The sequence below is a fragment of the Ambystoma mexicanum genome, chromosome 2q (genome assembly GCF_040938575.1).
Source record: "Ambystoma mexicanum isolate Mex_15411 chromosome 2q, UKY_AmexF1_1, whole genome shotgun sequence".
Classification (NCBI taxonomy): Eukaryota; Metazoa; Chordata; class Amphibia; order Caudata; family Ambystomatidae; genus Ambystoma; species Ambystoma mexicanum.
Genome location: NC_090924.1, coordinates 1,207,078,995 through 1,207,151,083, shown reverse-complemented (window position 1 = coordinate 1,207,151,083; position 72,089 = coordinate 1,207,078,995).

The following is a 72,089-nucleotide window of genomic DNA, read 5'->3' as shown; positions in this document are numbered from 1 at the left end:
ACCCACGCAGGTCAGGTTCCATTACCTGGGCTTGCATAGCCTCCTATGCCGCAGCCATATCCACCAGTTCAAGAGGTGCTTCCAGGTGCAGTGCCACTTGCCCCGCCCAAACGCTTTACCGGTGACCCCAATAAGTATGCTATATTCATGAACCAATGTCGCCTCCAATTTTGTGCCGGCCTGGGGCTTTTCTTAACGATAGTGCAAGAGTCACCTTTGTTCTTTCATATTTAGGAGGCAGCGCAGCGGACTGGTCATTACCACTAATAAACAAGGATGATCCTCTACTCCAAAACTTTGGGGAATTCCAACGGGAGATGGAAAAATTGTTTGCTAGACACACCCAAGGATCCTCCTGAAGGTTGTGTGGAATACATCAATCTGACGGTGCAGCTTGACCACAGGTTGCAGAATCAAAAAACAGATTGCACAAGGAATGAAGGCAGGTCGGTCTATATGCAACCCCGTGACAACCAAACTAAAACCCACAAACAAACCAAGCCTATGCAGATCAGGGGATTATGGGCTCCTATCTCCAAGGCTGTGAGAGAAAAGAGAAGGCAACAACAACTCTGCTTATACTGTGGCAGACCAGGACATTTCCTCTGGGAATGCCCGGTAAAACCCTCCAAGAAGATAGTTGGTGCACTGGACAACGGCAACGATGTAAAGGAACAAAACCCGGAAAACTTGAATGCCCGACAAGTGTAGGGGTCCACTTGTCGAGTGAAAAGAATGAATCTGTACAGACCTCACATCTGGTCATTCCGTTACTTTTGGTCAACCACGAACAACCATCAAAGGTACATGCCTTGGAGGCATATATTGATAGCGGAGCGGTGGGAAATTATATTGATCAAAATCTGGCTGCACGATTAGGCCTTCCTCTCCAGCAAAAGTTAAAATTGGAAAACGTCACAGCAGTGGATGGTTCTCAGTTGTCATCCGGCCCAGTAGTGGAACATACCAAAAAAGTCATGCTGATGTGTCAGGATGGTCATCGGGAAGACATCTCTTTCGATCTTATTGGAGTTCCCCAGTTCCAGATGATTTTAGGAATGCCTTGGCTGGAAACCCACAACCCTAGGATCGACTGGTGAAAATGAATGCTGACCTTCCCTCAAGAATGGGCTAACATCTGCTACCACAAAAGGGTGAAGAGTCGGGAACTCAAGACAAAATTTATCCTGGGGCTCTCTGGTTCCATACCCCCTGAATATTTGGATTACCAGGATGTGTTCCAGAAGGAGCAAGCGAACACCCTGCCTCCACACAGACCGTACGACTGCCAGATCAACCTGGTGTCCGGAGTACAAATTCCCTGCAGTCGAATTTACGCTCTAACGGAGCAAGAAAACCAGCATCTGAAATCTTACCTGGATCAGTACCTAGCTAATGGCTTCATCCGCCCATTTAAGTCCCCTGCCTCCTCAGCCCTCTTTTTTGTACCAAAGAACGAGGGCGACTTAAGAACTTGTTTAGATTATAGAGCAATGAACCAAATCACGGTAAAGAACAGATACGCCCTGCCGCTCATTCCGAAGCTTCTAGATCAGGTGAAGAATGCTCAAATTAACACAAAACTGGACCTACGAGGAGTCTATCACCTTGTGAGAGTTAAAAAGGGAGACAAGTGGAAGACAGCATTCCGAACCAAATATGGGCTTTTCGAGTATCAGGTCATGCCTTTTGGATTATGTAACGCCCCAGCAGCGTTCCAATTCTTTATGAACGATGTGCTTCATAAATTATTGGACGTTTGCAGACTCGTTTACATAGACGACATTCTTATTTACTCAACGTCCAAGGAGGATCATGTCGGCCATGTAAGAGTAGTTCTGGAAAAGCTTTGACAGCATCGGCTGTTTGCCAAATTAGAAAAGTGTTTTTTCCATGTTATGCAAGTTGAATTTGTGGGTTTCATGCTCACACCACGCAGAGTACACATGGACACACGGAAAGTGGATGCTATCCTTCAATGGCCATCACCAACATCCACAAAAGGAGTACAGCGTGTGCTCGGATTTGCCAATTTTTATGATCGGTTTATTCCAAAATGTTCACAAGTAGTTCATCCAATTACCTCCTTACTGAGAAAAAAATAAGAAATTCTTCTGGTCCCCCCAGCAGAAAACGCCTTCCAGGAGCTGAAACTTGCCTTCACCAGTTTTTTTACACCCTCGACCGGACCTGCCATTTGTGGTCGATACAGACGCCTCCAACGTAGCCATGGGAGCAGTATTATCGCAAAGGAGCCGGATACGGGGCAATTACATCCCATAGCATTTTGGTCCCATAGGTTTTCTGCACCAGAATTGAACTATGCAATCACTGACAAGGAACTGCTAGCGATCAATGAGCCTTCAAAACATGGAGACACTATCTTTTGGGAGTAAGACACACGGTCACAGTTATCACAGATCACCATAATCTACAATACTTGAAGAATGCCAGGGCTCAATCCTCACGCCAGCTTCGCTGGGCTCTCTTCTTTGCAGAATTCGATGTTGTCATTAGTTACAGACCAGGACGCGCAATGGGAAAGCAGACGCTCTGTTACGCATGGGTGAGGACAAAGAAGCTTTCACCACATCTGACCCTGTGGCCATCATTCCCGAAGAGCGGTTCCAAAACCAAATCGCTGCAACTGCCTGTTTGGAAGACTTGAAAACCGATCTCCGATCTCGGATGAACCAAACAGCACAACATGAGTGGCTAGCTAGAGGAGACCGATACACCATTGAAAATGATCTACCCTATTTTCAAGGGAGATTATATATTCAGGACAAGAAATTACAAGCCCAGATAATAGCAAACTACCATGAATCATTAGGGGAAGGACACCCAGGGATTCCCAAGACTCGAGCTAAAATTCAAGGGGGCTATTGGTGGCCAACCTGGAGAAAAGACATTGCCCAATTCATTGCAACCTGTGGTGTCTGCGCGCAACACAAATCTCAGAAATCAAGTCCTGCAGGGTTACTATGTCCCTTGACTGTACCACCAGCACCATGGCAAACACTGTCTATGGACTTTATCACTGTTCTTCCTCCCTGCAACGAGTTTAACACGATCCTGGTTATTGTAGACTTATTCTCTAAAATGGTCCATTTTATTCCATTGAAGGGGCTTCCCACTGCTTCCGCCCTTGCCAACGTGTTTTTGGAGCAAATTGTCAAGTTACACCGTTTCCCATCAGTATTGATCTCAGATCGCCGAACACAATTCATCTCAGCACTCTGGAGGAGGTGCTGCAAAATAGCCAAAATTGACCTGTGGTTATTCACGAGTCATCATCCCCAAACCGATTTCCAAACCGAATGAACCAACCAGACCTTGGAGCAATACCAGAGGTGTATGTTACAACAAACTGAGGAATCCTGGAAAAACATCCTCTGGTTGACCGAATTCGCCTACATTAATTCGATCCACGCTAGCACCGGAGAGACCCCATTTTACACAATGCATGGTCGGCATCCTCGAACGTTCACTTTTGATTCACTTGACAAATTGGAAATGGCAGCAGATACAACCTTGCACAAGACTATCAATCGAACCCTTAAAAAAGCAACTGAAAACCTGACCAGAGCCAAAGAACAACAGAAAAAATGTACAGACTGACACCTAAAGAGAGGCTCTGCATTAAGTCGGGGACAAGGTTTGGTTGGCGTCCAAGAACATTCCCTTGAAAGGACCACAAGCCTTCCGTCCCAGGTACCTGGGACCTTACCCCATCAAAAACATCATGAACCTTGCTGCCATGAAATTGGATTTACCATCTAATATGTGGATCCATCCGGTGTTTCATGTTTCTCTCTTGAAACCAATGAAACCAGATACTCGGATTGAGACACCACCCGAGCCCCACATCATAGAAGGAGAACAGGAATACAAAGTCAAAACCATTCTGGATTCCATGATAGTGTGATCTAAGCTGCACTACCTTATAGACTGGAAATGTTATGGACCTCTAGACCATACATGGGAACCTAGTGAATTCGTCCACGCCCCGAGACTAATCAGACAATTCCATCGTAACAACCCCACCAAGCAAGGACCAGGAGGAAGAGCACCCATGAGAGGGGCCTTGAGGGGGAGTGTTGTCATGGCCACAGGGCAAGAAACACAAGCTCCACTACATAAATGGTCCAGTTGGACCCGGTCCTGGCACCTTTGGCACCATATCATGAGAAAGTGAGCTATGCAACCTTTTATTCTGGTGCATGTGCTATTTTCTCCCCTGCAGGGCCTCCACATGCCTCGAGGTCGGCATGGGTATAGGAGTGATTTAGGCTGCATGTGCAGCATATTCTGGGAGTGGCAGGGTGGAGCCACAAGTCAGAACAAATGGGCGTGGCCGGGACCAGGCTATTTAAGCCTGCTCCCACCCGCAAGCAAGCACTTCGTGTTAGTCTGCTTGTAGCAGCGTAATGCTTACCGCCGCCTGAAGCGCTTCTTACCTGATTCCAGCAATAACCATCGCCTGAAGTGCATCTTACCTGATTCCAGCAATAATCATCGTCTGAAGCGCATCTTTACCTGATTTCAGCAGCAGCCGGAGCGCATCCTTACCTGATTCCAGCAGCAACCACAGTCGGAGCGCATCCTTACCTGATTCCAGCAGCAACCACAGTCAGAGCGCATCCTTACCTGATTCCAGCAGCAACCGTAGTCGGAGTGCATCCTTATCTGATACTGACTTCCAGCCTCAACACTTACTCGGGAGTCCACCTTCGGCCAGCATCATCGCAGATCCAGGCATCCTTCACCTGCCAGCAGACCTTCAGATAACTGCATCCCAGTCGGCATTCGCCAGGCCATCCCTGCAAGAGAAAGGACAAACAATGGTAGAAAAACTATAAAGACATTACGCTAAGGTCGCGCTCAAACCAATCCTCCCGCTTGACCTAAGAACCAAACTTACCACCTATTGGGACATCGTTAACTCTCTTTTTCTCCATTGGGGCTCGCTTCTTACACTACAATTCCGCTGGGCCTTATATATCACCTAATGGGAAAAAGGGATACGGACAATAATCAAGGAAAAAGACATTACAAAAGAATACTGACAATAATCATTACCGAATGATACTTACCTTTGAAGTGGTTCAGCCACAGCCGGTCTGGGCTGCCATGCACATGGACCAGTGAAGAAACTTGGTCTATCAAAAGCGCCCCTGCAGTGAGATGCAGGACGGAGAGCTTGGCATCATAATTAAACAGGTGAGACTATATGGGTAGGCGCATGCTCACCACATTCTGGGAAAAAGGTTTGAGGGAAACTACAGCCATATCACAGCATTCTCACTGCCTCTCGTATTCTCGCTGGGGCAGTACCAACAACCAGCGCAGTCCACAACACGGGAGCAGTGGAAGAAGCCTGACCAAGGGGAGTCGGTTCCAGGGAGGGCTGCAACCGAGCCCCAGCGTCCCCACAGAGTCCATGTGAGCGTAACAGTCCTCCTGAATGACTAGCCTTCCACAGGTTTGAGAGACACTGGGGCAAGTATGATAGTGTGGACAACTCCCTGCTCAATACAGAGGACATTGTAGGTGCTCCTATGAGAACTACCAGGTTAGCTCTTGGGCCTCCCAAATTATCTCCTGTAGATCTAGTCACCATCACGATTGCGGACAAGACAGCAAAGCTTCCTGTCCTGGTTCAGGACAGTGTACCTGCCCACATCTTGTTGGGGAATGATCTAGTAGAGCTGTGGTTGATCTCGGATGGACTACCACTGACTGCTGCTGCAGTCACTAGGTCTCAAGTCACTCAGGGTCTGACTGCTAGTCAGTTACCACGCCAAAGGGGAAATCCAAGGCAAAATGGAAGAGCAAGAGTACTACCTCTGTGAAGGGAGCTCCTTCTCCTCCTGCTGTTTCAGCAGCACCCACTTGGATCCAAGCTCCAGATGGGTTAGTTCCAGTGGTAACCCGAGACTCAACTCCTGAGGGAGAAGAGCCAGAGACCCTCTTCCAGGAGAGGTGCTCAACCCAGAGTATCACCGTGACCTTCAATGCCTACTGGCTGAAGGGGGGCCCTCTAGGGGAGAATTCTATAAGGGTCAGAGAGAGTGCCAGTCTTTTGAGGGTCTAAGAAAACAGGTCTATGCCCAGGTACAAGGTGAAGTGCATAGGTCATTCAATATGTATCAGGAGGGTGAGCTCATCTGTAGTGAGCCTACTAAGCATAAACCTGGTGCCCTCAAGAGGTTGGTGATACCCAAGGTTTACAGGCCCTTCCTCCTGCAGTTGGCGCATGAGGTACCCTTTAGCAGGTCATCTTGGTACTAAGAAGACTAAACAAAGGCTCTCTGCACATATCTGCTGGCCCTGGATGGGAGTAGACGGAGAGTCCCACTGCCAGGCCTGTCCTACATGTCAATCGTCTTGCAAGACTGGAGGCAGTGTACTTGCCCAACTGCAGCCTTTGCCAGTGGTTGGCACACCATTTGAGATGGTAGGCTTTGACATTCTTGGTCCCTTAGACCTTCCCACATCAGGTGGACACCGGTTTATCCTGGTACTGGTGTATCATGTCACCAGGTACCCTGCGGCTACACTGCTTCAGACCATTAATGCCAAGGTGGTTGCCAGGGCTCTGCTGTGCATTTTTACGAGAGTTGGTTTTCCTAAAGAGGTGGTCTCTGACAGAGGATCCAGCTTCATGTCCAGTTACATGGAAGCAATGTGAAAGGAATGTGGGGTAACATATACGTTCTCCGTCTCGTACCATTCCCAGACCAATGGCCTGGTTGAGAGGTTCAACAAGACTCTCAAGGGCATGCTGGGTGCTTTGGAAGAGCCCCTAATTAGGAAATGGAATCTCCTCCTACAATGCCTGCTGTTTGCCTATAGAGAAGTGCCTCAAGAGGGTGTTGCTTTCAGCCCCTTTCAGCTTCTCTTTGGACATCCCATGAGGGGGCCCCTTGACTTAATCAGAGAAGGTTTCAAAAGCCACCCCTCCAGGTCCTGCCAACTAAGTGGGGGACTATGGTTTAGGCCTCAAAAGGTGGATGGCAGAGATGATGGGCCAGGCATCAGCAAATCTTAGGGTAAGCCAAGAATTAAACAAGTACTGGCATGACCTTAAGGCCTCACATGTGAGTGATTTCAATCCGCACACACCCAAGTCAACGCCTAGCGTGTAATGCACAATTGAAATTGTCTGAAAGTTCTTTATTCTGAACGATATACCACTCATATCACGCCCCTCTCCTGGAACCACCCCCCCCCCCCGGTCACACTGAACCAGGAATCAGGCTGGTTTGCAAAGTTAAAATATGTATTTATGTATTTACAATTTAATCACACTATATTTTAATGGGTATACAATAATCACCAATGGAGTGATGTAACACAGACTAGTCTCTTTAATACACAAGGAGTAATAGTGAGCAAAACAATTCAGCACAGAAATAATACTTTATCTGTGTGTTCAGATCAGATGGCACTGTGGATAGGGTTCCCCCTGCACACCCCTCAATCCTCAATAGGCAATGTAAAGGGATTGGAGGAGAGAACTGGTTTTCAGGAATGGCAGAATTCAACAGAATATAAAATCCACTTTACCCCTTTCAAACACAAGAGAAAAACGGAATTGACTGTCAAACTGTCAGAATGGCTTTTAAAGTTATCTTAGAATGGACTGGGTAAAAGCACTACATATGGTGAAAACTGCTGAAATTGCTATGAATTCTTATGGGAGCCGTTTTGGATAGTTGCACACAAACACAAGCAATGATTTAATACCAAGAAACAATGTGAAATCTTAAAATTCAAGTCAGAAGCAATCAATAGCTGTTTTACACGTGTAAGAATTTCCCTAAACGAAATTTGCGGCAAACTTTTCACTGCGTGATAATCGCGATAACGGGAGAACTGTACGGATTTGTAATGCGGTTTTAGATGCAATTTAAAGCTACAAGCAGGAGTTGAAATTTAGTTTCTAGCACGAAAACGGAGGGAGTTATGGGCGTTTTAGTGAAGGTTGTTTTTTCGGCGCAAGAATGGCAAACAGGAGTGCGCTTTTCAAATGACAAACAGGTTTCTTACACTAGAGGATGACTATGAACAAAATTAACACCACACAGGAACATAGCCACTTGATCAGAATGACTGCCTGCAGAGGACACTTGCCTTTTTGAAATGAGAAAAGCTCTGAGCAAGGATAGTTTTAACAGCACTAGGACAGCAGGAAGATAGGATGGTTTGGATAGAGAGTTCAGACAATTCAGAAATGCTCCTAACACCACAGGTTCTGAATACAAGATCGGATGGGTTAAGATAGGGATTAACTAAGCAAGGTACATATGCTAGCGATACAGTGCTATCTATAGATACTCACTAGATACGTTTTTGAATGGAACCATCAGCATTCTGGTCTGTCAAGATTCTGGTCAGGGAATTGGATCTGGTTCTAAGACAGACAGCTGGGCACATCGGATTGGATCTGCAATCAACAAGGTGCTCTGGTCACAGCACGGCACATGACTGGACTGGATCTGCAATGCACTCTGGTCACAGCACGGCACATGACTGGATTGGATCTGCCCTTCTTGGTTAGGATGAATTTGATTTTCAGCAGGCAAGCAGTACAGCGCAGCCCGGCTGTAGCATGATGCTTCCCCTTAGGTTTGTGGGGTTCCAGTTCAGGAATTTGAGGCCTAGCTGAAAATGGTTCAGCTATGCAATGGATTTCTGCTTTGACAAGTTTCTGGAGTCTGGAGCAAGGAAGATGTAGAGTTCAACAGCAGGGTGCTCCGCCAGTATCAGGATAGTGAGTGAATCAGTCTGTCTTTCTGAGTGGTGAGCTGTCTCTATTTATGCTATGATAAAGGGGTGTGTGTGCTGGTTTATCCTAAGCTCGCCCCTTTGACAGGTGATTGGGTCAGAGTCTCCCCTCTGCCTTGATAGGAGGAGAGAAACAGTGTGTCACCTTTATGGTGTAATTTTATGAGGCTGAGAATCTACCCCTAACCCCTTGAACACAAAATCTACTTTTGGCACCAAACATATTTCCACATGTGCAACCTCTATAACAAGCACATACACAGATTACATATTTTATATAGCAGCTATCCCTCAAAACCCCGTAGCTGTGGGATCCTGTCTCAGCTTTCCACAGAATGTTGCCCTTTTCAAAAGGAACACAATGTCTAATTTATAAGCAAATTTCTACAAGTGTGCGCGTTTAACGTGGGCATAAGTGTATAAAGTTTCATACTTCTAGCAGTAATACATTTGGTGTAAAATCACATTTCCTGTCGTTTCTTTCCAGAACATGTCACACGATTGTGCCGACTCTTGGAACGTGCAGCCAAAATTTAGATTCACAAATCTGTTATTTTCATATTTTTCACAATTTTAAACAGTAAGTTATCTGTCTTTTTAAAATGTGTTCTTTGTCCTTGTTAAGCAACAAATGGTTGTTTTAGCTCCACCCGTTGCTCCGTGCAAAGGCCATTTACGACTGTTCTCACACCTCGCATTTCCTTAGCAGCAGCAGTTCATTGTTCCCTTTTGCCTCTGTAGACCAAGTTCTTTCCAAACCCTATAATTACCGCTTGGGTGTGATTTCCTGGTGGGGGAAAGGCCATCCTTCTGTGGTGAAACCTGATATTCCAATTTGGTAGCTTTTAGCCAGGCTTGATTTAATTGTTAATTATGTTGCATTTTCCCTTAGCTTAAAACAAACTTGTGATTTCAAAATAGCAGCTAGAATTCTTCTTCAAGATTTTAAACCATGGGATCAAAACAATTACAAGATGGTTACTCTCAGTAATAGGCCTCTTAGATTGCAAACATTTGATTTCAGTTTATAGATGTTTAATCAGGCAGGCTCTTGACAGCTGTCATCACAGCAGTCCTGTGCTGCACAGAGATTTTTGACAGGCTACCTTTGCTGTGGAAATCCCTTCATGCGTTAAGCTTTTCAGGACCCTGCAAATTCACAATGATTTCTTAAACTAAGTGATATGTAGCACCCATCAAGAATTTTGGATTTTTGAGGGTGTTTTGTATCTGCATTCTGCAGTTTCAGCACCAAACAAAAAGGGATGTAAAGCAAGATTTTGGATTTTCATTTAGCAACACTGCTTTTCCTCCATTTTTACTTGTTGTGGAGCCCAGTGACATATTTCAGGAGTGAGATCTCTGTTCCACCACTGACAACATGCGTGGCAGATTGGGCAGCCATCTTTTTGTGTGTTGAAAAGCACAATTTCCAGAGGTTTTGGGGCGCACAAGGATTTTGTGGCCATTATGATGCTTCTGGCACCATCATAACACAGTGATGCCGCCTAGCAGAGCAACAGTGGGTTAAAACATCCCACAGACCACCCCCTCACGACTTCAGTTTGACCGCCATCAAGGGGAAGTTGGGAGATTCGGATGTTCTTTCTTTCTTTGGTCCAGGTGGAGAAAGTTCAGTGCTGGATCGACATGCTCTCCTCTCCGGTTTTGGATGGGAGTATGGAGCGATACTCCAGACTCCTTGGGTCTTTCCTCGCGGTCCCCGAGTGGTCCTCCTAGGTACTTAGAAATTCTTGGTTCCAATGCTATGAGACAGAACAGAGCATGGTTATGGAAATTAACCCGCTACTACTCATGTAGTGGGGCAGATGCATACAATGAAATACAATTTACAATATTCCCCTCCTGTATTTACTAATAGTTTTAACAGGTGGATTCTTTTAGGTTGCCGGAATGTCCCCCTCTGGGTTTCCGGTCGGCTCCTCTATTTGCCGCAAAGTATGCCTGGGATGGCAACTCTTCAGCTTGTTTATGTGGACCCACTTGTCTTCCCCTTCTGCCAACCTGCCCTTGGGGATGCGGATTTTGTAGGTGACTGGTGAGATTCTGTCTACAATTTCAAAAGGACCCCACCAAGTTGGGAGGAATTTGCACTGTTTGGCTTGGTTCCTTTGGAAATTGTACATATAGACCCGGTCTCCTAATTGATATTCTTTTTAGTTGTATTAAGATCATAGTGGGTCTTCATACTGTCTGCAGATCTTTCTAGATTCCGCTGAGCATAGGCAAAAGCATGTTAAATGTGTTTTCTCAGATTCTCAACATACTCATGAGTTGTGGAGGCATTTATCAAGGTCTGCTCTTGGGTTCTGTAGAGCAGATGCTGGGGTAGCACCATCCTTTGTCCAGTCATCAGCTCAAATGGAGACATTTTTGTTGCAGAAGAAGGGGTATATCTGATGGACATCAGGACAAGGGGTAATCGAATGTCCCAACTTGCCCCAGAATCTGCCACAAACTTTTTTAATATGCTCACAATAGTCTTGTTGTATCTCTTAACTCCACCACTAGATGGTTGCCGGTAGGCAATGTGCAGTTTCCTTTTGAACCCAAGTATCTCCCACATCTTTGTCATCACTTCGCTAGTGAAGTGGCTACCTCGGTCTGACTCAATCCTTTGGGGTAGTCCAAAACGCGAGATGTGATTGATCATCAGGGCAGCTGCTAATTCTGCCTTGCAATTTTGGGATGGGAGACATTCCATGTACTTGTTACCCCTAGAGGAGCGAATCATGGGCCCGATAAAATCGACTTGTAAATATGACCAAGGCAGTGTCATCCCCCTATTTTGGAGGGGAGCACGGTGTGTGAGTAATGTTGGCTGAAATTGTGCACACAGAAGACACCCTTTCAAGTATTGGTTGAGATCCTGCCCCATGTGTGGCCAGTATGCAACCTCTCGCAAAATTTCTAGTGTCGTATGAAACCCCTGATGATTGGCTGTGACCACATCATTGGCGTGACTTAGCATCAGGCTTCGGAATGAGGTAGGGACCACCCACTGGTCATGGCCAGCTATGGATATCCTCACCAACAAACCGTCTTGGATTCGGAACATTTTTGGACATTTCATCAACACTCTGAGGTCCTCCTTCCCAATGTAATCGGTATCCGTCAGGGGAAAGTTCTCAGGGTCCTCAATGTGTTGATAAAACTTGCCACATCGTGGAAGTACATTTGAAGTACTGTTAACTGTGGCCGCACATTACCGGCGCTCCTCTGGAAGCTGACTCTCTGTGTACCTATGCATCTCACACAGAGAATGCCACTGTTTGGCATTTGCCTGTTTGCCTGTTTGGAGCTAAATCACACACAAGGACTTATGAGGCTGATGTCACTTTGTCACGTTGTGCTAGTGGTGCTTAGTGTTTAGTTGTGTTAGTCTCTTTGTTGTCCTTGATACGCTTGCGTGTAACAGCGAGCATGCAAACAGTATAACACACAACTTACTAATTATGGTAATTTACCTCCCCTTCTGAAGGTGTGTCCTGGAACCCAGCGCACCCGCGCGCGCACATCGTGGAAGTACATTTGAAGTACTGTTAACTGTTCACGGTGCGCGGGGCGCTGGGTGCACAAAAGGACCAAAAACGCGGGCCAACATACGCGGTCTCCACACAATACCTCGGGGGCGTTTTGCATCCGTTTTGCATTCTATCGTAAGTGCAAAGAAACCTTATCTGTTCTTATTTCTAGACCTCTGGATACAGGATGTTTTCTTTTTTTTCAACTCAATCTGCTACTTCCCACTGAGAAGAGTTCATGAATATTGAATGCACGGCCTGATTATATAACTCCAGCTATTGAATTGTGTTGCTGCTAAAACAGTGACACAATCCAAATAGGCGTAATTTGAAGTGGGTTCTAAGTGGCTGTTGAGCTGCTGGGCGGTGAGGCGGGGAGCACGGGCCCCTGGGCTGATTCCCAATCAGGAAATTTCTTGGTCTGGGTGTTACTTCGGCGGGACCTTACTATCGCCCATTACACAGTGAAGTACGCTAGGCCTAAATGGTTTCTTGCTTACGTAGTGGTCATCCTTTAAAATTGTCTCCTTCTAAACCTGTAAACGCCACAAAACACAGAAAAACAAAAGAATGCTCTTATCAAAGGAACTTGTGAGGAATGATCTTCCTATGTCGAGCGAAGGCACTGGCCTGGCAGCGCACTGGGGTCCTGTAACTGACCAAGACCTAATAAAGCATGAGGTGGCATTCTCCTATGCGCGTGCCCAACCACTCCCAGTTGTAATAAATGGGTCTCCCTCCCTTAGTGCTGACCCTACATCTAGTAAGAGCTCACCAAAACCACCCGCAAAAGCTTCCTTAGCATGCGTATAGATACTATACTTCCTGGCCCTGAGCACCCCATTGAGGATATACTTTCCTCACCCTCTGATAATTCCACATTAGCCCCAGTCGTACTCGCAGCACTCGAAAAACGTGTACGGCTCTCGGTTGGACCTTCCACCCCAGTCACTTACACCAACTGCAAGAGAGCGGATGTGCATATTCACTGCAAAGATGTCGCACACATGGAGGATATAAACATGTCTCCAACACTTGCTTTGCTTGAATCTAAACCCTCCAACTTTCCTACTTCTAGCTCTTGGCCTTCCTCTCCAATCCGAGCACCAAGTGGCACTACAAAGTTTGACATAGACCCATTGCACTCCCCTGCCAAAAAGCTGTCAAATCACCCATTGGGCTTTGACATCTTAGAACCCACCGAGGACATGCAATCCCTTGAAACATCCTACCCCGTATTAACAAGAATACTCAATCTATTGGATCGTGGTCACGAGTACACGCACTATGAATTGAGGGACTGCAAATCAGCGTTGACAGAAATCCTATTAAAAATCAATAAATTGGAGGGTTTCATATTTGCGGACACTCTGAGACGGGCACCAGAGGAGCAAAGACCGTTGAAAACAGATGCACCTCTTAATAGCTCTGTGTCTACGCAAACAGATGGTTTAGCTGCACCCCTGAACGAATCTAAAATCACGAATGTTCCCTGTGTTAATTATGCATTCCCGCAATCATTTGCCCGAACTGTGATTGCTCCAAGACCAAACACCTCCTGCAATATTCTCACGCATGCCCAACTATGTATGGAAGTTGCTTCACATGCTGAAAAGCTCGAACAGGTGCTATTTTTCTTACAATCTGGCCCTGGGGAAGAGAAGTCGGGGGATTCTTTTGGCTCTACGGAGGGGGGTCAGGCATTCCACCCGGACAGCCCCTCAGTACTAACTAAACTATTTGAGAACAATGACCAAATTGAATTTGTTCCTGATAGCCTCCCACCTGTAGTTGCTGAAAGTCCCCCCCCCCCAAGTAGAGCGTTCCTTTATTTCAAGGAAGGAAAAAATACTTTTTTCCATGCCTTGAAAAGGAAAGCAGATCATAAAAAGGCGACCCAAATCTCCACAGAGGAACTTGCTGTCCAAGGTAAAGCAAACGAAACCCCCCCCCCCAAAAAAAATGGCAAAGACCAACACACCTCCATCAGTGACCGATCCTGAAATAGAGAAAATCACTGAAGATGGTATGGACACTAGGGAAACTTCCTCTAACAAAAACTGCAAAAAATTCCCACTTCAGAAGGTGCAGGCCCCTACTGATGAGAAAGTACACTCATCGTCACAGACTCAACTACCTAATTTCTTCAAACCTGTTGACAATAAAATCACTCAAATAGGAAAGGTAGTAGAGATTGCATCCCCCAAAAGTGAGAAGGAGCCAGACATGAAGACAGCTTCTAGGGATATCTTAGTAAACAACGACTGTCATCACCTTCACCGCCTGGGGCATCAGACCGGGTCTGGCAATAAGCTTCCACGCATGCCAGACTCAAAGGGAGTGGGCGAAAAGCACCGGGACTCACATCCGTTACATGCTGGGGAGGACTTTGAAACGATGGGTGAAATGCCCAAACAGTCAACTACAATTATAGGATGGGAAATCATCTTGGATAAGAATGGTATAAAGCGACTAAATCGGTCTGTGCTTTTGCAGGCCTTTGGTCGTATTCCCGGTCTTCGCACTCTGCACACGGCAGATATTGAGTGGATTACCTTACCACCGATTCAGAACAATCGTATGGTATGCAAGGTGCAATCGGCCATTATTACCAACCTTCTAATGCAATACACGGAAGAGCTGCATTACATTGGCCTGATGCCGTACCCTTTCGACTCCATTGATGATGCCATCTCCTTTAATGAAACTCCAATAGCGCATACTCCCGAACATCTGCCAAATTTAACCTCTGGTCCTGCACAGAGTGGGTTGAACACAGAAGTCATTGCCTAATTAGTAGGCTTATCCAATATTAGCAAGGACTGGTCATGGTTAGCTGCCCTACACAATACTTTGAACCCTGCTGTGAGTAACACTCCCCACTAACCAGACTTATTCCGTATCCATTTTGTCTTGGAATCCGTGTGGTTTTAATAATTTAAAGCAGTGGTTTAGCAATCCACATGTAGGTATGGAATGTGATATTATGCTATGCCAGGAAACTATGTGTGACCACGAATTATTGCTACCTGTATACACTGTCATACAAACAAAAGCGAAACGAGGCACATGTGGTAGACCGTACGATGGACTAGCAATATGCTTACACACCAACCTAAATGCACTGGTGTTAAAGGTCTATAATGCAATTACAATGATGGCCGTACTGATCATGTTCAAGGGGAAACAGTCAACTCCATTTCTTATTATAGGTCTATATCACAATCCTGCAATTTGCAACATAACATTTGCCTTTCAAGAGTTAGATAAACTATTTGACGAAGTTCTATCAGTGCATCCTACCTCAGACATTATAATAGGAGGGGATTTCAATGCGTACTGCATGAGAACAAATACTACTCTTATGAAGTGTGGGGCTGCACAGCAAGGGGTACACAGAGGTCGTTTGTGGAAAGAGTATTTGGAATCCTGGGAACTGGACATCCTCCCCTTTGAAACTACTGATGGGTGTTCTACTTGGAGGAGAGGTGGCCGTTCTACTTGTATTGATTATTTTGCCATATCTCGGGGCTTGCAGTCGTTCTCAAATAACATCCAAATCTCCGATCCTGGCTATAGTGACCACTACATGATTCATCTAAACCTACAGATGTAGCACTATTAGTCAAGGACCCTCAGCAAGGTCTGCTAGAAGGGGATCGACCTGGTTTATCAATTCGATGTGCAACCGGACTTTGTGATAAGGTAAATGATATGATCTCTGCACGCCACACATTCTATTACTACTCGCACCATCATAGAATTTCCCCAGACCTAGAACTTGATGGTTTATCCAGAATAATAACCGGAGTAATAAACTCGCTGCAGTTGAATAGTCTCCACCCGCCCGTAGGTTGCACCACCTTAAACTCCAAATTTATTCTTGAAGCCAAAAGATCGAAGAATATGGCTCTTCGTGAAATTTGTAGAACTTCTCCTATGTGGGAGGTCTTACTGATGGAAAAAAAGGGTATTGAATACCTATCGAAACAACTGCAGAGATCATAAGCACTTTATTCACAATCTGGTAAATCAGAAAATGTTTGGTACTCTCTGTCATAGGGATAGACGATCCACATGGGCCTTGCTCAGGGCAGGAACTACTGCACTCCCCATTGATCAGTCTTCCATGATCTCTGCACAGGTCTGGAAGTCTTTCTTTGAAAATAAATTTGCCCTCCCTGCAGCTTTTGCAAAAATCGAGTGTAAATGGACCAGCCTAGTCGTTCCATCTTTCCCGTCCTGGGAAATGGATAGTATAGAGACCACGATTACCAGTTTAAAATACTCGAAAGCTGCGGGTCCCAATGGAATTCCACCTTGTGTACTCAAACGGAATCCAGCCATGTGGGCTCAGATATTTAAGAAACTTTTCGACAATATTCTAGTAAGCGCCGACACCCCCCCTTCATGGCTAAATTCCATCATTGTGCCGATATATAAAAAGGGAGTACGGTCTGAGCCGAGCAATTTTCGACCGATTGCACTAATTGATACTGCTGCGAAAGTGTTTGCTAGCCTCCTTTTGGGGGAATTACAAGCGGTCATTGGACAGTTTAAGATTTTATCCAGATATCAAATTGGCTTCCGGGCAAGGATGGGTACTCCCCTTAATGCAACCATCATGGCGCACCTACTAGCGAAAACTAAAATACGGAACTGTGGCCTGCTTTACATGGCTACAATAGATCTTACCTCCACCTTTGACTGTGTCATACGTGCACTACTTTGGAAAAAAATGGCCGCCCTGAATATACCTGAGTACATAATACAGTTGATATCCAAGCTTCACACAAACACCACTTATTTGGTAAGAGTCAACAAAGAAGGTGCAACAACGCATCCGATAAAGATTGATGTTGGTGTAAAGCAAGGATGCAACCTAACGGCCACGTTATTTAATCTCTATTTATGTGCTATTAACGACATTTGGAATGAAGAGATTTCTTATCCGGCAAGGCTTGGCCATTTAAAAATACAATGGCTAGCCTTTGCCGACGATATAGTAATCTTCGATCGCACGCCCAAAGGCCTCCAAATAAAATTAGACTTTTTGGCCTCCTATTGCCAGACCCACAACTTAAAATGTAATGTGCAAAAATCTCACATTGTTGTATTTAGGAATTTTAAGAGGAAAAACATCACCCGCAACTGGAAAATTGAAAACTATCCTATAACTATTGTGCCTGCCATCCGCTATCTAGGATACACAATATCTGATTCCAATTCCTTGGCAATGTGGAAGGAGATATTACAAAAGAAAGCGGCCCCCCTTTCCACTTAAATGTGGATGGTCTACGTAAAGTTCTGCAAATTCTCACTGTTGCCATTACTGCAATTCTACATCTTGAAAGTGGAATCTGTGCTCCTTTTCGCCTTGGATATGTGTCTTGTGAATATCAACAGCTATCTTGACCAATTACAAGGACGCTTATGGAAGGGAGCATTGCGGTTGGCCCAATCCACTCCTAATGTGATAATAAGGCAAGAACTAGGTCTAACTGCGTTGTCCGCATGTCGGAACTGGCGCCTAGTCTCTAACTTTGCCAGAATGCTATATCCTCCAGATAATTGCCTGTACGAAGATCTAGGTCAACTAATGGTCGCCCCTGAATGATCCTCCATCACGATCTACTACTTCCAAATGGTCAATCTTCTGAACGAAATTGCTCTTGAACCAGCAGACTTAGAATACAGACCAAATCATGTAAAATTGTGTATTGTTGAGCAAGACTGGTGCAAAACATTAAACTGAATAGCTGAACTTAAAGGTTACAAGGAAGCAGCCCTTTTCTGCTCTCCAAGACGTCCTCACAAACCATATGTAATCCAGTTTTTCCTGTGATAAAGCCAGAGAAATTTATAATCGTTTCAAAATGAACCAATCTCTGACTTTAGAAAGAATTGGTAGCTGGAACCCTCTGCTCAAAGCAGATGGGGAGTTGAGTTGTAGATTTTGTGAAGATACCTCTATTAAGGAAACGTTAAAACATCTAGTTATATTTTGTACACATTTTGAGGCTTCACGTATATTAACAATCGCAACAGAGTGTGTACTCTCTGAGGCAACCAGGGAATGGCTTTGGCTAACCTGTATGTGGGGAACTAGAACGAGTTTCAAATTATCTTTGTGTAGACTCTTAACAATCATTAATCATGTTCTTGAAAATATGTTCAACAAGATGCAAGTTGCTGAGTAGCTGCTGTTGTAACTAATACTCATTGTATACCGTCTCTTGTCAGCAAATGCTGTTGGTCTGATGTTATAATTCATAGATGATTGGGATTAGCAAGTGATGTTTACTTCTGTTATGTGCTCAAAAAGAGGCGCGGCTATAACTATGTTAGCCGGCAGCTACTTTAAAAAAAAAATGTTTTTGAAAGATTACATTTAAGTGCTAACTTAAGCTTCATTAACAGTGTATCATACCACCTTTACTCTTGAAAAAATGCACATAGGAATATGTCAAAACAACGGCCATATGGCGAACAGGGCATGAATGATTGAATTATGAATTGTCTTATATAATTTATATTAAATTCGAACTAATAAACAACGGTTTGAATAAAAAAACTAAAAAAAAAACTTGCCAATTATTGGGTCCCCTTTTTGAGCCATAATCAAATCAGCATCTGGGGTCTCCTTACTCCATTGTGCAGTTAAGAGTTCATGGTGAGCATTTGTCTGGGACCTAGCGATAGCAGTGACCTGGATTTCCCCCAACAGACACTCGATCTCAAGTAGATCCCCTTGGAAAGCTCCGGTTTTAGCCAGCTGATCAGCTAGATCATTTCCAGTTTTGTCTAGTCCCTCTACTTTAGAATGATCTTTTTCCAGTAGATGGTCATTACATTCGAGGTGACCAGATCATCAATATTTTTTATTAATTTTCCATGTTTCAATGGTTTGTTATTAGCACATAGCATGCCTCTGGTTTTCCAGTTAACCAGGTGCTCCATGAACCTGTTCCGTACATAATCCGAATCAGTGATTATGACCAGTTCATGGAGTTGGTGTTGGACAGCAGTGAGGATGGCTTGATGCACAGATATCAGCTCTGCCACTTGACTACTTCGGGGACCGTTTTTGTACCCAGCGGAGGGTTCTGGGGCATCACTCACCTATGCATTCCCTATGCCGGCCACAAGTTCCTCTTCCCCCTTGTTGTCAACATGGTAGGAGCACCCATCCACATAGACAGTGGGCATTCCCTCACACTGATCTTCTTCATAGACTTTGTGTGGTGTATTAAGGTATGCCTCCATCTTGTCCTTGATTTTAAGACTTTCGTCCTTGAGACAGTGATCTCTGGGACAATCATGCAAGTCAGCCAGACCTTGCGTCAGGGGGCTCTTCTTGTTTTGGCCATATCTGACCTCCACAGGAAAGCCTTGCATTGACAGGATCCAGGAAGTCATTTGGGAATTACTCACACTTCCGGCCTGGATTCTGTCACTTTGAAGATATTGCAAAAGTTGGTGTGGAGTCTCCACTATGATGTGTCCCCCCTGGATAAACGGACGGTAATTCTTCAATGCCCACACTGTTGCCAGGAGTGCCTTCTCACAATCGTTGAATTTTTCCCCCACAGAGGATAAAGTCTTACTCGCATAGAAGATTACTTTATTTACCTTGTCATACTTTTGATATAATACTGCAGTCAAGCTTGTATTTGAGAACCATGTCTCCAAGAAGAACTCCTTGTTTTTGACAGGGTAAGCTAGGCAAGGCGCTTGTGAGAGACTTCTTTTGAATTGTCTTACTGCCTCGGCTTGTTCTGGACCCCACTCCCACTTGACCCCCCTTCAAAAGATGGATCAGGGGTCTTGTGATCTTTGCGTAGTCATCAATGAACTTTCTGCTTTAATTAGTTAGTCCAAGGAGGCTCCTTAGTTCCCGAAGAGTTGTGTGGTCTTTTATTTTCTGGAGAGCTTCTACTATCTTTTCCTGAGGACAGAGACCCTGGGGAGTTATCTCATGCCCCAAGAAATGTACATGGGTTCTGCACCACTGTACCTTTTGGAAAGAGAGTTTTGCTCCGGCAGCCCTCAACTGTGTCAGGACATAACAGATCTCCTCTATGTGTACCTCCACAGTTGAGCTTTTGACTAGAAAATCATCTACATAGACCAGGTTACCCCTTTCACCCAAGTCGGGCATGGCCTTATGTAGGAAGATGTTAAATTCATTGCCGTAGTTGATGTATCCGAAGGGAGTACGGGTCCATGTGTACTGCTGCTCCCCAAAGGTAAAGGCCAGCTTGTATTGGTCCTCCCTACTGACAGGTACAGTCCAGAATCCATTGGTCAGGTCAATGGCAGTGAATACCTTTGACCCCTGGATCTGGGCCAGCCATTGGTCAATGTAGGGAAGAGGCCATTGAGAAGTATGGGCCCATTTGTTGAGCTCTCGCAGGTCGGCACAGAGTCTCCAGTGGCCGTTTGGTTTCAAAATCCCCAGCACAGGATTATCGAAGGTGCTGTGGACTGGACGAATTATCCCACGGGACTCAAAGTTCTTAATTATTTCAGTAAGGGACTCCATTAATGCGAGCGGCAAGCGATATTGCTTCACAAACACTGGAGTCATGCCAAGGTCTGTGGGAATTGTTGTTGTGTGAAAGTCGGTGCGTCCACAGTCATATGAGTCCACTGCAAAGAGATCTTGAAAATCTAAGAAAACTTGTTTCAATTTTTGCTTTTGCTCCAGTGTCTCACAGGCACCAGCTATGTTGACTCTCTCTTCAACCATCTGCCTGAAGCCTGGAAAGACTTCTGGTTTAGCTATATCAGTGGCCTCCTCCAGCTGGGTGGAGAAGTCCCTCGTCAAAGTGCTGATTTGGACTGATGGCTTCAGGTGGGGAAGGCAGTCCTCGTGGACTTGAAAGATCACCTCATCCCTCCTGAAGTCACAGCTCACATCTTCCTTACCATAAGGGTAGGAGGAGTACACCAGGAAATTCCCCCCATGTCAGGTGAAGATCCTGTCTGGTGTTGTGTCGTTATCACTGTCAAAACAGTCCTTGGGGATTAGTCCTAACAATTTGTTACCTAAATCTATGGAAAAATGTCGGTCATCAACCGCCATTCCAACAATGGTTCCTGCGCCCAGAGTGATACTCTTTATGTCGCGGTTATCCACCTCTATTGGAATGGTGTTCTGTTCTATGTTGACTAGTGGTGTTGGGTTTACCCCCAACCTTTGCTGTTGGAAATGATCATTAAGATGAACATAGGCATCAGGATTTTTCAATTTCTGTCCTCTTTTAATTTTAACTTCAAGTGAGAATTGTTGGGTCCTTTCTGGGATGGTGACTTCCTCTCCAATCTGAATTTCGACTGCATATGGCAGCAGCTGAGCTGACCGAAATGCTTTCTCTGGGTCATCAAAGTCCATGGTATTACCCGCTAATCGGGACTAAGCTTTGACATTTATTAGGTCCAAACTAATGGCAAAGTGGTTGAGAATGTCACTGCCTAAATAGAATGGAGCAGGGACATCTCACACGACCCAACAATTATGAACTATGCTCTTGTTGCCTATGGACATTTTTAGCATACACCTCTAGGGCAGGAGATGTTTGGAATTGGGTGTTTCCAGGTGCATTTCCCATTTGTCTACCAGTTTAAATGTGAGAATGGCTGGATCTTTTGGGAGTTTGTGGAACATGGCTTCGCTGATGAAGCTCTTACCGTTGTTCACACACACTCGGGCGAGAACTGAGTCCTTCCCCTCATTTAACTGAATAGGGATGAACAACTGCTCTCCTATTTTCTGAATATCAGCCAAGCTTTGAGCTGATTTCTCATCTTTTTTTTTTGGACTATAGGAATTGGACTTTCTGCTTGTAAATTTGCATAGAATTTCAGAGTGTTTCCTTCCAGTGTGGAATGTCAACCTAGGCTGGAAATTCGGTTGATTTTCAGAAATAGAGAGTACTCCCCATCACCAGTTTGTTGTCCTGCTGCAATTACTGTCACATCTGTGATTTGATTATTCTGGAAGTGGAACTCAATTTGGTCAGGTTTTTGTTCAACCATGTGGCATGTGCCATTTAAACTAACATGGTTGATACTTTGTTTTAATTTTATTGGTCGGTTAGTCTGGGTCCAGAGGACCTTGTTTACACAATCTGTGAGGGGGGACAATCTACGCAGGATATCATTCCCTAGTAAACATGGTGTGCCCTCTGGAGTCACAACTATGACCGGGTGCTTCACCTTGTGTCGCCCAATTTTTATGTCTAAGTCTGCAGTCCCCTTGACAGGAATTTCCTTCCCATCGAAGTTCTGAAGTTGTCCAACAAGAGGGGTGAGAGGAATGTGGTACTTCTCCTCACTTCCCAAATTCAGTTGATCAAAGGGCCTTTTTGACAGAAGGGTGGCTTGGGATCCAGTGTTCACAAGTGCCAAAATTGTACATTGCCCCTGTGTTTGGACTGGGGCAAAACATCTTCCCTCCTTTTCCTCAAGGGGGCAAAGATAATGCACATTTTTGGCCAATTGGTGGGTTAATTTCTTTGCTTTGGATACTGACAGAGAGGTGATTTGGGCAGGATTCTGTTCGGGATCTTGGGAACCTGTAAGTGCAAGGTGACAGATAGATATGGGGGAAGTTTTGGACTCCCCTGGTTCTGATTCTGGGCTGCCTCCCTCCTCCCCTTTTTGGAAGCAGTCACCAGAATGGGTTTGAACAATGGGATTTTCGTGCTGGTCATTCTGGGGTTTGATGATGGGCGGTTTTAACTCAGTCTTCACTTCTACCCAGTCTGGATTTGGATCTTTTGGGACGCATTTTTCTTTGGGAGGAGTTCCCCCATCCCTGAAGGAGAAGATCCTTTTCTCAGGACCCTCTGAGGATCCCTCTCCTTCAAACTGGAAGATTTGCACCTCCTCCAAAAATGGGTCTTTTTAGGCTCTTTATTTCTCCTACCCCCCCCCCCCCTCTGTTCCTTAGGTTGCAGACTTTCGGGGGCAGGAGATTTTGGTTCCAGTTCCTTGGTTCCTCCAAGGCTTTACACCCCCCCTCCCCTTGTGCCGCCTCCCTGGGAAATGGTGGGTTGTCGGGGTTCTTCCCCTGTCATTGTTCTGGAACACCAGACCCTGCATTTGAGGAGTTCTGAGCCGCCATGCTCATCTGAGGGTTCTGTTGAGCCCTCAGCATGCGATCCAGATCCTGTGCCATGTTCTGGACCTGGCACTCTAGTTGGGACACCCGCTCTGGCTGTTGCAGAGTCCGCAGGTCTACCCTGGATTGATCCCGGGAAGGGTAACTATCCCATCTTGCATAATACCCCTGGTTAGGATAGTTTGGGTACCCCTACACCCTTGGCCTCCACTCTCCCGGATTGGGCTGTCTGGGCTCAGGAAAGTGTGGAAAGAAAGAAGTGTTGTTTTGAGGGTTGAGGTTTGGTGGGTACTGGGGAATGAAATTTGGTCCGGTGTTTGGGGATTACTGCCCTCCTGGGGAATGTGAGAAGGGAAGTTTCCTAGGTTTCCAGCTGTCTGGTTGGATCCCCCCCCTTGGGCTGGGGGAGTCCACACATAGCCCAGGATGGGTCTATTTCCCTTGTAGCGTGGTCTGATGAGCTGAGGGGAGTTAGGGGTCCCATTTGTGGGGTTACCTCCCTGGCTCCCCGTTTGGGATTGGCATGAGGGCCTTCTGGGTTTGGGGTAGGTTTGGATTCTGCGCTGGGAGGTTTTTAGGCCCCCCATCTCTAGATCTAAAATGGCTGCAACATTCGCCTCCGCCACCCTAGCAGCAGCAGGGGTGTTGGTCAGTTTGGGGCTCTTGCTGATATTTTTACTTTCCAATGGCTTCTGTACTTCATAAATGTGCATTCCTTGTTCAATGACGCAGTCTAGTGATCTTTTCTCATGAAAGTACCTCGCTAGTAGGGTCATAATGTACTTAGGGAGAGCATGAAAGAAGGTGTTCACAAATTCCTTACTGTCTGTGCGCACCCTTCTAGTGGTCTGTGCAAAGGCGCTTTTTAATTCCTGAACAAATTCTTGTAGGGCCTGGTCTTCCCCACATTGTAAGTTGTAGGCTGCTTTGCGAGCCTCTTGAGGGTTCCTATGAATGGAACAAAAAATCAGGATGTCCGCCCTATAGGTGGACCATTGGGAATGGTTCTGATCCTCCAGCCCAGCAAAGAAGCTGGAGTACTCAGGAGAAAATGTCCACTTTACATAATGAATACAGCTTTGGCTGTCCTTCAGATGGAAAGTCCCCATCATCTGCTCAAATAATTCAAGGTGCTCCCAAACCGAATATTTGGCATGATGACGCTCCTAATAGCTTTTATTTGTTTCAGGGGATCCTTGAGTAAAGCCCTCTTAACTTTGTTGGGCTTTTTAGTTCTGGTCACCCTGGTCCACTCATCCTCTGACTCAGAGGCACTGCTACCAGAGGTGGCTGTCTGGTCTTCTAGACTCTCCCGATTCTGCGAGCTTGGGAATGGATGGCAGAATGTGGGGGCCTAGTCTCTTGGGACCTGTGGCGCTCAGAAGAGTCTTCTGACTCTTCCTTGCTCCCAGGATTGGTTGATTTCCCCCCCCCACTATCCTGGCTGGGAAGAGGTTTTTAGTATGCTCTTGGTGGGCCTAATCTGATGGAATTCCCCACCAAATTTCACTGCCTGATCTCTTGGTAGGTTATATTTCTGAGGATCCATTTCTCTGATTCTCCTCTCACTGGAGTCTCCCTGATCAGAGAAGATGGCCCTAGCACTTGGGAACCTGTACATAGATGTCCGCCCATCCATTTCTGGGAGGCACTGACATATTAGTCCCATGTTTCGCATTGGGTTGAAGTCTACCATCCCCGTGGCCCTTGGTTCATGTGAGCCAGTGGACATGGGTGTGGCAGAGTCCAAGGAATTGAAGGGATTAAAGTCTCTGGTGCCAGGGTTCCTGAGGTTATGCTCAGGGGTTTCCCTCTCCCATCTGACCTCATCTCTCCCAGTCCCTATTCCCTGATGGCATGCAATAATCTGCCCCTTTTGTTCTTCTATTAAGGCCTTACTGGTCTCTATTAGTTGTTCCTGCATGGCTATCTGTCTATAGAGCCTGTCATTTTTGTCACAGAGAGCCTCATTGTCTCTCTGTGCTTCCTGTCTGCTTTGGGAGTATTTGGCCAATTTTTGCTGCAGGAGGCTCACCTCCTGAGTCTGATCCTGACTAGCCTGATTATTCTTCGCCAGAGCCTCTTCCACCCTCTTGGTGTGCTCTAACAGCTTTTTTTAGTCATTTTTGAGTTCACCCAGTCCATGAAGGGCCAGGTGATTTTCCTCCACCTTGGTGTTCAAATGGCTGACTTCCTGGCCTAAGGCATCCCTTTCCTGAATTAGCGTACCCCTCTATGCAGCTAGGTCGTCCCTTTGTTTTGTAATGGCACATCATTTCTGGCGCCTCTCATCATAATCTGTTTGAGTGTGGATATCCTTCACTATTAATTTATTATTTTCCTCCTTTACTTGGTCTATCTGGTCTTGTAAGATGTGGAGTTGTTCTGCACAGACTCTGTTAAAAGTTAATTGTTGCGCCAGTTTTGTTGGCTCTGTTTGAAAGAGTCCAACCTTTCTTGACATTCATTTTGCAGTGCCAGTAATTTGGTATCTTGCTCTACCTTCTCTCGCTGCAGGAGATCCAGATCTTCCTTTAATTTTATCAGGTACAGTCTGGCTTCTTTCTCTGATTCTTGGCTCTTTTGTAGCCTTTGCTCTGCAGAGTCCAAATCAGTTTGGGTTTTCTCTAGGGATTGTACTTGCCTCTTTGCCAGATCTAGGTTTTCGGCATATTTTTCCTGTATTACTCCAATGTGGAGGTCTAGGTACGCCGCTATTTTGGCAATTTTACATTGCTCTTCTTTTACTCTTGGGGCCATATACAATTGAAAGTGCCTGGTGTAATGGACCCTGGTCCTGCCATGTATCTAATTCTATGGTATTGATTTGTTGTTTGATTTCCTGCAGCCAAACATTCTCATCCTACTCTACCCATCCACCCCTGACAAGCAAATTCTGCAGTAGGTGTTCCTTCGCCATATTGATTTCCACTGGGGTCGCCATTCGAGAAATATTAATTTCCTTCTGACTTCTTTCAGGGTTAATTTACTTTTGCAAAACAGGCCCAACTCCTTTGAGTATTTCTATTGAAGGGTGTTTTTACAGTGTAGCATAGTATGGTAGCCCAACAAGTGTTAGACTGTCACAAGTGGTATGTCTAATTCAGGATCTCGTGACGAGCCCCCAAGCTGTAAGTGATTTCAATCCAGCACACACCCAAGTCAACGCCTAGCGTTTAATGCGCAACTGAAATCCTTATTTATTTTTGTCTAAAAGTTCTTTATTCTAAATGATATACCACTCATATCACGCCCCTTACTGGATTTCCCTCCACCACCGGACACACTGAACCAGGAATCAGGCTGGTTTGCAAAGTAAAAATATTTATGTATTTACAATTTAATCATACTTTAATGGGTATACAATAATCACCAATGGGGTGATGTAACACAGAATAGTCTCTTTAATACACAAGGAGTAGTAGTGAGCAAAACAATTCACAGAAATAATACCTTATGTGTGTGTTCAGATCAGATGGCACTGTGGTTAGAGGTTCCCCCTCATCCCCCCAATAGGCACTGTAAAGGGATAGGAGGAGACAACAGGTTTTCAGGAATAACAGAATATCAATCACACTTTACCCCTTTTAAACACAAGAGATAAACGGAATTGACTGTCAAACTGTCAGAATGGCTTTTAAAGTTATCTTCGAATGGACTGGGTAAAAACAATAAATATGGTAAAAATTGCTGAAATTGCTATAAATTCTTGTGGGAGCCATTTTGGATAGTTGCACACAAATACAAGCACTGATTTAATACCAAGAAACAATTTGAAATCTTAAAATTCAAGTCGGAAGCAATCAAAAGCTGTTTTACACGTGTTTTACACGTGTAAGAATTTCCCTAAACGAAATTTGCAGCAAACTTTTCACTGCGCGATAATCGCGATAATGGGAGAACCGTATGGAATGGGAAATAGGAGTGTGCTTTTAAAATGACAAACGGATTTCTTAAACTAGAGGATGACTATGAACAAAATGAATACCACACAGGAACACAGCCACTTGATCAGAATGACTGCCTGCAGAGGACACTTGCCTTTTTCAGATGAGAAAAGCTCAGCGCAAAGATAGTTTTAACAGTACTAGGACAGGAGGAAGATAGGATGGTTTGGATAGGGAGTTCAGACAATTCAAAAATGTTCCTAACAACACAGATTCTGAATACAAGATCAAATGGGTTAAGATAGGGATTAGCTAAGCAAGGTACATATGCTAGTGGTACAGTGCTAGCTATAGATACTCACTAGATATGTTTTTGAATGGAACCGTTAGGATTCTGGTCCATCAAGATTCTAGTCAGGGAATTGGATGTTGTTCTAAGACAGACAGCTGGGCACATCGGATTGGATCTGCAATCAGCAAGGCGCTCTGGTCACAGCACGGCACAGGACTGGACTGGATCTGCAATGCCCTCTGGTCACAGCACAGCACAGGACTGGATTGGATCTGCCCTTCTTGGTTAGGATGAATTTGATTTTCAGGAGGCAAGCAGTACAGCACAGTCCGGCTGTAGTATGATGCTTCCCCTTAGGTTTGTGGGGTTCTGGTTCTGGAATTTGAGGCCTAGCTGAAAATGGTTCAGCTATGCAATGGGTTTCTGCTTTGTCAAGTTTCTGGAGTCTGGAGCAGGGAAGATGTAGAGTTCAGCAGCAGGGTGCTCTGCCAGTATCAGGATAGTGAGTGAATCAGTCTGTCTTTCTGAGTGGTGAGCTGTCTCTATTTATGCTATGATAAAGGGGTGTGTGTGCTGGTTTATCCTCAGCTCACCCCTTTGACAGGTGATTTGGTCAGAGTCTCCCCTCTGCCTTGATAGGAGGAGAGAAACAGTGTGTCACCTTTATGGTGTGATTTTAAGAGGCTGAGAATCCACCCCTAACCCCTTGAACACAAAATCCACTTTTGGCACCATGCATATTTCCACATGTGCAACCTCTATAGCAATCACATATACAGATTACATATTTTATATAGCAGCTATCCCTCAAAACCCCATAGCTGTGGGATATTGTCTCTGCTTTCCACAGAATTTTGCCCTTTTCATCAGGAACACAATGTCTAATTTATAAGCAGATTTCTACAAGTGTGCGTGTTTAACATGGGCATAAGTGTATAAAGTTTCATACTTCTAGAAGAAATACATTTTGTGTAAAATCACATTTTCTGCCATTTCTTTCCAGAATATGTTACACGATTTTGCCGCCTCTTGAAACGTGCAGCTAAAATTTAGATTCACAAATCTGTTATTTTCATATTTTTCATAATTTTAATCAGTACGTTATTCGTCTTTTTAAAATGTGTTCTTTGTCCTTGTTAAGCAACAAATGGTTGTTTTAGCTCCACCGCTTGTCTCTCCCTGGAAGCCCAGGAGCCATCCCCCATGTTTGCTCCTTGCAGAGTCCATTTACGACTGTCCTCATACCTCGCATTTCCTTAGCAGTAGCTGTTCATTGTCCCTTTTTGCCTCTGTAGACCAAGTTCTTTCCAAACCCTATAATTACCGCTTGGGTGTGATTTCCTGGTGGGGGGAAGAGCCACCCTTCTGTGGAGAAACCTGATATTCCAGTTTGGTAGCTTTTAGCCAGGCTTGATTTAATTGTTAATTCTGTTGCATTTTCCCTTAGCTTAAAACAAACTTGTGATTTCAAAATAGCAGCTAGAATTCTTCTTCAAGATTTTAAACCATGGGATCAAAACAATTACAAGATGGTTACTCTCAGTAACAGGCCTCTTAGATGCAAACATTTGATTTCAGTTTATACATGTTTAAAGTTTAATCAGGCAGGCTCTTGGCAGCTGTCATCACAACAGTCCTCTGCTGCACAGAGATTTTTGACATCCACAGACATGCCACTTTTGCTGTGGAAATCCCTTTATGCTTTCAGCTTTTCAGGACCTTGCAACTTCATAATGATTTCTTAAACTAAGTGAATTGTAGCACCCAGGATGTTTGAGGGTGTTTTGTACATTCTGCAGTTTCAGCAACAAAGAAAAAGGGATTTAAAGCAAGATTTTGGGTTTTCATTTAGCAACACTGCTTTTTCCTCAATTTTTTTTTGTTGCGGAGCCCAGTAACATATTTTAGGAGTGGGATCTCTGTTCCACCACTGACAACATGCGTGGCAGATTGAGCAACCATCTTTTTGTGCATTGCAAAGTCCAATTTTCAGAAGTTTTTGCGCGCACAAGGTTTTTGTGGCCATTTTGATGTTTCTGGCACCATCATAACACAGTGATGCCGCCTAGCAGAGCAACAGTGGGATAAAACATCCCACACACAAGTGGATTTGACTCCAGAACAGGAGTTTGTTGTAATGGAGACTACCAAGCCTCGAGCTGTGGCAAATAAGTGGACTGGACCCTTCAGGATAATCTCCAAGATGGGCAAGGTCAACTATTTGGTTGGCATGGGAGTCCCTGGGGTAGCCCCTCTGGTATTCCATGTTACAGGCTCAAACCTTTCCACAGAAGCGAGGAAGTCTCATGCCTTCTGCTAGCTTCATAGCAAGAGGAGGATGAGATTGAGCCCCTTCCTGATTTTCTGCATAGCAACCCTGAGAATGGCTCAGTGGAGGGAGTACATCTCTCTCCTGATCTGACACCAAAGCAGCAGAGGGCCTGCAGGGCTTTGTTCCGGTGATATGCCCCTCTGTTCCCACTGACACCAGGCCTCACCCCATGGTTCAGGTCCAAAATTGACACTTGTGACAGTGTACCTGTCAAAAGCAGATGCTATTGGATATCAGATACTCTTAAGAACCACATCCAGGCTGAGGTCGCCAAGAAGTAGAATCTGGGTGTAATTGATCCCTCAACCAGTCTCTGGTCCAGTCGTGTGGTCTTTGTTGCCAAGGCAAGGTCCCAGGCAGGTATCAAGGTTTGAAGATTCTGTGTGGACTACCAAGGAGTCAATGCCATCACCAAACTTGACACTCACCCATTGCCCAGGACTAATGAGCTTCTGGACACCATAGGTGCTGCCAAATTTGTAAGCACCTTTGACCTCACCTCAGGTTATTGACAAAAGGCTCTGGCGGACCATGCCAAGGAGAAAACTGTGTTCTCAAAACGTGAGGGGCTCTATCAGTTTAGAGTCCTGCTTTTGGGTTGAAGAATGCCCCTGCCACCTTCCAAGGATTGTTCAATAATGTGCACTGTGGGCTGGAGGCCTTTTGTGTGGCCTATCTAGACGACATTGCTGTCTACAGTTCCATCTGGGATAAGCATTTGACTCATTTGGATAAGGTGTTGCAGGCCTTGACAGGGGCTAACCTCACTATCAAGGCCACCAAGTGGTAGATAGCTCAAGGGAAAGTCACTTACCTTGGTCATGAGGTAGGAGGGGATCGAATCCAACCTTTCCCCAGTAAGGTACAGGATGTACATGACTGGAAGAGTCTCACTACTTAAACCCTGGTGAGAGCTTTTTTGGACCTCACTGGATATTACCGAAACATCATTGCGGACTATGGCACCATATCTGGCCCTCGGACAGCTCTGACATTGCCCAAGCAATCTAGGAAGGTTAATTGGAATGAAGATTGTCAGAGGGTCTTTGTTGGCTTGAGAAAAGTCTGTGTAGGGCACCTGTGTTGTGTGCACCTGATTACAGCAAGCCCTTTATCGTTAAAACTGACGCATGCGACACCGGACTTGGAGCTGTCTTGTCCCAGTTAGATGACAAATGGAGGGGACATCCTACCATCTTCATCAGTAGGCAACTGAAAGGTAGAGAACCTACATGGGCTACTGTTCAAAGGGAATGTTTCGGTATGGTTTGGGGCCTTTGGCGTTTTAGGCCTTACCTTACTGGGTCTACCTTCAAGGTCCAAACTGACCATAAGCCCTTACAGTGAAGGGTGAAAACCCTAAAACCCTAAACTGCTCAGGTGGTCCATTACCCTGCAAAGGCTAGACTTCACTGTTTAGCATAGACCAGGAAAGAGTCATTATAACGCAGATGGCCATTCCAGAAGGTATGTTGACCATTTGGATGAGGGTGTCAATCTCGTGGGAGATTAGATCACCCTAACCTCAGTCTAGGGGGCGTCAACTTTGATGCTGGAAATGCATTGGAGGGATAGGGCCTTCCTCTTTTTGGTTGTGGTGAACAGAAACTCTTGGGATACCCTTATGGCACCCGTGGTGTGAAAACATAAAAATTGATATGAGGCTGGGAAGCCCAAAGGAAACACACCAACACAGGTTACAAAGAACATACAAGTGCTTTATTTAAAAGCTACAACAGTTACCAAAAGTCAATTGACCAACGGATAGCTATTCGGCTCTCAGAGTAACGTAACAAACTTCAACGAAGGTTCGATGCATTAGTAGAGAGACCGTACATTGGAATACTTGGGCTTTTATATTCTTTATCCAGCCCTGGCCAACCTCCTGGCGGGTTAACCATTCTTGGGACCAGGCCTAGGGTTCCTTGCCAGGTCAATCCCATAATGTATGCATCTTGATCAGTTCCGCTGATACAGTTGTTTATTTACACATAGGTCAGGGATAGGACAAGGTCTCAGTTCGCGACCCCGACAAGTGGCCTGCAGGCATATTACTTATTCATGTGTGCGGAGGTCACAACGGCCAGAATCTCACTCAGAATGTCATTCAGCCTCCATTTTGATGTTCAGGGTGACTTCCACATTACAAGAGAACATAAAATGGCGGCTAAATCCAAGATGGCGACTTACACAATTTTTCGTTAAGGTCAAGACCTTGCCGCGGAGTCTATTTACATGATATTTTAGACAACTTGGCGTAGGCCAACACACATTCAAATACTGCGATAGGAGGCATAATATCATTTCAATTCCAACAGACCCTCCTTTTGGCCTCTGCCAAGTGCTAATATCATTTCTAATACTTTTGCAAATAACTCCATGTGTTGTCATCCATACATCCCAAATTGTTGTATGTAATATCTATAGCCATTAGATCGTTCATCAGAACCTCTTGTAACACAAACTCTTTAGATGCTGTATCTGGGGCATATATTCTATGCCCTATTGTGCTCACTGCTTGGGCACAACATCGCCCTAACATTCCACATATACTCGGAAGACATTGAAAACAGCAACAAAGGAATAGCAGGATCCCCAAAATAACCAGAATAACAGAAAGCACCTTCCAACCCCAAGATCGTAAAGAATCCCAGAACCAGGTGCTAAGATTCCAATCTCCTACAGGGATATGTACTTCAGAACTAAGAGTATGCAAGTTCTGTATTGCTTTAAAAATTGTCGACGAGGAATCTGGTACGAAAACACAGCAAGCGGACCCCACTAATTTGCATACTCCACCTCGTTCTGCCAGAATGACATCTAATGCCATCCGATTTTGGAGTGCTACCAATCTTATTGTTTTTTGTTCTAAGGTCATGTTGTAGAGTATGTCCGTGGTCCGGTTGATCGTTCTCTACAGTACCCTTGCTAATCCCCTAATGTTCTCAGAGTTTGTTATTTGTCCCCAAAAGGGCACAACTGATTTTGCTATATCTCCCAATACTTGCCCAGGGGTATCTCCGTTCTTGTCCCGCCATGGGCGAGCCTTAGAAACCTCCAATGTACTAGCTATAAATACCCCGGGTAACAGTATTACTAAATAACAGGTTCCCTGCCAATCCCTGGGCAACCAGGGAAATGCTAAACTACCACAAACAAAATAAACAGGCCCCCCTACATACAGAGGCCTGTTTTCTCCAGTCAAATTTACAATGTTCTTACAACCTTCAAAATCTCCCATTGGCCGAGTGCCATTTCTTTGTACACAAAAGGGGACTGAGTTAGGGCTATGATTTATAGAATAAGAAGGAGGTACGGCGTCCTTATTGCCTATCAGAGCCATTTTAAAGGAAATTAGAGTTTGAAAAGGAAGAGATAGTTTATCAGACGGCCTAATAGAAGCGACATTGGGTTTACTTCTATTTGCAAAAAGCGAGCATCCCAGGGGAATTAATTCACGTTTCTCGAAATCATTCAAATTAGTTCCATCAAAGTTCCCTGAGATGCTATCATTCCAACGGCCAAAGAATAGTGCTCTAAGAGAGGCATAGCAAGCAGTCGTTAAAGGTAAAGGATGAATATACCATCCCAGTCCCTTGTTCCCATGTTGCGGTAAATGAGTACAAATCCAACAATTACTCTTATTAAAAATGGCATGAGTTGCATTCATTACTATCATTAGAGTGTTAGTATGATACTTTTGTCTATGTTGGGAGTCTCTAGGGGACAGAGTGTGAAGGTGTACAGAGGGAGTCGAAGCAGTTGGTACAATCTCGGTCGGTAGTAAAGGTTTTAGAGGATAGATTTCTTCAAAGTACCAAAGTCCTACAGCAGTAGTTGCAAAAATAACAATTATCATTATCAAAACACAGCAGTACGTTTTCGGGGCCCAGGCACATTGTTCATTGTCCAAGTAGGTCACCCCCTTATTCACAAGTCCAGTGCGGGGAGCAGCAGTGGAGGTGGCAGGCATTATAGTTCCTCAATCGACGACCCCAATGTTCGTTGCTGGCGACGCTACGGTCGCGCGATTTCTTAGTCCTTCCCAACCCTAGCCAGCAGAATCCCTTTTTGTTCAACAGAACTTTCTTATACAAAAGAAAACTTCCAATCACTTCCTTTTTCCAGATGCACGAAAAACCCGTGCCATAGTTCTATTTTCTTCGTCGAAGGTTGTACCTGGTGGTACCCAAGATTGTTTGGTCCAAAAATAAAGTGTTGTCACTTCCTGAGGGAAGCGACGTATCGGAGGCGACGGAAGTCGCAGGGCTTAAAACAGTATTTTCCGGAAGTGATTTTTCAAGAGAGTGCGGAGACGAAATGGACTGTTCCCCGAGCTCCTCGGGCTCAGAGAAATTCTCAGACGCACTCACAGCGCTGTTTGCTACTCCAGGATCAGAGACTGTAGCATCAGCGAGGGGTTCTGCTTCTCCTGTAACGTGTGGCGTCGGGTGAGGAAGTTTCTTGACATGCGTCGTGTGGATCCAGTGCTTCTTTCCAGCCACCGCACTGCTGTCCCGGTGACCAACAGCACCTGGTAGGGTCCCCGCCAGCGAGGCGCGAGACAGGAAGACCTTTCGTAGGCCTTCACTAGGACCCAACTTCCAGGCTGTATATCGTGTCCTGGGCCCATGAACCGTACAGGTAAAGCTGAGTGCACCTGGTGATAAATGAAATACAGGTTTTTAGTTAACTGTTTACAGTAGTCTACAAGCAATACATTTTCCACCTCTCTCAGGGCTTTAGGTTTCGGGAGACCCCAAATGTTAGCAGGTCTCCCCATCACTACCTCAAATGGAGAAAGCCCAGTCTTAGTTTGAGGTGTGGTACGCATAGCCAATAATACAATAGGTAAGGCATCTGGCCATTTCAGTTTGGTATCGGCACATGTTTTTGCAAGCTTATTATTTAAAATACCATTGTGTCTTTCCACCAACCCAGCACTTTTAGGATGTCTAGCTGAGTGAAATCGTTTCTCAATACGTAAGGCTGTGCATATCTGCAAAATTACTGCTGCAACAAAATGACGACCATTATCCGACCAAATTACCCTCGGGAGCCCAAATCGAGGAAAAAAATCTTTTACCATAATCTTTGCAGTGGTCATGGCGGTAGCATCTTTAACGGGGAAAGCCTCGACCCATTTACTGAAGGCACAAATAATTACAAGAACATATTTCAAATTGTTACACCGTTCCATCTCAATAAAATCAAAGTGAATGACCTCGAAGGGAACAGAAGGGGGCCCAAAGCTTCCCCTTGGAGTTACTGTCCCATTACCCACATTGTGCTGTAAGCAGATCATACAATTTCGGACATGATATCTGGCAGTCTCCGGAATCTTGTTATTCACCCAAACTTGTTGTAACATTTTCGTGATCTGCTGAGCACACACATGTGTAGGACCATGTGCCATCGTAACCATTGCCAGTATGTATGAATCAGGGAGCAGCCATTTTCCTTCAGATGTATCCACCCAACACCCATCATCATCTAGTTTCCCCATTCCTTCAGCCCACCTTTTAGATTCTTCTACTGTGGCATCAGTTTGAATATCTCGCACAGCCCCAATACCTTCATCCATTATATAAGCATCTCTCATTCCCCTCAAAGCATACATGTCCATGCTAAGGTCTGTGGCCGTTTGTCTGGCTATCAGGTCCGCAACAGCGTTCCCTTTCCCCACATCATCTATGACCTTAAGATGTGCTGCACATTTCATGATCGCTAACTGTTTAGGGAGTGAGAGTGCCGAGAGTAATTGCACTATCAAGGGGCCATGCTGGATCTTGGTCCCATGTGAGGTCAGGAACCCTCTTTCCGACCAGAGCCTTCCAAAGTTGTGAGCCACCCCAACTGCGTACTGGCTATCAGTATATATATTTACTATACGCCCCTGGGAGGGTTCACAAGCTCGGGTCAATGCTATGATCTCTGCGGCCTGCGCAGAGTTATGCGAAATTCTCTTAGTTTCAACAACTTTACTCAATGTGGTAACTGCATAAGCAGCTGTAGATGTACCATCTGAAAGTTTGAAGCAGGAGCCATCACAAAACAGCTCCCTTTCTGCATTGCCCAAAGGAGTATCTATGAGATCTATCCTGCCCTTCATGTAATACTTCGTCACCGCAAACAGTGTTTTGCGGGAAAGGTAAAAGTTCAGCCGGATTAAGAACACAACACCTCTTAATTTGAATGTGAGGGGCAAACAGAATTAATTCATACCTTGTTAACCGTGCAGAGGTGAGGTGTTGCGTTTTGGTTTTATTCAATAGGATATCTACAGAGTGAGGTACCATCAAAATCAAATCATGGCCTAGGACCATTCCCTCACTCTGTTTTACAGACGCGGCAGCAGCAGCGACAGCTCACAAACATCTTGGCAAAGCGCATGCGACAGGATCAAGGACGGAGGAGTAGTAGCCGCACGGCCTATTCTTCCCTCCGTGTTCCTGTGTTAACACAGCCAAAGCACATCCATCACATTCATGCACAAACAACACAAAGGCCTTGTCATAATTTGGAGTACCCAGAACCGGTGCAGAGCATAACGCGGTTTTGAGAAGCTCAAATGATCGTTGATGTTCCGATTTCCATGGCAGTGGCAGAGAAATGCCCTTCTTCATCAAAGCCAACATCGGTTTTATCACTAGCGAAGAGTTTGGGATCGACAACCTACAGTAGGAAGCCATGCCTATTAAAGTTCTGACTTCCTTCTGTGTATTTGGAACAGACATGCCAGAAATGTGTTTTATTCTTTCAGGTGTCAATCTTCTCCCCTCCTTTGACAGGAGGTAGCCTAAATAGGCGACCTCCTGACAACAATATTGAAATTTTTTGAGCTACGCTTTATGACCATTTTTAGTTAAATTAACAAGCAACAGTACAGTGCCTTCTTTACAAGCACTCTCAGAGTCTGCAGCCAAAAGCAAATCATCAACATATATGAGCAGCGTACAAGTAGGTGGCAATTCAAGGGTGTCGAGCTGCTCTTTCAAAGCTCTACTATAAATGCTTGGACTTTCAGTATACCCTTGAGGTGCCCTGGTAAATGTAAATGAGCGTCCCCCCAAGGTGAACGCAAACAAATATCTACTTTCCTTATGTATAGGAATACTAAAGAAAGCGTTTTTTAAATCCACAACGCTGAAGTGCGTAGCCGTAGCAGGGATCATTGTCAATATCATCGTCACATCAGGCACAATTGGAAATTGTGGGGCGACAACTCTGTTAATAGCACGAAGATCAATTATGAACCGGTATGGAATTGCATTGTCGCCTTTCTTATATACAGGCAAGATCGGACTTTTACACAGACTACCTGTAATCTCCTCGATCATCCCACGATGCACAAAATCGGAGACAATACATTTCAAAGCACGCTCGCCCTCAACTGATATTTTATACTGCGGAATGCGTGGTAGTTTCACTCCATGTTTCAAAACTATTTTAACGGGCTCAATCTGTAATACCCCGACATCATTGTCGTCAACCGCCCATAAACATTCCGGGACAATGCTAAACTCAGGAGGTAAAGGTCGAATCATGAACTGAGAATTAGGAAGTTGCTGTGGCAAAACCGCCAGCCGTACTCTATCAGAAGAACAATGAATTACTGCGTTCAATTTCTTTAACAAATTCAACCCCAGCAAATTCTCTCCACAGTTCGAAGTGAGAAGAAAAGGGCAATGGTCCGTAAAGGGACCCAAAGAAACAGACACCGGTGAAGAAACCAGACAGACAATTGGTATACCAGAAACCCCTCCGGAAATATTTGTTTGCCCTGACAGTGGAATGTTTGGAACCCGGGAATGATCAATGGAGCACTTCTGTGCTCCAGTGTCTATCAAAAACTGGTGTTTCCTATTCCCTACTAATAATTCAATGTAGGGGCCTTTCTGATTAACGGGAATAGGTGAAGGTTCCAAACCCTGCTTCGGGCAATCCTAATGAAATAGAGTATCTTCAGAAGGAAGCTCTTCAGAAAGGTGGGCAGCAGAAGGGTGATCAAATATGTTCCTCGAGTCCGCCCTCAAGGTCTGATTTTCCCGTGAAAAAGGTTGCTGAGGATCTTGCAAAAACTGACCTCTATCAGGGCCCCCGGCTCCAGGGCGTCCCCTGGGTCGTCTACCCATACTCCCAAACGCACTGTTTGACCTTTGTCGAAGGACGGGGCACTGTGCTCCCCAATGACCTTCCTGGCGGCAATAAGCACATTGATTAATATTCACAGGACCCAAAGGAGCATTTCCTTTTGGGACATACTGACCTCTGGTCTGTGTCGTGCCTCCTCTGGGGTTTCTAACAATTTGTTGTAATAATACTTTGGTTTTCAAATCTCCTTTCCTCTTTTCAATGTTTTCCTTCTCATTATTAACACGGTTCTCATAATACTGAGCCACGTGCAAAACCTCAGATTGAGATTTTGCCTGCCAAGCGCTCTCAGAGGACATAATCTGTGACTGGATGTCAGGCAACAATCCACGTACAAATTTGTCCACAAACAACCTTTTCCCAGACTCTGTACCCAAATCCTGTCCACTGAAGTCAGAAAATACCTGCTCGAATCTGTTAAAGAATTCGGTGGCGCCTTCAGTTTTTCCTTGAACACAGGCCGTAAGCTTGTCCCAAATAATTCTTTTCTCTGGAATTATAGTTTTTAATTTAGCGACAATTCTATCAGGCAAAGTAAGTATTACCTGTGGTGGTTTCTCACCTGCTGGTCTTTCTCCATCAATCCTAATGATATTAGCCCACGTATCTCCCAACCCTGGCACATCGTCTATTGTCCGAACCTGTTTCCATACATCTACGGGTAGGAGTACAGAAAATAGCAAGTCAATATCACTTAAGGTGAACACAGAGGACTGCAGAACGGACTCTATTTCTTTGTAAAACCCTGTCGGGTTTTTCCTGATATCGGGAACTGATTGTCTAATAGTGTTCACTTCCTGTCGTGAAAACGGGACGTGAACGAATTGTGATACATAATGTGCAGGGATATCCACAGCGGGGGCACCAGTCCCAGCGTCGGCGGGGATCTCAACTTTTGGGACAAAGGTCGGAGGAACCTCTCCCATAGGCAACTGAGATATAGGTACCTCCGGCCGCTTACTAAGTAACAGAGCCAGATCGAGCGCTAAGGCAGCTGAAGAAGTGTCGGGCGAAAAAGCCCTTTTACAAATCCCCAATAATTCTATGGGGCAACTAACCTTCTTTCTTACACATTCTTCTTGCAGGTACTGTACCATTACCTGAATTATCTGATAAAGAATATAAAAGCCCAAGTATTCCAACAGTGGGTGGGGCTACAACCCTGTACCCCTGATGTATGTTTTTGGGCACCTGTGTGTTGCCCACAGAGCTGGGTATGGGTTGGTGGCAGCTCAATGCTGAATTTGACAGGTGCTCTCATTACCATCCATTTTGGGATACCCAGGCCCTGCCATAGGACTCAGTGGATTCCTGATAGATGGCAAGATGGCCCCTGCTTCCTCTTGGTTTTTGTGGCCTGTTACCTTGTTTTCCCTAAATCTTGGGAAGCCCTGACTCTGTCCCTTCCCCTGACTGGCTTTTGGTTGGAAGAACCACATATGGTATTGTGGGGAAGTACATGCCAGACCGGCAAAAGCCTTCCCAGTGACTGAATGATGTGGGTACACCCTTGGGATAGCACCTAGGTGAATATAGTGTGTGACCAATATGCATTCTATTTTATGGGTGTCTTTTTTCTATGTGTTTGACACAATGAATGAGACAGCCCTGCCTGAAACTGACATTAATGCAGCGTGGTGTGCTGAAAGGCTGGGTGCTTGCCCCAATCCCCATTCCTTGTTATGGGTGTCTGAGTGGAAGTGAATAGCCTGAATGCCTGTGAGCCTTATTGGCTGTCTTCCTGCCTACATGAATGCCCGCCTGTGTGATTGGCTGACTGAGCCTGGCTCAGCAAGAGTGAATGAGGGACAGATGTGTATATCTGAAGACCTCTCACTTACCAATTTGTTCAGAAGCTGAAATTGAAACTTGAAGCTAATCCTTGAAGCCAAGGTGGAAGAAGGAGAATTGCTGCTACATTTCCTTCGACAAAATCTAAAAGCTGTTGACTCTGTCGAGGACTGATCTGAGAGAGGACCTGGCTAGGAGACCTCTCCCCGAGCTACGAGCCATCGTGTAAAAGCTGACCTTCAATGAGGCACCCTGGAAGTCAGTCACAAAAGGCTGTTGACCATAGAAGGGGTCTGCCGAGAATCTTGAAGTAATGTGCCAGGACATCGAGGCCAACGAAGTCCATTGCCGTTGACTTTGGTTCGGAGGAGTTCCCTAACCACTGGAAGCCAGTCGAGTCATGTCGCCCAGAAGCAGAGACAGCTTGATGCTGTGCTGAGTGACGACTGGAGCTGCAAAGCTACACCTTGTCTGAGAACATTTGAACAAACGCCTCACTTGCCATCACTGTTGAACGCTTTGTCCCGCCAGAGAAAGTCAAGGTCGTCAGCTATCGAGGAAAGTCTGCGGGTGACTTTCCCACCACCCGAAGATGTCCAGAGGACACTGACGGAGTGAAGATCCGAAGTCCAGCCCGTGGTCGAGTCCCGATCGCCAAAGCTATCTCAAGCTACATGCTGCGGCTGCAGCACCAACAGGCCAGAGGAACGCTGATGCATCTCCTGACACCTGATGCCCTCTGCTGAGATACATCCATCACTGAGTCTTCTTTGCGGCACCAAACACTTTGCAACACACCAGTGTTCACTTTTCCTCGAGGAATCTTTTAAACCTGTGGCCCCTGCTTTAAAGGGAGTTGACCCTTGAGGGATCCGTTGACAAACTATTGAAGAAACTCTTCTATCTCAGGTACATTGTGGTAGTTGAACTTTTTGACTAGGAAACAAGACTGATTAAACATTAATGGACTGGGCTTGTTAATAATTTTATTACAGGTTGCCCAGGTGGTGGATCCCCACTCAGACTTGTGTCTTAGTAGCTAAAGAAAACATTCTGCCACTTTTTAACCTAACTTGCCTTCCTTCCTATGTTCTATGTTGATACACCTTACAACATGATTTGTTAGCCATTATAAACTGTCAGCAGTTGATGCATTTTAAAGAAATGTAAAGGTAAGTGTGGCACCACATAGACATTGTATATATTTGCCATATTAGAATTACCAAAGTACAAAGCGTGCATTTGATTGTGTATATTTTCTGAACCTTAATTTTATATAAAGAACTGTGGGGTCGCTACCATATAGAGAACCTTGGCTGGGGTACTCTGTTCCTGTACTCTGCCATATAGAGGGCAGAAGTACAGATACCCCCTCCAGTCTTTACAATGGCCTATCACATGTCTATCACATGTCTGAATGACTGATTCTGAGATTCACCAAGGGATATAAAACATGACTCTCAGAAGGAAAACCTGGTCTGTGCCTTTCAACAAGGACAGACAACTTGTCACCTGTAGCAAGGACGGTTTGGCAAATTGCACTAAGGATATACCAGTGAACTGTAACAAAAACGGGTTCTGTGGGTTCCCGCAGATGGGGATACTGTTGACCCTAGAAAGGTTAGGTTCATGCAAGGATGGAGAATATGCCATTTACAGACAGAATGGGTGTGGGAATTTTCTACAGAGACGGGGAACTTTGCCTGTCAGAATTATGGGTGGCTGCAGATTCACTCAAGGGACATTTCTAGTGATAAATCCGATAAGAAAACTAAGAACAATTTTCTTTAGCCTATAGGACACAGGTTTGCAGCCCAGCCAAGACAATTGAGTCCATGATCGGTTTGAGGCATATAAATTTTAAAGAATTTCAATGCTAATAGGAACCCCTACTTAGTGGCAGGAATTGCTTGATACAATCCTTATTTGTAATGTAGTGGCAGATAACCTGTCAAATAATATAGGTCTCTGGAATTAGCACAAAGTCACAGACCCTCACATATTTCAGGCTAGATGGTCCAGAGTACTGTCATTGGGATACACAGTCCACCCCCCCCCCAAAACATGATGGGCTAAAGTGGTTAATCCATAGACGCAAAAAGTCACTCAACTGGTGAGCTCAGTGGATTGGAAAGTGTATACAAAGTTATGTATCTCAAATTTTGGATAGGTCTAATAGATTGTAAAAGGACACAGAACGTAGCAACTGGATTTGATGGATTCAGAGCTGTTCTAGGAGCATGGGGTTTAGGAAATACACACAGGGCTCGAGGTCCATATTAACACCAACCCTAATTAAGACTGTATGCGTTCATGGTAATTACACAGGGATGGCTACTTCAACACCTCACTGTTTGAAATGTTCAAGATGGAGATTGAGCATGCATGTGCTTCTTGATCTGTGCCTTGAGTCTTCTCACAGAGGTAATTCAATTTAGCTTATTATCTTATTCCTTGACTCTCTTCATCTTCAAAGGTTTAAAATCTATGAGTGATTTTGGACGTTCATTTTTTTAAAATTATTATTTGTTTTGGTCAAATCTGACCTTTACAAAACAGTTCTCCAACATTTAAGATGCATAATAAAAGAATAATTACATTTATATTTCATAAAAACTAATAAAAAAACTAAATTAGTTTGAGAAAAACTCAAAGGAGATATAAACAAGAAATAACCAGACAGGAGGAAAGAAAAAAGAAAAAAAGAATAAAGAAGACAACCAAGCAGTAAGGCCATGCCATAATAACTGAGGCAGCCGTCCCTTAAGTGTTCTCTCTTCAGTCCTATTGTTCATGCAGAGGTGATATGATCATAGGTGACAGGCAGTCCTCAGAGCTCCCACAATTCTTTTGATTCAGCTTCATATTAGTACCTACATTCTGTCAATCTCCCATTGATAGTAGTCCCACTTTTGCTAGGACCTGGCCAACTGCTATGGTGAGGGCTGTATTGTGCCCCGAAATCACCAAATTCCAAAAATGTTCCATAGACAGCCATTCCACTTTATCCACAAATTTAGAGAAATGGCATGTTCTTATATCCCAAGTCCCTTCGCAGTCTCGAAGCAGATAGCTTAGGGTTTGTTTCATTGGTTCTGCGTAGATATCACACAGGATAATGGCGTTGTGTTCTTGTCCTCTGATTTTTAAGATTTCTCCTGTATGGATCAGATTTAGTCGTGCCCTGAGAAATATAATTTGTGATTCCCAATTCGGATGCTTTTTTAGGTATTTTGGCAGCTGTCCCAACTTTTTGTCCACTATAAGAAAGCTGTTTTTAAGTTTTACGTGCCTCATTTTTGTCCCTGTACTGATCCAATCCTTTGTTTCAGTTTCCTTTTTTACTTTCAAAGGATTAGCCTTCAGAACTTCCACCGATGAATCGGCCTCCATCAGGATTCTAAACACTTTTGCTTCCAGCTGCTTGAGTATTTTTGACTTGACCGTTTGCATCTGAAGTTTTATGTCCTTGTATAACGAGTTTTCTTGTGGTTCTACTATCAGCCTAAAGAGTGAGAGGAGTCTCCAAACTACTTGTTGCTCCAGGGATTTTAGGCCAAGTTTGAATCTCAGGGCTGACATGGGAAGGCAATTTGGCAAGCCTAACAATCTTTTTCATATCTGCCCTTCCACCTTTTGCCAATCTATCTCCCAGAGTGTTGGTTTGGCCTCCAGGCCATATAGTATAACAGGGATTATTTTAGCAACATAGAACTTTACCAGCGGTATAATGGAAAATTTACAAAATTCCAGAAGAATCTTTTTCATCTGTGGCACCGCTTTCTCGACTTTTAGCCTTATTTTTTCTCCGATTTTATTAATTGATGGAGAAGCATGTACCACATACCCCAAATACACTAGCTCTTCTATTCTCGGAATCGCTTCACCTCCAAGAAACCAGCTTGTGTAATTTATGTGCTTTTCTGAGTGCTACATCACTCGAATTTTTGATTTCTTTGGGTTTACTAGGAGACCATTTACTTTAGTATATTCACTTAGGCCATTCAACAAACAAATGTTGCAACCCTACCTCTGTTCTGTCTATCAAGACTATGTCATCTGCGTAGGCGAGCCAGTAAACCTTAGTTGTATTTAGTTTGGGGCTCGCCATTGCCCATGATTGCAAAAAAGGCCCTAAGTCTGACAGATACAGATTAAAAAAGAATGGTGCTCCCAAGCAACCTTGTCTCACTCCTTGCTCAACATTAATTGTGTTGGTTAAATGTCCTGCGTCATCTATTCATACTATCATAGAGGTATCCTTCTGTAATTCAATTAATATTGACAGCAATCTTCTCGGTGCTCCCCAATCTCTCATTTTGGCCCACAAGCGTTCCCTGTTAACCAGGTCAAAAGCCCTAGAGAGATCTATCCATGCTCCATAAATAGAGCCCTCATCAAATTCTCTTGAATGTTCTGCCAGGAGAGACAACGTTAGGCCATTTAGTGTAGTAGCCATACCTTTTCTGAGCCCTGTTTGAAATTTGGATACAATCTTTGTTTTCTTTGCCTAGTCCTCTAGCTCTGTCAGGATTATTCTCATAAAAGTTTTGCTTTCGATATCAAGGAGGGCGATTAGCCTATAGTTCTATGGTTGCGACCGATCTCCCCCCTTATAGAATGGTATAATGACAGCTTGTTTCCAGGATGAGGGAGAATTCGATTCTCCAATATTTCATTATACAAATTGAATAAAAGGTTCGCCCAAGTTTTGACGTTGTTTTTTAGGACCTGGTAGGTAAGCCCATTTGGGCCCGCTGCCTTCGAGGCCAAAGCATTTTGGATTAGATCTTCTATTAGCTTGATGTCATATTTAAGCTCCTATTGTACATCTTCCTTCTTTCCTCCTGGGGTCTCTGAAGTATTTTTGAAATTATTTGTAAGATAGTCTACCCAGTTCTTTTCAGAGACTAAATTACACTGATTGCTGCTGCTGTTTGGTTTCTTGCCCAAGTTGTTTATAATTGACCAAAGGTTGCTTGTGTTGTTTTCACATAGAACTTTGAGCATCTGTTCATTATCTTGTTGATGACGCAGAAATGTTCTCACCCGTGACCACTGCTTGTAAGCTCTGGAGAGTTTCTGTAACTCTCTACGTAATATTGTTTGGTTTACTATGAATTTCTTCAATCGTCTGCTTTCTCTTCTTAATCCTTTTTTGTACATCCATGTTTCTTCGTCAAATGTATGTTGATGATGAGTTATTTTCCGAGGTCCACTTGCATTTCTTAAAGCATTCAGGTTTACAGTTTTCCTTTTGTTCACTTAAAGGAATGCAAGTGAGTTAATAATTACGTTTCTTCCCCTCTCTGTTATATTTTACCAATGTTGCTTTCCCTTATCTCAAGGACAAATCATGGGCGTATTTATCAGATTGTATTTTATGAAGTCTGGTGTGTTGATTTTTATACGAGCATGGTTACTCCCTTCTCCCCATACTATTTCCATAGTTGTATCCTTTGTTTGAATATTTCGGGGGCAAAAAAATAGTCCAGTGTGGAGAAGGAGTTGCCTCGTGATCAAGTTGGTTTTGCTGGCCTATCACCTGAGATCGAGCCATTTAGCATACTGAGACCCCACGAGTTTAGATAGTCCACCCATTGAGTTCCAGTCTTTGTTTTTTTAGCTAATTTTCTTTAATTTTCACTGCTCTGTGTTGATATACATTAGGCGTTCAGGTCGTCTCCTAAGATCACATTGGCATCGCTATGAAGTAGGGCTATTTTGTCCATTGCTGTAGATAGCAACAGCTGGAAGATTTGGATATCCATTCATGCTGGGTTCCAGTACACATTCACTTTAATGAGTTGTGTCTATCCCCCTGTTTTATTTATCCCCATTTTGCATGCAAGAATACCATCTATGTATAAATGTTTGATGTATCTACTAAGTGAGTTATTACCTCCCAGCAGTAGCCTCCTGATAGCCGACCCATTGCTTTCTGCAATGCTGGTATTGTGAAAAGTGTAAATCCTTCTATTTGTATTGGATGTGTATTCCAGGTCTCCTGAAGTAATATTATATCAGCATTACTGAAGAGGGTTTTTTTCATTTTATTAATTGTAAATGTTTTTGGACCACAGGTGTTCCAACTTGTGCCTCTTATTTCATCTTGCCTAAAGGTTTTGAGAACCCAAGCCTAGCTTCTGGAGTACCTGTCTGAGGATTTCGGGAAGTGCAGCCAACGTACTATCTTTCGAGTCCCCACTATTCACATTGGGGCTCGAGGAAGCATGCTGTTTTGGTACTCCCTTTATTCTTGTGTTTACTACATTGTCGTTGCAAATCTTACTTTCTTTATCATTTTCCTCTTTCTCCGATAGATTATATAGGACCTGCAGATGGATTTTTTCTAGCTCCTTTTTGTTATTTTTTACTGCCTTCCATGCGTTTAATGATGTAAATCCCACCTCTATCAATTTTGGATTACTTCTACTCGGGAACTTAACGTACTACATATCTCCTTTGCCGAAGAGGAAGAGGTTTGGGATCTTATTGAAGTAACCAAGAATTGCCCTCCTGCAAAGCGAGGTGTATTGAGGGATTTTATTTGTTGCCTTAAGCCATAATTTTGGAATTGCATAGTCTTGATCATCAGAATTGCCCACCATTAGCTGAGGCTGATGCTGGGGATTATCTCCCTGGCAAAACCCTTGTGGACATTTCTGGACTGCTTCTTTATGTTTGTTTTACCTTGTCCGTTTTTACTAACAAACTGCAGGGGCAAAATTATGTTTCTTTATGAGGATAGTTGCAAGAAGATCGGAGCAATTTTTCTAGTTGGTTCAACTGCCGGAGCAACATTTATTTTCGGTAAACACTTAGTCCCTTTCTTTTGAAACATTGGTGCCCACGGAAGTCCCTTTGTTGGGGGACAATTCTTTGTGGAGGGTTTCCCTCTTTCTTCTTCTGCTGACTCAGGAGTGCTTGTGGGGTCATCTAGCCCCCTCTTCTGTGCTTCTACCATTTGGTTCTTTGTTGATTCAGTTTGAAGCCCCACACTTACACTGTTTTTCTTTGTGTAATCCGGTGCTGCTTGATTTTGGGTTAGATCTACTACATTTTTATCAAGTTTTCTGTTTTCTGCTTGTACCATTGTACATTTTCCATTCTTGTTTATGGCTCCTTTTACTCTCTTGTCATTTGAATCCCTCTGTTCCTTGTCTTGTGTATCATCATGTATTATAATTGCATTATCTTTGCTTTCCAGTTGTTCGTTGCTAATCAAGGTTTTCCCCTTGTGCTTATTTGTTAGGTTTTTCGTTTGGTTTTTTCTAAAAAGCAATTGGAAATGCAGTTGTGCATTTCCTTCTGGCTTCTTTTTTCCTTGCTTTCCTCCTTCCCTTTGAGAGTTGGTTTCCAGCTTCTGTCCATTCTGGAGAGTGTGCATTCTGGTTTTGTTGCAGATCATCTTGCTCAATTATATGAGGCTCACTTGGTCCGTCCTCTGTTTCTTCCACAACATGTGCCAGTCTTCTGAATTCTTCTAAAACAGATTCAGAAAGAGGTGTATCATCAAAGCAGTTGTTGTCAAACTCTTCTCCTTTATGGGTGTCTTTGGCTCCATCTCGTTCTATTTTCTGGGCCTTATGTAAGGATAGAATTTCCGACAACAAACCGGTTTGTTTGGGTTCTTCTTCTTTGTTGCATTTAAGGGACCTCTGAATTGCTGAGAGATCCAGACCTTCTTTTGCTAATTCCACCCTCAGTTCTTTCAAGGATGGAGTAAGGATTGTATTAATTGTTGTGGTTAGTCCCACTATAGTCGGTTCTATGCAGGATGTCTCTTTGGTCAATTCCAACAAGGTTCCTGCCTGGGATTGTACTTCAGGTTTTAGGTGCTCAAAAACTGTCACCAGGGAATTTAGTACAAAATTTACTGCTGAGAGGGTTGCTGCACTTGCTTGTTTTACAACCTCTTCCTCCGAAGTTTGTAGGCAGTCTTGACTTGCTTCCATGGTGTTATTGATCAGCTGTTTCCCAGTATTCAGTGCTTATGTCGGTGTCACCTCACCACAAGCTTCCTCCAGAATTATATCCTCTATGACACTTGCAGCAGAAGTGTCTTTTTGTGTAGCCACTTGATGTAGAGGGTCATGATTAAGTAGGGACTCATGTTCTCCATCAATCGGTATATCCCAGATCTCATTTTGGAGATCATTCACACTTTTCGTTTGCATTTCCCCACAAAAATGATCTTCTATTTTCTTTTTGATTTTTTTGGTTGTAGTGGTGTATCCCAAACCACGCTTCCAGAGGTGTACAATATCAGATACTGCATTATTTGTATCCGGTCGCCTCGTGTGCACCTGCGCTATTTCTGTTATATTTGATGTCATTACTGAGATGGCAGCTGTGCATGGTGTAGATTGTATATCTTGTGTTGCTCTCTCCTCTAAATATGACCCGTCCCATTCTGGGCAACTACGGTCATCTAGAAGAGCCTTGCTATGCAACTTCATGTTAACTTGATATTGTTTTTGGAAGATAACTCTGTTTACGTCCAATACCAGCCACAGTCTAGAACTAATTTGCTCACACGCGCAGACATTTTCAAGACTCGCTTTGATTTTACAATGGCGCTGCAGTGCCACTACAGTGCAAGCCCAGTCTTACTTAGTGATCACAGCGCGCTATCGCATAAACGGATACCTTATGAATTCTGCCGTCAGTCCCCCGATGTGCTTCTATTACTGGTGGTGTCACTCGTGCTTGTGATGGCAAGGTGCCAGACCTGCACTCCAGTTAATCGTGGTATAACACCCCCAGAACTCCTCCCAGCTCCAAACAGTCTCTGAACAGTCCTGCTCACTGCTCTTGTAACCGCGCCAAGCTTCTTGCCGCAAGGGGGACGCGGACTCTCTTTTACGTCGCACTTCCTGGTCACGTGATACATCACGTGATGCGCTGGCCAGAAATGAAGAGGTCTTTGATAAAAGGGACAGACCCTTATTGAAACAATACGTGTTGCCACAAGTTAACAGTTCTGTGTAGGGGCTGTCCTTGCTCAGTTCTTCCTCTCTCCAAAAGGAGCAGGGTAACACACGGCAATGCAAAGAAGCACAGTGATGCTAACGCCCTGCTCACAGTGCCTCAACAGTCCTGCTCACAGCCCTTGTCACCGTGCTGGGCTTCTCCAATTCTTCATTTTGGATGTTCAGTCAATGCAGTATCTGGCCTACTGCTGTGATCACTCCGATAGGATGTTTTAATCGGACAACATCTAATTCGAGAGAACTTTCCACCCAGGCCCCAACCAGACACGCACCATTTTCCTTTATTTGATAATGTTTTTTTTGTTAATGAATATAAAATCCTACATTTAATAGCATTGATTTCTTACATCTTCCCTTCCCTTTCAGGACAAGAAACTCACAGGGTTGCACAGAAGGTCTTTTTATTAACAAAATATAAATAATTCAGTTGGTTTAAAAATAAACACATTGTTTCCCCATGAAAGGCCAGTGTTAGGAAATAATCAGCACAGTATTCACCAAAATATTCAAAGCTACAGTTATAGAAATAGAGACTTTGTAACACCTACATTGCCATAGATATCAATAGATGTAATTCACGCTGAGTGCACATGCATCCTGGATTGAATGCATGGCCGTTATGAGGAAGACAGACACAAGTGATCACAGTTTGAGGATGTTTATTAAAATGTATGCAGGTTGAACAAATGCCTAATATATAAGCCTAAATCTAAGATGGGAGCAAGCGTCGACCATCAAATGAAAATAAGGCAGTCCTAGTGGCGTTGTGTCAAAATAAAAAGGGCTTATAGTAAGAAACCTATTACCAAACCTTACAACTACTACAAAAAAGGGTGTGGGATGGTTTTCAAGAAAAGAAAGAAGTGTCCACAAATAAAATGTCAGGATGTGGTAGCTTGGATCTCCCTTCCCTACATTTTTAGCACTGGGCAAGATGGGGTCGTGTAGCAGAGTACACTCTCGAGCTTTCCCAGCACAAGTCAACCACTTGGACCATCGATGGCCAAGTCTCATTCCTCTTGAATGTCTCTTGCCTTCGAGGACCTGACGTATTCAATAACAAAAGAAAAGGTTTCATCAAAACAACGAAAGTTTGTTTCCTAGTTTTACTTTGGGTGAATATTGTTCTCCACTGGTTCCCCCTCTTCTGGGTGCTGACCGCTCCTTACTTTCAGCCTCCGTCCTCCGGGTTCACTATGTCTTTTCCTTTGCTCACAAATCATAATGCCTTTTTAAACAGTTGCATTGGACATCCCTTGGCCGGGTTCATGTTTGTCAGCACACTGTTTCCTGGGACTTAAGACTTGCCCCCTTCTCATCAGCATCCCTCTGTCGGGTTCACTCCTGCCAACTTCACATTCAAAAATGTTTGCGGGATTCACTTCCCTTGCTTTCACAAGTTCATAGGTCAAAGGCTTTAGACTGTACAGGGATTTTGCTTGACCTCTTGTATGAACACTTTGACCTAATCTGGCAGCTCTGCTACGGCCTTCTGGTTTCTGTAGTTTTATTCAGATGAGGATCGACCAGAGTTTCATGGAGCAGCACCCACATGGTGCCGGTCCCCCTCTGCAGCTGGTCTTTCCTTTTCTTTTACATTTCTTTGAACTTTCTTACTTTGCCACTTTGCGACTTTCATTCACCACAGCCTGGTTCTTATCGGTTCTCTGCACCACTGACCAGCTGCGATGAACCACTTGGCTTTCTTCTTTCCTGGAGTCAAGGCCGGTACAATGGCAGCAGGATTTTCCCCCGCTCCCGCTTATCAGTGTTGAAACGCTCCATGGACCATTTACATCTGTTACAGTACACTTGGGCTAGTGTCCTCGGTCTAACGATTCCCTTTGCGCAGGTTTCATGGGTCTACATCGGAAAGGGCAAGGTTGTGTCTCTCCTTGTTAGACTCTTGATATTCGCTGCCTTTCTCCTCCTCTTGAACTGCCGTGTCTGGATAGCCGTGGTGTTGTGCGGTCTGCCTGGCTCATACTGTGCTCTCTTGCTCCACCTTTTATCCATGTGGAGAAAAGAAAGGGCTGTCAGGTGTGTGTAATTCTGATCAATTGCCTGTCTTTGCCTGACCCTTGTACTGGGATATGTCAGGTAAACAGCTCTGGTGTTGATCTGTTCTCTGGAGTGTCGTGTGAAAGTGTTTGTGTTGGAAAAGGGGGGAGGCAGTGGTTTTGAATATCCTAGACGGTAGGATTGGGGAAAAGTCTTAAAAGAAGGGGGATCCAGGTGATCCTCCTGACTGGTCCACCCCCGGAACTGGATCCAATAGCAATGGCTGTGTCCTGGCAACCTGGATGACAGATCCCCAGGGACTATCTAATGAGACACCCTCAGGTTTCTCAGAGTGCAGGAGGAATGTTGCACTTGTGAAAAACAACAAAATGTGTTTAAAGTATCCCTGCTTATCCAATTCTCTATAATTCCCCTTTATTCAACATACCACCCTCCATACTCAATAGGCATGTCCATATTTTAGCAGAATTCTAAAAATTCATCTGCAACAAACGACTAGAGCTCCATGTATGTAGATGGCTGGTAAAAAAGAAAATGTATGTTCAACATGAATGTAGGCTAGATTCCCTTCAATGATGTTTCTATTTAATTACCATGTAAATTGTATCTTTTTCACTTTCAATGGGAAACTTAAAAAACTGAAAAATGTGTAGCGAATAATCATGATATCCCTTTTGTCTGGAACAACTGAGCATTAACAATCATATTCTGCTTGATAGTATACCCAGAAAAGATTTCAATTATGTTATGTTATTATGTTATGTTATTAATTTCTTATAGAGTACAACACACCCGAAGGCCTCAGTGCACTATTATAATGTTTTTCTAGGTATAGGCATAGTGAGATGTCCATTTAACTCCCCTAATGATTCTTCCAGGCCAGGCATCATCACACAGAGAAAGGGTCTAGGGATCTCAGTGTAGACACACCATGGCACCTAATCTATATAATATATACTTTTCCAGAAGCACATATACTGCTGAAATGCTCCCTAATTCTCGGGATGCACAATTAATTTATATTCTCACCCATCAGTACTGACAAATCACAGGGTCAGGATTTCATCTAATTCCCTTTATAGGATCACTCCCCTCAGGATAATTTCCCGTTCATCTTATACACACAAATTAATTTATTTTTGACTGGATCACAGACTGGAGGGTGCCCTCTTATGGAGTGGTTCGATTCTAACCCTGTAGAAACAGGTGGCCGTCAGTCAGCAAAATGGTATCAGCTTTTATCCACAGCCTGTCTCCTGTTTCTTCATCTGAAGAAGGGCTGGGCATTTAACTTCTTCTAGGTCCCTCTTACAGTCTCTGCTTATAATCCAAATGTGTCCAAAAGGAGAACAATCTATTCCTTTTCTTTGCTGTTATCAATTATTCCTCTTCTTCTCCATCAGTCAGTGAGTGAGCGAGCGAGTGAATCTGTCAGTTTCCTTCCCAAATTAGTGAGTGTTTAATCTTTTAAAGAATAGTAACCCCACCTTTTTTAAATATGTATACTTTCCCAAATCTAATTGGTCAATGTATGTGATTGAACAAAGTTCTAAAAGTGACATCACAATAGACATATCCCTATGCAGTCATTTGGCATATTAATGAAGGGGGCAGACTGATGGGAGTAACTTCTACATCCAGTTTCCCTACCATTTTATGTGATGTCATCTCAGGGTTTTTTGCCTTAAATATTGTAACATTCTGAAATAGTAAATTCCACACATACGACCATGTTACTAATTGGCTTACCAGATTTCTCTCTCTGACATGAATCTACAATGCAATCTTCATCATGATAACACAATCGGTTAATGACTAGAAAACGTTGGTGTATGCCTTACTTATACTTTTTTGCACAAATTATGTTTCCATCTCAATGTAACAGGTTTGTCCCTGCGGACATTAGGATATATGACACACTGGTGAGCACCATTTCTGTGCAACAAAAGGCAAATGTGCTTAATTTGCATAGTTAAAAATCACATAAGAAAAATCCTTTTTGTACCAGTAAATAGAGCATCTCAAGCTAAACACTTTACAAAAATATATATTTTGCTGTGACATTCCATTTAGGTGATATCACCAGAAATATGAATCCAATGGTGCTTCCCTGGTGTTTTTACTGTTAGCTCAGGGCTAAATGTATTTATGACTTTGGCCTGGCAGTGATACGTTCTTTGATAAGTTCTCATGGGTTTATGACCTTTGTTCCTGCCCCTCTTGGACCAGTCCGGGGTCTTGCGTCACTTTGTGTTTTTCCTAGTATCAATTTTCCTTTCCTCGGGAGAGGCCTGGGAGGTCATATTCTCAGATTATGCAAAACAGATCCGCTGATGAAGTTGAACTCCCGTTATTTGATCATTAATTTAAGCCCCACATACACAGATGAAGCCCCCATAAAAACACTGCCTTAGAAGTGATAGCAAGTTTGTCCTCCATGTGACTAAATCACAGAGGCCTTCATTATCATTATGGCTCAACCCCCACCAATTAATCTCCTTGGGAAAGCATGGGATCAGACATCACAATATATTGCTGGGGAGAATTCAGTCCCAGCTTCATTGAAGTTGGTCTGTTTCCCCATTGCAGCTTTTAAATATACATCTGTTTGTTCTCGTAGATTGTACATTTTCATTAAAACGCAGCAGATTGTACATTTTCATTAAAACGCAGCAGTTTATCTATTGCAATGGCCTATCCAAACTCCCATGAAGGTCGACATTGTCAACATCTGTAGGTTTCATAACCATGACCCCTACTTTCTACAAGGGAACATAAGCACGCAGTAGTAGAAAATGCAAGTTCATTTTTCTTTCTGTGACTTAAATGGACGTTCCTTTTTCCTCACATTAAGCAGTTCCCCATTTTGATAAGAGTTTCAGGGTATTTTCTTGTACTTGAGATGTTTATGTCAGGTCGTGTAACTATATTGTTATGCAAGGGGACTTGAAAATATTGCACAGTGGCTTTTTAAATGCTGTAGGCAGACCACGGCTTACATGTTTGTTTTTAAAATAGCACATTGCTCTGCAACCTTTTTAAAAATTAGATTTCCCTACAATCCTTTGGATATGAGGTTTTCTGTAGTTATGCTCATTCAGTCCCGGTCCTCTCTATGGGCTGATATATTCCAAGATGAGGTGCAAACTGTAGTTAGTCGTTTAGAGCCTTGTATAAATCCACATCTCACCATTTAGACACCTCCCTCTTCCCTGTCAGCCTCTCTGACATTTCCCCATTCTGCCCTCTACCCACTCCTTCCAATGCCAACCCTTCCATGATCAATCAGCATCACTCTTTATGCACTTACGGGCTCCAATCTATCTGAGCGGTTAGAGCCTAATTCTTGAAGAATGTTATCATCCTAACAGTCATGCTTTATGAGCTAAGGTCTCAATGGGGATGGGAGCAGATTGTGAGCCATGGGGCTTGGGAGATCCTGTGGGAAATACTTTTGAAATGAAATCAAAGAAAATGGTATTGCAGCCAAGACTACAGTCTCATGAGGAGCAGCCCATAATACGAGTGGGTTGGATGCTTGGCTCAGAAGGTCCTTTGTAGGGTTTAGCATTTTGGATGTGTTTCTTAGAACTAGACTATAAGTTGATATTTTTGGTTCTGTGGCGGTGGATGGCTCTACATTCTTCTGCCTCAATCTAGTGGCTGACACTAACTCTATTGCTCTGGCTTAGTGGCTGGGCACTGTGATCTTGGGCACACTCAGTGTATGGGCCGCAGCTCACACATGTGTGCCAGCAAACAGTGCTGCATGAGAGTATCCAGCTCAGGAAGGTTTTTACCAATTTTACACAGGCCTGGCTGGTGCCACAACAGGCTGATTTGCACCATGCTGTATGTTGAGTTTGTAAAGTTGGCTGCAACCATCCAGGCCCAAGAAAGAAAATAATCATCATAAATCAAATATAGGCATGTTGACAGGAAGATGAGCAGATTTAGATGACCTCATGATTATGGCAAGGTTATCGCTAGGCAAGCACAGAACTCAATTAAGATTAAACTCTGTGTGTCAGAGGCATAACAAAAATTGAGGGGGGAGAGGACCCCCAAGCTCCTCTGTGAAGTGCATGCCACATGACAGAATTGCAGGCCTAGCTGAGTCATTGTGCATGTGCAATGACCCAACCCACCTGTAAAGTGAGTAACTTTATCATGCATATGCCAGCGGCAACGGAAGCTTCTGGTGCTGGGTGACAGCTCCTAAGGGGTAACTTGCATGGAAATTGATCAAAGCTCACTGGAGGCGGTGATTATGTTAAATCGAGGGTAATAGAAATCTCTCATGAATTAGCTTGTGCAACCATCTGAGAGGCTTGGAGGTGATCAACCCCTGAGAACATTTTAAAATAAAGTGTTAAAATGGTGCATTTCACAGAGGTAATTCAGAGAAAATTGGGTAAAAAGAAATGCAATGTTTCATTTGGTTCTCTCAGGTACCACAGTAAAAATCCCTGTAAATGAGAAAAAGAGAGGGAGGCTCCAACAAGTCTGATGGTATAACAAGTGATAGGCATTGCCTAAATAGTGGCTGAATTCTCCAAAAAATACAATGTGATCCCCTAAAAACATGTATTTTTGGTTATTAAGCATGGTCTGGAGTGCTCTTGTTTCAACCCAGTCTGAATAATGTAACTATGTCGCTATGCCTCAATTTATAAATACATCACTGTCTCGAAATAAGAAACTATCTCACTCCTTTTGGAAAAAATGGTAATGCATGAAATAGATCACCAACATTAGCACTTATCACTTACATGCTGGTGGGGTCCCTGCTTTTACTTTTAAAAAACTGAGTGCCAAATGTAAGGAAGGCATGGTATCAATGGTATGAAACAGTGAAGACAGACGCAAGTGATCACAGTTCAAGGGTGTTTATTGAACTTCAGTCGGTTGGTTGAATGCTTATCTAACCCTAAATCTAAGGATGAGAGCACGCTACGACCATTAAATAATAAAACACACTCCTAGTGAAGTCTCTGTTAAAATAAAATGGCCTATACTAATAAGCCTATTGCCAATCCTTACTTCTAAAATCAAATGGTGTGGGAAAACGATGTATGCAAAAGAAAAGTGTTCAAGAAACAATGGGCCTCATTACGAGGTCGGCGCAAAGGGATACCGGGCACCGTTAAGGACCTTGGTGCCGGTAATCCCTTTGCGCCCTATTCCGAGGTCCCTTAGCGGATCCCTTCCTTAACGCCTGGTTTTACCAGGCGTTATGGACGGGGCCCGTTAAGGGACTTCAGAGCTAATAACGGTACCGCAATTTGCGGTACCGTTATTAGCACCTTCCCATTGAGCCCTTTGGCTTTTTCATTGGACGAGGGCGGACACGGTCCCGTTATTGGTGGTAGTCATGGTGCTTATAGCGCCATGACTACCATCAACCTTGGAATGAGGGCCAATATGTCTGGGTAGTTGAGCAATTGGCTTACCTTCCCCATGTTTTCAGCACGGGACAAGGTGGCACACTCAACCTTCGCACACACTCTTGCTTCTCTGCCACAAGGACGCAGTTCAAACATAGGTATCTGGGCCTTCTGTGCCAGTCTCTTTCCCAATACATCTCTCTCATTGCAGAGTGCCTGGCATTACAAACAAGTACCAAAGTTCCTTTCTCATCAGGATTTTCACATTCACAGGTTCTCTGATTTTTACTGTTCACCACGTGTCTCCCTCTGTCAGGCTCGGACCCCCTTAAACACAAATTCACAATTGGTCTCCCTCAGTCGGGTTCGGACCACGGGTTTCCTTCAATGGGGCTTGGACCTTATAATCATACTTTTTTTGCTTTCCTTTTGTTATCAAAAGTCAAAGACTTTCGACTGTTCGATGGATTTTTCTTAAACCATTGCAGGACCACTTCGATTCACTTCATCCATAAATTTCACTTTGTGCTTTTATTTCTGCCACTTCTTGGCTGGGTACAACACACAGAGACCTTCCATTGAACACACCTGCGGTGCTGGACCACTCTGTTACTTTGTCTCGTACCATCTCTGATTCATAATAAAGTTCAAACATCTATCAGCAATTGAGCTTTACTCACAACTCTCATCACACGTGTTAATGTTCTTTGCTCTTGCGCTCTTCATACAATGTTCCCACTTGCAACCTTCACTTTAACACAGACCGGTCTTGCATCAGTCTCCCCAACTCACCGGCTGTGTTGATCTCTCTGGCGCTGCTTTGATCCTGGAGCCAAGGACAGTACCACAGTGGCCGCTGCTCCTCCCAGACTCGACTAGTCATGCAGGAGGGTCTCGGGTATCTCCGACACACAATGCAGGATTCTTCAGTCTGGTTTCCTGACCTTATGCCATTCAATCTGAATGTTTCTGGAAAGTAACGGTTTCTCACTGGAAAGGTAAATGGTATCTCCGTCCTTGCTCTCCCTTCTTGGGTTTTCCGTCTTTTGCCCCTCGTTCAGCTGCTGTCTGGAAAACACTGTTCCTTTGTGTGCTTTGCCTTGATCTTAGTGTGATTTTGTACTCCGCTTTTTTCCGTGTGGAGAAGCTTAATGGAAGTCATGGGGTAAACAGTAATTGCCTGATTTTGCGTCACCATAGTAGTGGGACATGGCAGGTACAATGAGTCTGTTTTCTCCCAGAGCAATCTTTCTGTGTACAAGTGTTTGTATAGGGAAGGGGGGTTACAGTTCCCATGTATCCCAACTGGTAGAATGGAGTAAAGGTGTTACAGGGGGAATACCGCATCTCGCCATCGGGTGTCCCACTCGCACTCCCCAAGACCCCTCACCTAGGTGATCCTCCCGCACTGGTCTACCCCCAGGGTCTGGATCCAAAGGCGATGGCCGTGCCCTGGCCACCTGAGAGAGAGAGACCCCCCAGGGACTAGCGGGTGGGACACCTTCTGGTTTCTCGCACAAGAAAACACAGGTGAAATTTCTGTTACTCTTACATTGTAAAAACCATCTGCAAAATGCAGATGGATCTGTAGGAATACATTTGTTTTCTTCCTCAATGAAAATCTCAGGCAGGCATTAGAACAGATAGTTCTCTGGGTAGAGTAGGAGTGAGGAGGAGGAAACATATTTCCTCTCCTGCTTCTCACTTCACCTGCAAAAGATTTTTAAAATGCCCTAAATACCTGTAAAACAAGTGAAATGACTGGTGTAGCTCGCCATAGCCCTTAAAATGACCCCCAGTGTGTACATGACTGTCACTCTGTAAATTAATCAACAATAGGAAAAAGAGAGGGTGACAAATAGCACCTGGCTGTTTGGATAAATTCAGAAAACATGTTGTGAACATTGTCACGGGCGGCACAAGACACATGCAAAGTAAACAGATGGTTCAAGGGTTTTTATCTGTTCTTTAGTGGGCCCTATGGCTGTCCCTTTCTCTTTTCTGTAGTGAAGCACCTCCTCCCTAACCCAGCGGTGACTGGCTCAGGTCAGTAGATAGATATATCTTAAACTGGATATGAGGAAATAAAGGCAGGATTCCTTTTCTATCTAAACTCCCTCCGGGTGTTCCTAAATATGTTCCTATGTTATCAAGTTGTCAGTGCTCTAAAGGGCATTGGGATCATCTCTTGCAGACAACCTGCTTTGCTCACTGTTTGCTCAATATTCTCGTTCTCCCACTTCAACTGCCCCTATGCTCTTCCTTTTTCGCCTTTGTGTCTCTTATGGCTCTCATCCCTTCTATGTTTTGTTCCATGTTTTGATGTTACTCCTCCATCCTCTACACTACTATCTACTCCACTCCTTGCACCTACTCACCTCACACTACTTCCTCCTCTACTCCACGGCTTCCTCCTCCATAATAATACTTCCTCCTCTACTCCATTACTTCCTCCTCCACACTACTACTCCTTTCCACTGCTCTGTTCTCCACACCCATATTACCTCTTCAACTTCACAATTTCCTCCTCCACACTTCTACTACAACTCCACCCAACTACTACTTGGACACTCTCCTTTCACTTAGTCCGAAATACATCACATTCACTCATTACACTATCTCACCTAACCACTCTTGCCACTCTTTCATGCACACTCACAATGCATTACATGTGTACTCTATCTAGCCAATGTCTTACCTTCTCCAGCTATCGCCACCACACTCCACTTCTCCATCCTTCCTCCTGCCGATCTCTCGGTCTGTCATATCCACCTCCTCTGACCTCCCTCAACAACCCACAACTTCCTGATCCCTGGGGTTTATTTTAACCTCTTCCCTATCCTCTGGCTGGTCTGCTGTTCCTGGATATTCTGGCCCTGTCTTCCCCATACGGCAGGAGTTACATACAACAAAGGTATTAAATACAAGTCTTAGTGTGCCTCAACCCAGAGGCATGCCATGGAATAGCACTGGTGGTTTCATTATACAGTGTCCATGTTTGCGTTGTTTTGCATTAGGCCAGGTCCCCACTAAGGCATGGATCTGCAACCTTTGGCATTCCAGAGGTTTTGGACTCACTGCCCTAAGGTAAGAACGGTATGTGTGAGGTTCTGTGCATGTCTCTGGTGGACTAGGGTAGACCAAAGATGCTTGCTTTGCTCTCACAAAACTTGGAGTGTTTGCTGTTTCTGCCATGGAGCTCAGCGTGATCCATTTTGATGCCTCATATGTTCAATTATTTTCCTGTGGCCTCTCTCCTCTTGCTTGTTCACTGCATTATCTGCTGGGTGCCGTATGGCACTACAGGGTTGTTTCCTCTTGGCTGGGTTTTGGTCTCTGGCTGCCTTGCATTACTCAAGCCTGAGGAGCTGTTTCTAATAGAAATGGAAAAATGTCATTGAGTGGTATGGCATGAGACAATCTTGTACGGCAACAAAACATACTGGCACAAAGTGGGGGGCTCTCAATTGTCACTGTCCTCCTTAGGGGAATGGTTGGCTCTATCTCCCTGGTAGGCCTCCTAGCTCTGGCTGAGAGGGATTCCCAGCCATGCTTGACAAGGCCAGGATACAAATATTAATATTTTTCTAATATGTCTGTGATAATGATTTAAGCTGAAACCCTTCTCAGCTCATAATGCACATTCAGATTCCATCTGCCTCAACACTCACCATCCCCCAAAAATATCTGTAAACCATGTGACACACACAATCATTTGGGCTGTTTTGCCTTTCAGGTGTGAGGTGTGTGTTGTCCTACTTAAGCAGCTGAGGCTTTGTTCACAGAGAGCAAATGTAACTACCCACAACCCTGAGCTGAGAAATCTGTAAGGGACAAACATTCATGTGACCATCTGGAAAGGGTGTGATTTTCCTTTCATAAAAATCCCTGACCAACACATAGGGCCTCATTACGACTTAGGCGCTCCCGTAATGAAGGGTGCCGGTACAGGACAGGCACCCTTCATTATGGGAGCGCCTATTACGAGGTTCCCTTTGCAGGGAAAAACCAGACGTCCTTTCCGGGTCCTGCAAGGGGAACAGGGAGCTAATAACGTTAATAACGTACCCATTATTAGCTCCATCCCCATTCCCATTGACGCCCTATGGGGGCTCAAATGGGAATGGGGAATGGTTCCTTCAAGGAGGAATTACCGGGTCCTCCAATGTTGGAATGACCCGGTTATAGCACCATGGCATACCTCCATACTCGTAATGAGGCCCATAGTGTACCGTATAATGTGAAGTTTTCCTAGTTGCTTTGTTTTGGAGCAAAGTTGTGTGTATTTAATTTTTCATACACATTTAAATGTCTCCAAATTGCCAGCATTTTTAGCAACAGTGAATTACAATCACCAGTCAATTGTGATTCAAGGTATTTTATATTTTAGTATAGAACAACGGTATATCAATCCTCATCCTCTTATTGTTTCATATTTTCTAAATTATTTCAACAAAACTTGTTTTTACTTGCAGTGCTAAACATTGGCAGGATATGCAGCATTTAACAACTTATGCCACTGCATATATTAATTTAATTCAAATTTCATACACAGTGACGTTAATTCATTCCTAGAAGTTCGTTCAATCCAAAAGACTTAATACAAACAGTTCATGCGTGTGATACAAACCAAGTGTTTTAACAGATCATTACATACGGTAAAAGGAAAAGGAATACATATTAAGCTATATATAGCATCAGCATTTAGCATTGTGAAAATCTGAAATGTTTCTCTAAACTTATAGTTACACATCGATAGTTCTAGTGTTCATTTTGGGTATTTGTTCTTCTGAATTTAGTGCAAGTGTACTCCTCTGAGGTCCCTAGTAAATGAGACATGGGGTGTTTAATGAAGGTCGACATCACTATTTATTAGCAGAAGTTCTCGAGCAGGCCTTCTTATTTTTGAGTCCTGGCACTTCTTTAGACGTTTCGGCAGGTAATGATTTGGTCTGCCTTCATCTGGACCTGGATGGTGTAGTCCCTAATAAGGAACACCAGATACCTGTGTTATTAAGAAGTATATTTGCAGGTTGAAAAACTGTAGAGAAGTAGTTATAAATTCAGGCTGCTATAAAAATGATGAAAAGGGTTAAAGGCTAATGCCCAATATAGACTGACCTTTTAGAGAAAGTAGTTTCCTCATAGTGTACACCTGTGCACTGCTGCCTAAGCAACCTGATGGCAGCACCTGCACTGCAGTGGTACAGAGCAGGTTCAGGTCACATGTGCCTGTTTGACAGCTCCAGTGACAGCCAAGTGTATGCAGCACAGGGGCTATATTTAAAATATGCACTCATGTTCCAAAAACTACATAACTGTGAAGATTCTGTTGTGGTGTAACTGCAAATATGAGCCATTTCTGAGTTAAGGTATGGTGGCCAGCATCTCTCATAGTTATACCAACAACATTACATTAATATCACACATGTGTCGGCACTGTGGGCCCAGTTCATCTGTGGAATGGTTATGTGTATTCATTTCATACAAGGCTCACAATGCCCACTGTCAAGGCTGTAGCTGTGGGGGATTACCTCTCACCTTTGTAAGGGCAGGTAACACCATTTCCTGAGGGACTGCCACTCCACAGGAACCTGGCTGGGACCAGGAATCAAAGGGTACATCCATTCACAAAGGGCTATGCCCCAGAGCAGGGTGATGCAGTTCTAAAGATCTTTGATTAGATTGATAAGGGAAAGGGGTGGGGTTAGGGTAGCCGGAGAGATATCTATACATTGGATAACGACTTCCACCGTCTTGTTCCTCTCTGCCTCTCCCTCTCCTTCCTGTCCCGTCCACTTCCTCTAGAGTAAAGCATTTTGGACGTGATTTCAAAAGGGCAAGCTCAGCTCATTTCAAGAACAGGGATTGGACCAATAATACAGGCTATCGTTAATGTTAATGTTAAAGGTTGGTCCCCAGGCGCTCAGGAGGATCTGTAAAACAAGAACTCGGGTGGGTGAAAAGGTAGTAGGAGAGTGAGAGAAGTTGTGTGCTGTTGGCAGCTTCAGTTCGGTTTCCACCATGTGCTAAGCTTTGGTGTGAGTATCGCACTGGGGCAAGACCTTGTGTGCTGTTGGTGCTGTTTATGTGTTGTTTATTTTTCGTTGTTGCAATGTGGTGAAGTGCATGCCGTTTGCTGGGCAATAGATGGTTGTGTCCGATGAGTTTGGTATGCAGAGATTTGAAGTTGCGTTTTTGGGTTGTGTTTTCTTGGTTCTAGCAGATCTTGTTCTATTTAATATGTATTCCTATGGGCAGGGTTAGTTGCTGGTTTCCTTTCTTGACCATCTAACTGTTGCGCGTGGTGGCGCGGCACGTTCCCAGCTGTATTGTAATGAACTTTGTATAATGGGATTGGGTATGTATAGTCCCTCCTTCTGGTGTAGGTGCTGAGGATTGGCTGCCCCCTATTCCCTTGCTATCTATTGTGACATAGGTCTGTTGGAGCTTGAGTGTAATTCAGGGCCAGGGTGCTGTTGATGAATCATCCCTGTCCTTTATTTCAATTACCTGTGGGCTTTTGACTTTAAAGGGAGTGGGTCCCCACCACTTCTTTGAGTCATGTCTGGTATCCAATCCTGGAAGAAGATTTCACTGGTCCCTGCTGATAGAGCAGCCCTTTCTAAAAATCTCTGTTTGCGAGGAGAAGGCAGGTGTTCCAAGGTGTTCCAAGGAGTGAGGCAAGTTCTGTGCCCTAACCGGGTTGCCATGTTTTTACAAGAATATATATATTAATAGAAAAAGGGTTGGAAACATGCCTCTCTCACCCTGCCTATAAACCAATAATTAAGGGTCTGTCTGTGTCAGGATGTCAATAACTAAAATAACTGTCCTTGTGTCCAAAATGTCCTATCCTGACCCTCACATTATAAACAAATGGCAATGTTTAAGGAAAAATATCTTCAACTGGCCAAAAAGTGTTTGCAACTAAAATAAGTATAATTCCAACAATAAAGTTCTCCAATCCGGGGCCTTTGTTTCCAGGGGGTGGATCCCTTCCCCTGAATTCTCAATTGTAAGAATAGTCACTTTTGTAAACAGTTCCTTGGGATCTTGTTTGGACTCACAAGATTCCTTGTTAGGAAACCACTTGTTCAACAGTCTTTCTTTAAGACAACTTTCACCGCAGTCTGGATAGCAATGTCTTTCATTAGCATCAAACTTTTCCAAGGGTTCAATAAATAAACAACAATCTCTCCTTTACTATTTCTTGGGGCTTGCAAATTGCCTGGTTTGCTCCCCTGCCAGGTTTCTTCATGCAGTGCCAACTGCCTGGTGTATTTGCCTGCCAGGACTCTTTCTGCAACGCCAATTGCCTGGTGTATTCACCTGCCAGGTCTTCACGTCTGAGTTTCACTTGGCTGGTATTTTCCTCTGCCAGGACTTTTATATCTGTATCAATTACTTACTGTCTTGTTTGTCAGGATTTCTCATATATATTTCATTTGTCCAGTGTCTTTGTTTTACCCAGACATTTCATATGCTTCATTCGCCTAGTGTCTTGCTTTACCAGGACTTTCTCATATGATTCTCTGTATCATAAATACTGCAAGTATGGCCCTCGCTTGATATATATACTCATGGTAAGGCATCATTAAATTTGGCCCCACATTTACATTTCAGAAATTCAAAGTTCATTGGGGTATGCCTTTCTGCTTTTTGATGTTCAAATAGGCCTTTCATTGTATTCTCAAAGTTACATTGTTCAAATTGTAATGGGAATGCCTTGGGGTCCCCACTGGCTTCAGGTAGACTCACTTTCTCCAGTCGAGTTTGCATTTCTGAGGCGTGCTGCTGTGAACCGCTTTCCTATCTGGAGGCTTCAGACATTCTTCCGGCCTCCCTCATAGCTCCTCTGGATTGTACATCTGTTTCCTTTCAGGAACCAAAATGGAGCCCACCAGCTTCGCGACTCGCAGAGCACACAGGACCTTCCTTGCAGCTCCCAGTGTTTCCACTGCATTTCAGTCTTTGAGTCAGCATCTCTCGTATGGTGGCCGCTTCTGCTTCGCCACACCAGTACGTTCTGTTTGTGAGCTCTTCAACAGGCGCCAACGTCTTCTCCTTCACCGCTTCTGCCTCTGCCTTTAATGCACTTGCTGGGTTTAAATGTCCTCGCACAGTTGCTTTAGAAACAACTAGCCTGCTCATTATGGTTCAGGTTCTTGGTACAAATTATTCCATCCTCCTCGTCTCAGTACTTGAAGAATTTTGGGATTTCGAGTTCCTAGATGTTGTTAAACACATGACATTGGAAAAGTTCTGTTTACTGGTTTTACAATAAGGAACCTTAGAAGAAAAAGGTGTTATGTTTGAGCAGTGTGAGTTGGTGTCATGTCTCTGTGTTTAGCCATGAAAATAAGAAAAAGATGGTACACTACTCCAATCAGTGGGAACATATATCTGACAGTATGCCAAGAGGGTCTGGGGCATCATAGGATCTACCTCATGAAAAAGGGTCTTAGGTATAAAAGGGTCTTCCTCAGGGAAAAGGGGGAGATACCATGTCTCATCCACTGAGGTCATGAAATCTCCGAGTAGCTGTCTACTCCCATGTGATCCTTCCTCATGCAAATGCCCCCCGGGTCAGGATCAGGTAATGACTGCCTTCCCCTGGCCAAATGGGAGGAGGTTACAGGCGGGGAATCCGCAAGGTCTCCACTGGATTCATCACAGTGTGAATGCTGCTGCTGGACCAAGACATGCATCTCTGCCAGCCACTCTGTTGCCTAGGACCTCGCCATGATGCAAGATCTCTGAAGGTGTCTGCCAGCCTTCACTGTGTTCGGGAGCCCAGGAAAATGCTAATATTCGACCCTGGAGTGGGACTCACAGCTCCTGAATGTCTGAACAGCCAATATGACTTGGTTGTCGCTATCGACCCACAGCAAGTTGTGAACCAAGCATGCTTAACGCTGAGCGAACCGCTAGGACCATTTGAAGCTGACTTTGATGTTCATCATTCTCCTAATCACTCTTTTCGGTTCGACTTTGTTCGCTGCCCCGCCATGCCAGTTGAAGCCCGCAGCTGCATTTGCTCGAACCAATAAAGCACGGTTTCCTAGCATTTCTCGAGTCACTGTTCAATGCACCTGCATCTTGATCGCCGATCCTGTAAGTTAATTTAACCAACCCTGGTATCTCCCAAACAGCGATCTCTGAGCCCATGCATTGAATTGACTCACCTGTGCATCCTGGTACCAGCACGACTGCCACCGAACCAAACCTGGTAGCTGCCTGATCTGCTCAGTTTGAGTATACACTTCCTTACCGAAGTTACCTTTCGAGTTACTCCAACTCGAACCCACCATTGCTGTTAGACCATTGTGACAGCTGCATCCTTGACACAACATGAACCTGCCATTGATTCAGAGAAGCCTGGTTCAACGCTGACAAACCGCCAACACATTTGAAGTGGTACTATTGACTGCTCTGTCCCCCTGTTCCATCTTTAGACCGTAGAGACTGGATAAGCCAAGTCAATCCCTTGTGCACCCTTAAGCAATATTCTTTTTGAACATTGTTTTCTTGTAATTGCCTTTTCTCCCCATGTCTCATCATCTAGAGTGGGTCATCTATTCTATCTTTACATATTCTGTGTTTCTTCTATGGTGGGGAGGTCCAGTGTTTCCTAGTTAGTTATTATTGTGCATGGAGTGTCTAATTGAAGTATATATATATTTTCATAGAGCCTTGATTGAATGCTACTTTATTTTGGACAGTTATACTTCCCTGTTTGGGTTACTATTGAACCATATTCACACCCCTCTTGAGAGCATAGCCTTTCCTCGGCCCAAGTTACCACAAAAAGCAAAGAAGGTATAATTCTTAACTGTGCCTGTTTTACTGTTCATTGCATATTTGTGCAAAACATCACATTGAATTTGGGGCTGTTTGGTTGTTCTGAGTCAGATAGTATTTGTGCACAGTCTCATAAAAGACACAGGCTCAGTTACAATAAAAGGCAAAGTAGTGGTTTTGGTTATTAATTAATTGTAAAAAAACTACTGACGAGTTATCTCAGGGAGCTAATTTTGTAATTTGTGTTGCGTGTGCATGGAAATTGTTATTTTGTGCAAGACAGTTGAAATAGAAGAACAAAATAATTATTAGGATATATATGCTGATTGATGGATTATCAATTATGATTCTGAACCATATTAAAATTATTAATTTAACAAATGTCTCAAGCTATGTTTGACATAGAGATGATACAAACTCATGCCCTGTTGAAATTTTTTCCTCCACAGTGATTGGATGACACACGTTGTAAGCCTCTCAAAGTATCAGATAAACCATGTGACAGCATGTTTGGGATTAGACGTCTGGCAGCAACAAGGGTTATTGGATCAATCACTACAGAAATGATTTTTAACTACTGACAAAAAAGATTTAAAGGCAATGTTCACAAATATTTCTGGATACACATTTTTCTACATTTGGGGGTTTGAAAGCATGGCAGCAGATGGAAATGTAAAAAAAAATAGAAAATTATCAACAATGGATTACATGTATTTAAGGGTGGTAAAGGGTAAATTAATCGGGACAGCTATTATGTACCAATAAGGCTTCATAGAACAGATGTAGAATGAACTGTAAACATCTCTATGAACTAAAGAAAATCTTGATGATTTCTTTTTGAGTCTCAAAGATTATTAAAATCATTATCTACAGTCACAAGTCCATTTTCAAAGCAGGACATATTTTCACACTCTTCATACCAATGTCTTGCTGGATAACATTATGACTCCAGAAACACTGTTGGAAGATAGCTAAGAAACAGATGCACAACTGATTTTTAAAGAAGTCAACCAACACTTGAAACACTTGTGTATAGGCACGTTATAAATGCCATATCATATCATAACCATCAGGCTGAGTTTGATGAGCAACTACATGATTGAAATATAGCTATGCAGCAAAGAGCCCAAATAGGCAAAGAAAGAGATATTCATGTTCAAAAAATAAATAAATAATTTACAAATCAACACAATTTTTTGCTTCTGAACTCACTGGAGCCAGGACGCCTCCCCAGATGAGCGAAGGTCTTAGGCATTTAGACCCTGTAGTCCCATTTAGTCCCATGCCCTGACCTCCAGGGATTGATATCCCTTCTTTTCCACCCCTTCACTAACTCATCCTTGAGCCCTCGAGCACTCACCCACCCATGCACCCCTACAGGCCCTGATTTGTGCTGCTCGGGGTCTTAATACCCAGAACAGCAGCACCAAACTAAGGCCATAACAACGCGAGAGGAAGCGCTTCTGCTTCCGACTTCGCTGGAGCAAGGAACCCTGCCCCAGGTGAGTTAAGGCCTTATGCGTTTAGATGCCCCTTATCCCCCTCCAACCCCTGACCTCCAGGGATCGATATCCCTTCCTTTCTTCCCCTTCCCACCCTCTTCCTTGACCTTCCCCCGTCTGCCCATGACAGGCCTTGATTGGTGCTAATGAGGGTCTCGAGACCCGGAACATTAGCATCAATCTTAGGCCACAACAAAGCAAGAGGAAGCTCTTCTCTTCTGATGTCACTGGAGGGAGGACCTTAGGCCTTTAGACCCACTTAGCCACCTTCCAACTCCCAACCTAAAGGGATAGATAGCCCTTCCTTTCTTCCCCTTCCCGAACTCCTCCTTGACCCTCCCCATCACACCTACAACAAGCCCCAATTGGTGCTGCTGTCTCGAGCCCCAGAACAGAAGCAGAAAACTAAGGTCACAAAAATGCGAGAGGAAGCTATTCTGCTTCCAACCTCCCTAGAAGGACTACCCCAGCCCCAGGCGAGTCAAGGCCTTAGGTCTTTAGGCCCCTTTAGCCCCCCTCCCACCACCTGACCTCCAGGGATCACCCACCCTCGGGGAAACCTAGTATTGTTCCAGATCACTAGACACCGAAAACCGTATTTGAAGCCTTCTCCTAGGGCAGCCGTGCCTGGGCAGCTGGCAAAGGGCATGTGCAAAGTGTGCTTTCTTGTCGGTATACCATAACTGTTTTACTGTTCGCACTGGCACCCCAGCCATGCCAGATCTCACCTTCATAGCCTGCAGCTACAACCATTTAGGATATTATGTCATTTCTGTACTGCTGCATTGTTCAATTTCGCTGTTGTGTTGTTCCACCACATCGCTTTTTCTTTCCACAATGCTACTGGGTTGGGTTTGCATTTTTTTATCTCGCTGATGTGCTGTTCCATCACATTTCTTTTTCTTCCCACTGTGCTTCTGGGTTGGGTTTGCATTTTTCAATCCCGGCCAAATGGGCTGCATTTATTATGAATCTTTTTGAGCAGGTGGCGAACCCTAGGGATGTGCCAAAGTCCTGAAAATCAGTGATAATAGTCACTATTTTCAAAAAGGGCAATAGGGATGACCCTAAAAATACCCTTTTAGATGCCTTGGGCAAGTTATTTGCCTCACCTGTTTCTATTGAACGTCCTAAAGTTGAAAGCGATTCAAAATGGAGACAAAATATATCTAGCATTTATTGATTTTGCTCAAGCTTTCGATAGTGGTGACCGATAACTCCTGTGGAGTTAATTAACATCTTGGGACTGCCCCCTGGATCTCATCCAGCCAATTAAGGTGCTTTCTGTACTGCTGAATTGTTCAATCTTGCTATTGTGTTTTTCTTCCCACAGTGCACTAACACTACTGTTCAGGTCAGATTAAATTCTTGAGGTCTACTGTCGAGGGAAATCGGAACTCACAGGCATCTTACACAGGGGTGCCCATTGTCTCCAGCCTTATTCAATCTATTTTTATCTGACTTGAACATTACATTGGACAAAGCTGCTGCCTTTCCTCCAAAGATCAATGGTAACGCAGTGGCCCTCATTACGACCCTGGCGGAAATCGAAAAACGATGGCGGAAATGTAATACCGCCATCGAATATCGCTCGGTGCGATTATGACCCGTCACCGTAAAGTACGATGCCATCAGCGAAACCGTAGTGAACGCCAACGCAAACTGCACCAAGTACGCGCACGCGCACCATGCAAAACCGTAATTACCACCATGGCGCAACGGTACGCGAATGCTGACCCTAGCGGACATTTACTTAACGCCATCAAGCATGGCGGAAAGAACCATTCCGCCATGGTGAGAATTACGGCATCGTGAACCAACCGTAAATGGCCCTACTGAGTGCCTGTACACCACTCCCTGCCCACATTGCACAACACCTCGTAGGTGAAATGAAGTTGCACAATGCAACCAGTGAAATGTACAAGTCACCCATGCATGCCAACAAACAAATGAATGTAGGGGCTCCAAGTGCCTTGTGAGTGGCCATCCATATTTGGCATGGCACCATTGCCGTACTGATGCAGCACAGGCATGTGAAGGTTCAAGTACAGCAATATGAACTGAAACATGAGACAAAACAACAACAGGCCCCCATCGCTTGACACCAGTGTAAGGCAACATTCAAAGCAGTATCCTGAGGGAGACTGCACCAGCCCTGTACCCTTGCCAGTAAACAAACCAACCATCAGCATAAGCATGTACCACACAAGTTGGCAGAGTGACTGAGCAGCCAGGCTCATCTCAAGAGGGGCCAATGGGAGCTGCAGGGCACAGATGGCACGAATACAGAAGCTATTCCAATGGACATGACCTCAGTCTCCCTCCAAGAAATGCACGCAAACACAGGCACCTGTGACCAGCCATTTTCTGATAATCACATCATTCCACCAATCCACCTGGCTGACCGGCATCTGTTACACAAAAGCTAATCCCCCGCCCCTGAGCATGACATCATTAAAACAGTCATAATGGCAGCCCCCATCCCTGACCTTACTGGGCTTCGTAGGCAAACGCGGCCAGTACAGTACCACGCAACTATACTCAGAAGCCGGAACCCAATGCAGATCTTCTCACAATACACCGCTCCACAAATAGGAATATGCTACATTACTTGCAAAGAATAACGCTACACGGTTGATATCAGAATCAAATTTTAATGCACATCAAATTCACCAAGCCCATACAGCTATTAGGTCATAAACTCCAAAATATTTTTCATTACTGTGGGCTGCATCCGCAATAAATGACCAGCTTCTTCTTGTGTGACGCCCTGTTCCTTCATGGTACACAGGGGCTACATTCACGTTCAAAAAGGCAACATGGAAGCGCCGAGAACCGCAGGGCCGTCCCATTAGGTAGGCACTAGTCCAGCTGAAAGGTTGATATGCAGCTCCTAGCCACTAGTACTGCGTAAGGGCATGTGGCCCATTGGCGATCGTCCCATAAGATCGTAATGGTGCTCCACTGATTAACTCGAAGCAGCAGGTGTCGGGAGTAAAAGCCATCTGCAGGGGTGGCATACAGATGGCAGCGGCAAAAGGGGAGGAGATACCTGTCACCCAAATGAAATGAAAAAGAATAGTATGGGCATCAGAACTTCATTTGTATTACTCACTTCAATGATCACACTAAATCTACAGCCATATGCATGCTAGCCCACTCAAAAGGATTATTTCCACCCAAAAATCACTTGCGAATCATAACTATATAAATCGAGGTGAAAACACTATTACAAACGAGTGTTTGTGTGCATGCGTCTGTTAAGACAGAATCCATTAGATGGGATTCGTAACGTGCATAGACACAAGTGTTTGAAGGCGCGTCGAGACAGGGAGGGTTCAACAAGGGCAGATAGACGATGGTCCCACTATGGCAGCTCTGCATCACATAGCGCAGGGGAAGGGGATAGATTCCGAAAAGCCATGTACATGGCAAACTCTCAATTAAATCATCTGTCCATGCATCCATACATCATTCCCTCATCCCGGTATGAAAACGCCTGATTATTTACTCACATCACATTTGAAATTTCCATTGAGTCTGTGCGTAATGCAGTCTGCAAAATCCACTGTGCTCCAGCCCGGAATTCTAGTGTTGTGAAGTAACATGTATTTGGGAACGTCCTGCCTTATCGTCGACTACGCTATTGCGCATCCCATACTATTCATATCAATCATTGCATTCTCGCCATGGCCCCTGTCCCAAGGACATTAAACAATAGAACGTTATATTTGCAGTCAGACCTGTGGGCGTCTCCTCGCCGCTAGCTGAAAACCGAAAGCGCTGTCCTTCGAATTCCTCATTTGCAACATCACGTCGAAAAGGCATCTGTGACCGCTTGAAATCACAAATTCATCCATGTAGTGCGGCAGTGTGTGAAAATGGCAACTGGCTTCACTCACAAATGGGACGCCCCGCCCGTCGGTGAACCTCGGTACAGTGCTGCATGAGGGTCCACCGTTAATCGAGTACTACATTCCACTGACCCTTCACAAGTTTGTTCGCGACCGCAAAGATAGTATGTGAAACAATGGGACCATAGCAGAATGAACATATAAACCAATATTTCACTGCCATCGGGATTAAATACATGATTGTAATAGCAAGATGCCATGCGTCACATTGCAGCGTTGTGTGCGGGACGTGCCCGCCCAAAGGGGATTGCAGCTGGCACAGGTGGAATGAATCACCACAGGTGGAGGCTATACAGCCTGAAAACACATAAATTGCACACCCAACCCCCTCCCACAACCACACCCACACCAAAATGCTACCGGCAGGACTAGCGATGTTGGCCCTGGGGGACCTGATAGCACTGCAAGTACTCCAACTTCAAGAAGAAGACGAACACCAACTACTACAACAACCGGCCGCACAGAGGAGACACAGGAGGAGGAGGAGGGCAAGGCAGGGCCAGCAAGGGCCACCAGCACAGCCACTACCACCACGCAGGCAG